The sequence below is a fragment of the Danio aesculapii genome, chromosome 17 (genome assembly GCF_903798145.1).
Source record: "Danio aesculapii chromosome 17, fDanAes4.1, whole genome shotgun sequence".
In the NCBI taxonomy this organism is placed as follows: Eukaryota; Metazoa; Chordata; class Actinopteri; order Cypriniformes; family Danionidae; genus Danio; species Danio aesculapii.
Genome location: NC_079451.1, coordinates 42,175,263 through 42,247,351, shown reverse-complemented (window position 1 = coordinate 42,247,351; position 72,089 = coordinate 42,175,263). Strand labels below are relative to the sequence as shown.

At 35.9% G+C, this 72,089-nt stretch overlaps 13 non-coding genes across 13 annotated transcripts; all 13 read left to right on the top strand.

The window, feature by feature from the left end:
- The first annotated feature begins 20,020 nt into the window (after positions 1 to 20,020).
- Positions 20,021 to 20,103, top strand: trnal-uaa (transfer RNA leucine (anticodon UAA)). The gene has a single exon. It is a non-coding gene; the product is annotated as a tRNA-Leu (tRNA).
- A 5,768-nt stretch (positions 20,104 to 25,871) lies between these two features.
- Positions 25,872 to 25,954, top strand: trnal-uaa (transfer RNA leucine (anticodon UAA)). The gene has a single exon. It is a non-coding gene; the product is annotated as a tRNA-Leu (tRNA).
- A 516-nt stretch (positions 25,955 to 26,470) lies between these two features.
- On the top strand, positions 26,471 to 26,553 carry trnal-uaa (transfer RNA leucine (anticodon UAA)). Its single transcript has one exon. It is a non-coding gene; the product is annotated as a tRNA-Leu (tRNA).
- Positions 26,554 to 28,559: 2,006 nt separating this feature from the next.
- Positions 28,560 to 28,642, top strand: trnal-uaa (transfer RNA leucine (anticodon UAA)). The gene has a single exon. It is a non-coding gene; the product is annotated as a tRNA-Leu (tRNA).
- Positions 28,643 to 30,816: 2,174 nt separating this feature from the next.
- trnal-uaa (transfer RNA leucine (anticodon UAA)) lies at positions 30,817 to 30,899 on the top strand. Its single transcript has one exon. It is a non-coding gene; the product is annotated as a tRNA-Leu (tRNA).
- Positions 30,900 to 31,825: 926 nt separating this feature from the next.
- On the top strand, positions 31,826 to 31,908 carry trnal-uaa (transfer RNA leucine (anticodon UAA)). Its single transcript has one exon. It is a non-coding gene; the product is annotated as a tRNA-Leu (tRNA).
- Positions 31,909 to 32,929: 1,021 nt separating this feature from the next.
- On the top strand, positions 32,930 to 33,012 carry trnal-uaa (transfer RNA leucine (anticodon UAA)). Its single transcript has one exon. It is a non-coding gene; the product is annotated as a tRNA-Leu (tRNA).
- A 7,023-nt stretch (positions 33,013 to 40,035) lies between these two features.
- Positions 40,036 to 40,118, top strand: trnal-uaa (transfer RNA leucine (anticodon UAA)). Its single transcript has one exon. It is a non-coding gene; the product is annotated as a tRNA-Leu (tRNA).
- A 588-nt stretch (positions 40,119 to 40,706) lies between these two features.
- Positions 40,707 to 40,789, top strand: trnal-uaa (transfer RNA leucine (anticodon UAA)). Its single transcript has one exon. It is a non-coding gene; the product is annotated as a tRNA-Leu (tRNA).
- A 322-nt stretch (positions 40,790 to 41,111) lies between these two features.
- On the top strand, positions 41,112 to 41,194 carry trnal-uaa (transfer RNA leucine (anticodon UAA)). Its single transcript has one exon. It is a non-coding gene; the product is annotated as a tRNA-Leu (tRNA).
- Positions 41,195 to 42,254: 1,060 nt separating this feature from the next.
- Positions 42,255 to 42,337, top strand: trnal-uaa (transfer RNA leucine (anticodon UAA)). The gene has a single exon. It is a non-coding gene; the product is annotated as a tRNA-Leu (tRNA).
- A 1,476-nt stretch (positions 42,338 to 43,813) lies between these two features.
- Positions 43,814 to 43,896, top strand: trnal-uaa (transfer RNA leucine (anticodon UAA)). The gene has a single exon. It is a non-coding gene; the product is annotated as a tRNA-Leu (tRNA).
- Positions 43,897 to 48,563: 4,667 nt separating this feature from the next.
- trnal-uaa (transfer RNA leucine (anticodon UAA)) lies at positions 48,564 to 48,646 on the top strand. The gene has a single exon. It is a non-coding gene; the product is annotated as a tRNA-Leu (tRNA).
- Positions 48,647 to 72,089: the final 23,443 nt, after the last annotated feature.

Genomic DNA, 72,089 nt, shown 5'->3' with positions numbered 1-72,089 from the left:
GTGGATTTTTGCAGATGCAATGCATGTTAAAGTAAACAGTGAACCTGATAAGATCTTCAGAGATGAATTTGCAAGCAAGGTCTCATGAGCAGCTGGGAAGTATAAGGGCAGGGAGGAATGTAATAGCATGAGTTTGGCTATCATGCCACTTTATGCTGCTAAATATGAATAGCTGGGGAAATGTGATGAAATTGAACATGTGGAGAAAAGGGATTGGCCAAAACTGTTTTGGGAATATCTTTGAAATAAAAAAAGATTCCTAATCATATAACTCATGATCATTTTATGCAAGTAATTTAGCTGTATTAATACAGCAAAATATGCTTTGATGTCTGACCATTCTGTCATGTCTTTTATATTTTTATTTAATTTGTATTAATCTCATTGGAAAGGCAAACATGACTAAACAATGGAGAGTAAATAGACATTTTTGCTTAAAGGCATGGTACATCCAAAAATGAAAATTTGCAGAATGCAGATGAAGATTTTTAGATAGACTTTTTGGTCCCACTTTATATTACGTGGCCTTAAATATTATGTACTTACATTAAAATATAAATACAATGTACTTAATGTGTTCATAATGCATTGAAGAACACTTCTGGTGCTGTTAAGGTAGTATAGTATAGGGTTAGGTAAATGTTTGTGGTATGAGTAGGTTTAAGGGTGGGTTAAGGTGTATGGGAAGATCAACAGCGTAATTCTAAATGTAATTATAGAAACTAATTACAGATGAAATTACATGCAGGTATTTAATCAAGCATAAAGATAATGTAAAAACATACACTCACTGGACACTTTATTAGGTACACCTGTCCAACTGCTCTTTAACGCAAATATCACATGGCAGCAACTCAATGCAACATAGTCCAGATGATCTGCTGCAGGTCAAATTGAGCATCAGAATGGAGAAGAAAGGTAATTTAAGTGACTTTGAACATGGCATGGTTGTTGGTGCCAGACGGGCTGGTCTGAGTATTTCAGAAACTTCTGATCTACTGGGATTTTCACGCACAACCATCTCTAGGGTTACAGAGAATGGTCTGAAAAAAAGAAAATATCCAGTGAGTGGCAGTTCTGTGGGTGCAAATGCCTTGTTGATGCCAGAGGTCAGAGGAGAATGGCCAGACTGGTTCGAGCTGATAGAAAGGCAACAGTAACTCAAATTATTACTTGTTACCACCGAGGTATGAAGAAGAGCATCTCTGAATGCACAACACGTCAAACTTTGAGGTGCTGAACCCAATTTTAGCTGAAATTTTTAGCTGACCAATTTTTTAGTTGGTAGTTCCTGGGGTTCCTGGGTATTAATTTTGTTTTGCTTGTATGTTTTTATGATTCTCGAAATGCTGATAGCTGCTGACCATTCAAGATTCAAGATTCAAAGGGTTTATTGTCATATGTAAAAATAGTTCCCTGTACAATGAAATTCTTACTTTGCTGTCCACACTGATAAGGTTTGAAAGAACCATTGACTTCCATTTTCCCCAACAATCTTCAAAATATTTTCTCTTGAGTTTAGTGTACATTCGTTTAAGGATTTCCCTCTATGAGAAAATAAATAACTAAAACTAATAATAATCTCACACCTCTGAGTTATAAATCTCCACAACCCCTCAAAAGATTTCATTTTGAACTCAAACATCTCATCAAATTCTCCCAAACACACTAATTTTACCATTTTTTTTAATAACAGTTGAGTCATTTGTGGTCTGTTTCAACTCCTCCATCATAATTCTTAGAAAAAGAGCCGAGATAAAGCTGTTAGGAGTCCAATTTTCCCTTCAGTCTGCTTTCTCTCCCTGATGTCAGGTTTGATATGATCAAATCGCCATCTGAACACAAAGGCTATGGTCTGGGGAGAATGTATGACCGCTATCGTTTTCCCATTGTGCTCACTGGAGACACTGGGACGTTCAGAGGAATGAAAATATAGTGGAGGGTCTGCTGGTTCCAGCTCATTTGTCCACATATATATCTGTCTTGCAGCTCTGCTTCTATATGACTGAAGGTTAACAAGCTTTCTGGAGCCATTCTGTCTGCTGGCCAATATTACCTGAAGCTTTCTACCAAAAAAAAAAAAAAAACTGTCTCTGGGAGATAGAAACTGGATAACAGGCCAAATGCAGCCTTCATAAATGCACAAATGTGTTCATCTAGAGACATGATTAACCACAGAGTATGTGATTGGCAATGTGTGAAATGATATAGTAAATATAACTCATAGATGCCATGTTATTAGAAAAAAAAGACTGCTTAATCTGTCAAAAAAAACAACAACATAGGCTCCATCTGAAAACATAGCCCTTTATACATTTCTGGAGATCGTATATCATGTATCCAGAGGAATGTAGGGCGTTCTTTTTTAGCGCTTACCAGCTGACCGCTTACCTCCGTATGGACAGCATGGTTACCAGTTTGACCAGTTAGCTTGCCATGTACGTCGGCGGACTTGAGACACAGAAAGGAGTTGGCCACGACGACGGGGTTCGAGTGTGACGAAGAATGGTTCCAGAAAGCCAAAAGTCAAAAAACAAAACAAAACAAGTAAGTAACAGGGTAAGAATGTGATAAAATCTGAAAACATGGTAAAAATCTGGCAAGGGCTTTTTTTCTGGATTGTTTTTTAAAACTGTCAGTTGGGTTTAGGGAAGTAGGTGGGCGGGGGAATCTGTACTTTGAAAACACTATTGGTTTTAGGGAGGGAGGATGGTGGGTCAGTCGGTCAGTCAGTCGACAGCGCCCTCTGGTGGAATTATGCAAGAACAGCAGGCGCGAATGGCACTCGAGTGAGAAATCTGAGATCTCAAAAAGCGTACACAGCAGCCTCTGGTGGATTCGCGTAAAAAAAACTGGAAACAAACAAAAAAAAATCTCCTGGAACGTATTGGCGCTCTCCAGAAATGTATACTATATATATTTTTTTCTGTATTAGTGATCCTGATCGTGAACAAATCGTTCTTTTAACAGGATCTTCTAAGTGAACCGGTTGAACTAATCCACCAAATCGAACTGAATCATTTGAAATAATTTGCCTCTCCTATAAGCCCTCATTCACAAACTACTTACTTTTTAACATGCCTGATACCCCTTCTGACTCGAAATAAACCAATTTTCAGAGTTATTCAGTTACTAGAATAGTACACAGATCGGATTTGAAAACCGATGAACTGATAATACTGCAAATGCGTGATTTAGCAGATGGTGAACCGAACACAAACAGTACATGACAGCCTGCTGTGACTGAAGCAAACTTGTACAACTGCAGCGCGGGTAAACCAAGGGCTGAAATGAGAGGATCTAGCGAAATGTAAGTTTATTTCATAACAGAAAGTCATAATGGAATTTTAATAGGTGAATCATACTTTAGTTGGGTTGCAAAACGTAATTGTAAGAAACTTTTAAGATCATGGTGATGTTTTAACTGACTGAAATTGATTGAAATTATGATTGCGGACTACATATGTTTAATATGTTGAGTTCAAACATGAGAAGATTGTCACAAAAGTTCCAGTTCACATTAAAGATTCGAACTTCCCATCACTACTGTGTATCTAACCTCAGAAGCAGCCTTGCGCACATATTGTCTGCTATCGTGTGGGCTGTTGTATTTAAATTTGAGGATGGGTAGATGGAAGTGTTCATGTGTCCTCTGAATACATGTTTCAAGAAATGTATCTTTGTTCGAGTTTTTATTATATAATATTTATCTTATATAATCTTGCACCTAACAAATATGCTTATTTATAAAAACAAAACAAAAAAACGAACACTGAAACTTATAAAAACTGGTAAATCGTTTAAAAAAAACTAATTAAAACTAACTGACTTTGAAAACAAACAGTCAAAACGAAATAAAAACTTAAACTAATGAAACATTTAATACTATTATAACCTTGAATTGAAGGCGATGTTAGTTTCTTAGCTATTTAGGTCATGCCTTTTTATTTTCAGAGTGCTTTTCTCACTTTTCAATGTATATATTTGTTCGTCATCACAAAGGTTTGGTTAATTTTATTTGGCACAAATCTTATCCCACAATATTCCAGTTATGCTTGAGTCGAAGCTCGCGGTTTGCCTGATCAAAGTCAGACGCTTGTTTAATGTGAAAGGAATGGAGGAATTTGCTTATTGCGTAACTGTCACAACAAAAAGAGAAAGTGAGAAGGGAGGAAAGTGAACGAAGCCCTCGGGAGATGAAAATGGTGTAGGACAAGAGAAAAGATGTGAGACAACATTGATAGGGGCTTTATAAAACGGCTGAAGAACAGATGCGTGAAGTTATGTCAACACATTCATCACTGATTAATATCACTGCCATAACAAGAGCAAACGCTTCTCCTGACCACCACACAGTTCAAAGCTTGCAGCCTCAGCCTGACGTCAGCGCTCGTTCATTACAAGCTGTGTTTTGAATAATGGCCTTGCTTTGAGAAAAATTAGGGCTTAGTCTTGAGGAAAGTATATTCTGTCCTGTATTGTGCATGCAAACCCCGTAACACATAATGTTGTTTTGTATTGAATATATTTTCATTGTTTATAAATTGGTTTTAATCAAAGTAGTGTTTATTTGACCTCGCTATAAAAAATGAAAGTAAAATAACCAAATTATTTTAATATATATTTATTATATTAATATATTTATTTAACATACAAATATATATAATTTGCTTTTATATACATATATGGCTGGCGTTGTGGCGCAGCGGGTAGCACTCTCGCCTCACAGCAAGAAAGTTGCTGGTTCAAGCCTTGGTTGGGTCAGTTGGCATTTCTGTGTGGAGTTTGCATGTTCTCCCTGTGTTCATGTGGGCTTCCTCTAGGTGCTCCGGTTTCCCCCACAAGTCCAAAGACATGTGCTATAGGTGAATCGGGGAACGTGTGAATGGGACTGTATGAGTGTTTCCGAGTGATTGGTTGCAGCTGAAAGGGCATCTGCTGCATATGCTGGATAAGTTGATGGTTCATTCCGCTGTGGCAACCCCAAATTAATAAAGGGACTAAGCCGAAAAAAAAGATGGATCCATTAATACAACTCAATACAATAATATTATTATTAATAATTTTATCAGTTATATTTATGCACTTTTTTACTTTCCAAAACAAATAATACAATGAGCTAAATAGAAGCTAAATAATAATCAGTGGCATATGTATTTTATCAAAATATAATCTACATATTCAGCATGAAATAAAAGATAAAATAAAATAAGTAGAAATAATATAATAATAAATAATATATAATAACAAAAACCACAATAATATTAGCAATAACTTAAAAACCGGGATAATAAACTACTGAATAATAATAATAATAATAATAATAATAATAATTTACCAGTGGTAAATTTGACCACTATTTTTCAATCAAAATTCAGACTTCATGCTTACAATCAATGGGGGTAACACATTACAAGTAATGCAGGTTACATAATGATATTACTTTTCTAAGTAACGAGTAAAATAACGCATTACTTTATAAAATTAATTAATAGTATTTGAGTTTTTTTTTAAATGTATCACGAGTTACTTTTTAGATGAATTAATTTGCTTTTAAAAAATAGTTTGCTGCATTATTATTAGTGTACTAACGTTGAATCACACTCAATGAGAGATTGAGCTCCCGGATGGGAACAGACATCAACCAAGATGGCAGAGCCTTACATTTCTGTGATGTATTCTGTGAAGTATTCTCATTATTTTGAACACATGGAAGAAAAGGGGATTATAGTCTCAAAGGACAGTGATTTTACTGAACTAATAAGACAAAAATACAAAAGTAGCAAACACATTGCTTTCAACATTCATTCGTTTGTATATACATATGTATAGCGTCAGGAAGTTCTCAGAAGGTAACATTATTCTAATCTTTTTTATTCGTTTTTTTTAAAGGTAAAAGAAGGTGTAGGTTATACAGTCTGTTGTTAAATGCAGAGCTCCTCTATTGAAGAAAAATACCCCGCAAGTTCTGAAAGAGATTAAGCCTCAGGCAGGTATGAAAAAGTAACTTAAAATGTAACGTAACGCATTACTTTCCATGAAAAGTAACTAATGTCCCGTTTCCACTGAGTGGTATAGTACGGTGCGGTTCAGTTCGATACACTTTTATGGTTGTTTCCACTGTCAAAAGGTACCTAAAAGCGAACCGAACGCTATTGGTTTAAAAAGAAACGTCACTCACTCATGGAGCTAGGCAGAATGAAAACAAAGGAACCGCCATGTTTTAAATACACAGCCAAGACATTACATCGAAATACTATATGCATATAATAATAAGCCATGGTTGACCTGAGCTCAGACAAACCTTGTCATTGTCTTAATGTACAGCTACAAAGCCAAGAAGAACAAAATCTGACATGTCCTGTTGTTGTTTTACGAGCCCGTCTAAAGCGCGAGCAGTTTCCCTTTCTCCAGGGAGCTCCAATCGCTCATGTACATGTCTATATTTGAAATAAGAAACTTCTTGAGCTGATGATAATAACGTGTATGTGATTATTAAAGTACTTCTGACATCCGATCCTTTCAGAAAAGGACAAACGCGATAGAGAAACGCGGAAAAACAAAGGAGAAACCGGAAAAAACAAAGGAGCAAATTGTTTCAGCAACAACAGCTTTTTTGACTATTATTAACTGGGAATGACGGAATTACTTTCTAACAAGAGGTTACATGTGCTGGTGAAGATTAAAGATACAGATGAGAGGTTTGTACTGACTGTGGGCTATATTTCGTGTTGTTTTTGAACCCAAATAAGGCCTAAATGTATGCTGTGTGTAGTTTTTTTTTATAATGGTAACATATCGGAGACTGTAAGGATCTGTATGTGTTCATATATTCTGCATTTATTTATTTATTTTATATAATTGCAGACGTTACAGTAGGCTATTTCGCCCTATTATTGATCTGCAGTTATAATGAAATTATGTTCATAGAAAGGTTAGTAATGAACATTGATGTGTGTTTATATGTATAAAGCATTTGTTTTGTAAAAAAGTGCTTCTCTTATGATATGTGAGCGACCCGTACAGCTTTACTTTGACATTTCTTCAAGCAAGAATGACGGAAACTGAAACCCTTGGAACCATTTAGGCAGTGGAAACGCAAACCTGATAAAGGTGACACGTACCGACTCGTACCGTACTGTACCAGTCAGTGGAAACGGGGCATAAGTAACGCAACTAGTTACTTTTTGGGGGAGTAACTCAATATTGTAATGCATTACTTTCAAAAGTAACTCTCACCAACACAATACAGGAAAATAACAAAATAAGTAAAATAGAAATAATAAAAGAACATACAGTCACAATATCTTACCAGTGGTTTCTTACCAATTACTTTTTTTTTCTGAAGCAGCAAAGTAAGAAATAAAACTAAATGAACAATAAAAATGCATCATCTCAAACATAACACATAAAATACCACATGACCCACATGCCAGATTCTGCATCTTCCCTGACCTGAATAGACGTGATGAGAGCTTGTCAAGCCCATACATGAACTCTGCGATAGCGATCAGAACTGCATCAAGATCCATCGTCATGCAATAAAGGAATTAAAAATGAGAAAAAGCAGGAATGTGTGTGATGTGGCCACCAAAGAAAAAAACAAACAAACAACAACAACAACAACAACAACAACAAAATAAAGCAAAAAAAAAAAACAAACAAAAAAAACAACAACACCAACCCCCCAAAAAACCCCAGATTAAATAGTGACCTCCAGTAGTGGACAGTAGTTTTTAGTAATTTTAGTGGAAAGTATTTTTACATCACTGTTGTACTTAAGCTCATATTTTATGTATCTGCACTTCATATGAGTATTTGTATTTTAGGAAACTTTTACTACACTACAATCCAAAAAAAAATAAAAATTGCACTTCTAACTCCACTACGTTTCCTGAATAAAGCTAAGTAGACAGATTTTTGAAGAGGAGAAATTAATTCCGGCTTAGAGACGAGATAGTGGTGTTTAAATCATGAACAAGCTGAATTTTATCAGTTAACCTGTTCAGTTGTTTCACAAATTGCATTCAGGACTTCAGTGTGGTTTACTGTTCATGAGTAAACAACACACTGATTCAAATGATCCATTCAGAGTGAGTCTCCAGTAAATGATTCACTGATTGAAATGATCTTTTCAGCATGAGTCTCCATTAAACAGTTCACTGATTCAAATAATATATTAAGAGTGAGTCTCCAGAAAACAATTTCTTGATTCAAATTATCTGTCAAGAGTGAGTCTGCAGAAAATGATCAACGGATTAAAATGATCTGTACAGAGTGAGTCTCTAGTAAAGAGTTCACTGATTCAATTGATCTGTTAAGAGTGAGTCTCTAGAAAAAAATTCACTGATTCAAATGATCCATTAAGAGTGAATCTCCAGTAAAAGATTTATTGATTGAAATGAACCGTTAAGAGTGAATCTCCAGTAAACAGATTCAAATTATCTGTTCAGAGTGAGTCTCCATTAAACAGTTCACTAATTCAAACAATCCATTAAGAGTGAGTCTCCAGTAAAGAGTATACTGATTCAAATAATCCTTTCAGAGTAAGTCTCCAGTAAACGATTCACTGATTGAAAATATCCTTTTAGAGTGAGTCTTCAGTAAACGGTTCACTTATTAAAATGATCTGTAAAGAGTGAGTCTCCAGTAAACAGTTCACTGATTAAAATGATCCTTTCAGAGTGAGTCTCCAGTAAAGAGTTCACTGATTCAAATGATGCATTAAGAGTGAATCTCCAGTAAAAGATTAATTGATTGAAATGATCCGTTAAGATTTGAATCAGTAAACAGATTCAAATGATCTGTTCAGAGTGAGTCTCCATTAAACAGTTTACCGATTCAAACAATCGATTAAGAGTGAATCTCCAGTAAACGTTTCACTGATTATAATGATCTGTACAAAGTGAGTCTACAGTAAAGAGTTCACTAATTCAAATGATCCTTTTAGAGTGAGTCTCCAGAAAACGATTCACTGATTTAAGTGATCTGTTCAGCGTGAGTCTCTGGTTAACAACTCACTGATTTAAATGATCCATTAAGAGTGAATCTCCAGTAAGCGATTTACTGATTCAAAAGATCTGTTCGGAGTCTTCAGAAAATGATTCACATGTGCGTTCGACATGAAGCACAGCTGCAGCCGGCCATTAACGAGATTAGCCGAGCGCAGGCGGGGCGGAGTTGAAAATGGAGCCGTCAAGCCAGACACTTCAGGGCTCAAAGTTGTTGGTGTCATAATGACCGACCACATGACGCAATCATTTATTTATTTATTTACTTATTTATTTATTGCAATAACAACAATATATTTACAGTACAAATAAAACAAATTATAGTCTCTACAAACTATAGACCATTTTGAGGGATGTAAACAAAAACAATGGTCCCAACACATTTCCTGTTTTACAGTTTTAATTTCTCTAGCTTCTGAGAATCCAAACTGAGCCACATATTGATAAATAATGTTATGCTAACCGTTTTAACATGAAGTTATGATTAACTGCCTCTTGTTACAGTTATGATATAGTTTAATAACAAGCAGAAATGTTCATGGGCCAATGACAAAACCACATTGAAATGGTCTATACTTCATTTTTAAACAAGGGAATTATGAATTAAATTTAAGTAGCCTATATAGCAAACGCATGAGAAGTAAGGGGGATAACACCACACGAGGGCACAGAAAAAGGAAATAAATATCCACGAATAGGCCTATTAAACACAAAACAATAATATTTTGATGTTTTGATAATGTTTTGATTAACTCTTAAACAATTATTAAGATTAATTTGGATCATGAAAGCGTTAAACAAAAAACTTTAATCCAAAAAGATTGAACAAAAGGACCAAAATAAATGAGCTCCGCTTAGAAATTTCCCAGAGAGAGCAGAAAATAAAAATAGGAAAAACAGGAAAGAACGACAGGAAATAAAGTATTTTATAACCAAATATTTTTATATTTAATAAAATATTTTTTTTTACTTAATTTGTTAAGAAATCTTTATAGGGGTGTCAGGACTAATGATGATAATTATTTTATTACAAGTCTATTAGACATATTTAAGATAATATTTAGGTTATTTACTAAAGTATATCATTTAAATCGTTTATGGAGCTGTAAACAAAAAAGGCAGAATAAACCTATGCAAGCAATCTAATCATTATCAACAAGTTATTTAACAAAAGATGATGCTGCAGTAGGGCGGCGCAGTGGTGCAGTAGGTATTATTGTCGCCTCACAGCAAGAAGGTCGCTGGTTCGAGCTTTGGCTGGGTCAGTTGGCGTTTCTGTGTGGAGTTTGCATGTTCTCTCTGCGTTCGTGTGGGTTTCCTCCGGGTGCTCCGGTTTCCCCCACAGTCCAAAGACATGCGGTACAGGTGAATTGGGTAGGCTAAATTGTCCCTAGCGAATGAGTGTGTATGGATGTTTCCCAGAGATGGGTTGCAGCTGGAAGGGCATCCGCTGTGTAAAACATGTGCTGGATAAGTTGGCGGTTCATTCTGCTGTGGCGACCCTGGATTAATAAAGGGACTAAGCCAAAAAGAAAATGAATACATGATACTGCAGTAAAATATTTGTGGTCTTTTAATAAGCATGATGTGAACAAGATAGAGATTGTATAAAAAGTTAATTGTTTGTTTGGAAATGTGTGAGACAGAATTTGTCCAATAATAAACCCGAAACACATGTGGTTGTTGTATTTTATTAAAGTATCTATACTGTTACTCAAATGCCTAATATGTGCCACCACTGGTGACCTCCTACCATCCCGATGCGAGATTTAGGCGATCAGATAATAAAATCAAGGTTTTGCTGATCTGGGTCAAGTTGGGTTAAGCAGAGCTGATATGAGGAGTATTATCAGAGCTGGAGTCTGTTATCATACGCTCTGTTTGAAACCACAAACAAACTGAAGAAGGAGGCCAAAGACAACAGAGAGAGAGGCAAGATGAAACAAGGAGACCTGACCAGATAAAAAACAACTGCAGGCGCTGCTGTGTTTGTCCTCCAGGGGTCACGGACAAAGTTCAAACCTCTCAAAACACACAGTCCAGCGTGGAAACCATCCATCACATCACAGAGAGCATTCCTTACACATTCCACAATACTGCAAAGAAGTATACAGATGAGATGTTCAATATCCAGCATCACTCGAGGAGGAAGAGTTTTAAAGATCAGCAGAAGGGTACACTATAAAATTATTTATTTCATTATGAGTTTCACTGATTAGGAAATAAGGATTTTCCAACACAATCTCACGGCAATTCGTAACTTTTTGATTTAGCGGCTAATTCGTATGAATTTGTATGATCTAATTCATACAATTTAGTACGATTTGCTCATCCCTCAATGACGGTTGGGTTTAGGGGTGGGGTTAGGTGCCACGTCTCCTTTTTAAAATCATACAATTTCGTACGACTGAACTCGTACGAATTCGTACGAATTAGCCACTAAACTGACAAAACGTAAAATACTTACGTTTTCTTGTGAGATCAGGCTGGATTTTCTGTTAAATAATGCTTTGAAGTTCGCTTTGGATAGTTATAATTTTGACTGATTATTTATTTATTTATTTATTGAATTAACCTTTACTGTTTTATTTAAATTTGGAAGCATGAAGTCTCATAACAAAATAACCATTACATAAATGAACAAATAAATAAATAAATAATTATAAAAATTAAAATATTAATAACAATAAGTTTTAGGTTTTTTTAACTAAAAGAGAAAATCAAAAACTATTTTTAAAATAACAGAAAATGCTTGACATTATTTAATTTTTATTATTGTTGTTTTATTAGTTAGTTTTATTTATTATTCATTTCTTATGTTCATTCTCAATTAAAAAAAAATAGAATAAAAAGCAAAACCGAGTAAATATTGAAAATAATTGAATGGGAAATAGGTTATTATTATTATTGTTATTAATATTATTACATAAAAAATGATTAATTATGTTTAATTCAACAGGACAAATTCAACAGACAGAATAGTGTACTGTTTTGCATTGTTCAGTTATATGTTCTCATTAATCATATAAATTTATGTTTTGTTATGTATTTTGTTTACTTATTTTTTTAGATTATACTACTTATTGTTGTATGCTAAAAATGTGCGAGAGTTCGTTGTGCGCAAGCGTTAACAAACGGGACTTTTATTTTGACTAGTTGAAATGTTGGACTTAGTTCCGACTACTTTTATGTGATTTTTTTTCTCCCTCGGGCCCTGATGTTATACCAGTGCGTTGAGATGTAAACGAACAAATAAATAATACTAAGAAGTTATATCTGGATTATTCTTTAATGGATGGATGACAACAACATATTGCACATAGACATGACAGATAGAAATGAAAACTCTACATGCATTATGAAATAGAAATTATAATTACTCATTATCTACAGATTCCCTCAAACAGGGAACATAAAATAAATAATGTTAACACTACAATAAGGTTACATTAATTAATGTTAGTTGTATGCATTTACTAACAAGAACAAACAATGAACAATACATTTTTGCAGTATTTATTCACAAACTTAAGAGAATGAAAATAAAGTTTTGTTGTTAGTTCATGTTTAATCACATTTTAATAATGCAATAGTGAATTAACTATGATTGAACTATGATTACTATTTAAAAGATAATCAGAAAGGTGCACTATTTAATTTTACAACTGTTAACGAAGTTGCAGTTTTTTTTTATTTCCTGTTGTGACCGACGTGTGTTCAACGTGCAATAACATATGGATAGGTCTTTTAGACAGAAAGTTTCAGTCTAAAAGGATTAACGTCGTGTCACCACAATATCCATGTTTTCTCCAGAGTTCCATGTAAATTTGGGTGTTTCATATTTTATTTTTCAACTTTAACTGCAGTTCGGCAGTTTTACTTGGCATCATATTGTTCATGCTTCGTGATAAATTGAAGTATTGGATGCGAGTATCAAGTATAAGGACTAGTGGAGGAGTGTTGTTTTAATTGAATTTGATACCGTACGCCAAATGGAAAGAAAAAACCTCTGCATTTCCTGACGCAGGTGTCTGTGGTCCTTTAAGGTATGCCTAATAAAAAATCGCTGTTTACATGGTAGCCTCTTAATCAGAGTATCGTATTAATCATATTAAAATCGGAGTATTGGTGTCCAAACTTAGTGAAAGTGTCAGAGGATGTCGCAAGCTGTCAGAGACGCATTCCTCTGCCTTTAAGTTGAGCCCTCAAATGTTTCATTAAGTTTGACGTGTTTCCACCCTTACACGCAACTTTTGTAAAACGTCTGCTTCACGAAGCTGTGTCAGAATCATGGCCTGTAAAATATAACTATACTTAAGATCGCGTGTGTTTAAGCAAATTTGATGAACGCGATTAAGCGTGTTGATGAATCTGATGGGAGTCGCTCACCGGATGCGCTGTACTGTGCGTGTTGCCTACGTGCATGCATTCCCTAGCAACAAGAACAGATGCCTAACATCGTCCGTATCCCTCAAAGTTGTTTAGAATTAAATGTTTAGAGATGGTGTGAGAGATTCTGTAAAAATTCTATAGTCTTTGGTGTGACAACCCGTACCTATGTGTGCCTTTGATGTACCTCTTGATGCTTCTTATGTCCTTATTGCAGCACCAGTGGCACCAAAATTAATATGCTGATTCAGTCCGGTGCATACGAGTTTCAGTCCCCAACCCTACTTGTGAGACTGTTCTCACTCTCAGGTCACATTTGTCAAAAGACAAATGTCTGAATGTAAAGGAGGACAAAGCAAAATTGTTTCTACTTAATGTTATCAACTCTCAGCAATACAACTTTACAATGAGTACAATTGTTTGTATTTATTACTTTATTATAATTTTCCAATTTCCATATCTGCAATGCCTGTATTTTAGATTTTTTTATTGACATTGATCGTTTGAAATTCAATTGGCATTTACATGCCTGTGTTTTTATTTCAGTAATAAATATGTCTTATAAGCCAACAGGTTGAGGATTTTGATGGTTTATTGCAGGTATGTTGTTCACATGAAGAAATCTGTGTTACAAGTTAAACAAAAATTCTAATAAACAATCGTATTTTCAATTGAACAATCGAATTTCAATAGTTTCTTTGTCTTGAGTTTACATTAATTTACATTTTACGTTTGAATTGCCAAAATTACAAGTTTCAGTCTTTTAAATGCAATTGACCCTTCGCTAAGCCCCGCCCTCCTTAGTTACTGCTTCCTTACTACGCTTGTCAAGCTTTCGTGCCTGGCACATCCTTTACAATGTGTATGCGCTGGTGTCAGACATTCCCAGGGATATAATTAGTCAAAATTGAAGCTAGCTTAGCCTAGCCGCCTTATACGCTGACCATTAAACAGCTCAGCAGGATAAGGGAAATTTAAAAATAGTCTAATAATAACAAATTGAACCGTAATTTCTCTATTTTCAGCCAAAAAGCCTGATAGAATAATGTTGTGCAATGAAATATAACGTTACTAACCAACGAGGAAACACGCAGGGACATAGTTCATTCATAGAAAGAACAACCAGAAAAGAGAAATTGATGGATTTGTGCCGAATATTAGCATCGTTGACCCATAACAATGCAGAGTAAGTTACCTATTACTGTCAGTATGTTTGTGTGCTCTTTATAAATGACTGAAAACAGCTGCTGGTAAAGTATATTGATCGCAAGTGCTCAGTTTGTTATCACATCTCTGTTTTGTTCAGTTGATTTGTAATTTCAAATATTCGTAGCTTAAACAGATAGAAATATGAAGTTCAGTAAAGTTAGCAACAGATTCGTATTTTCCGGATCAATAACTCATGACCTATTCGCTATTAGTATGACTAACTTTACTATGTAGAAGGCTTAAACGGAGCAGTGCTCATAATATAGAGCAGAAAAAAAGAAAAAGACAGCTGTAAAACATGACCAGCTTTGTGTTTTTGTAGGAAACAGTTTAGATCTGTTTAGGGTAAGAGGTGTGTGAGTTATTGCCGTCGGTCTATCACTGAATGTGTCAGGAATATCAAAACAAAACCAACTTAACTCCGCTCTTTTAGCGCCCCTCACAGAGCTTGATCCACGCTGGCATTTCTCCTCTTGGGTTTTTGGTTTTGAAAAGGGAAAAAATTCTACCACCCTGTCCAAACTTTCAGGATACCGGGTGTCAGATTTGCACAATCCATATGCACAACGCTTTGGCCTGTTTCTCTCGCTCAAAAGCTTGACAGAACCCCTGCACGTAGCTACGGTTGCTAAGCCACGATTGGTGGGTGGCGTTTTTTGGGTGTGGCTTAGCGAGGGGTTAATTAATTGTGAATAATTGCAAAAAAAAAAGTGTAATTAATAAGTTTTTAAATCGATTGACAGCACTAATAATTTTTTTCCATTTTTTTGCATATATAAAGAATGGAAAAAAATGCAAATAAAAAGAATTGAACTTAACATTTAATAATACCTTAATAACTCAAAATATTAATTATTTTCAACATCACTCAAGGGCATAAATTCAATGAAGAATGATTTAAAATATCATCAGATCAGCTGAATAAAGATAATCAATTATTAAAACCACACATATGAATGAATCTTCATTATAACATAAGAAATGTTCCCTAACCCTTGACCTTTTCCTTCAGTATTATGAACAGCGCCACAGCTTAACACAAAGACAGGAGGTGAGACGTATTGAACATGAATCAATCATTCATATAGTCCTCCAACACGAGGTCGGCAGAGGTCACGCTTCTCTCTCCGCTGTTTTTAATCCTCCAGCATTTATTGCAGCCCTTGTTTATGGCGGGACAACCAACCAGAATGCTGAGTTTGGAGATTGTTATGCTTGTGCAACCTGATATTACACACACACACAGACACACACACGTACAGAGATCATGATGTGGGAAAGGTCATTGTGCTGAGTATGTGTGCGAGCGTGTGTATGTGTGTGATACTGTGAGAGAGTTTAGTGTCTTTGCTTTTCCTCCATGAAATATGGTCTCTTCCCCCACTGGCACACCGTCCTGATGTCCTGTTTATATTTATGTGCTGACCGGCAGCCATTGACCAAGTGCAAAAAATTAACATCTGACCCTCCACAGACACAGACACACACACACAGACACACACACACAGACACACACACACACACACACACACACACACACACACACACACACACACACACACACACACACACACACACACACACTTGTACAGCTATCTTTAAGGGGACTTCCCATAGACATAATGAGTTTCATACTGTACAGACTGTAAAATCTAACCCCTTAAACCCAGCCCTCATATTAACCATTTTACATTTTCAAAATATTTCATTCTGTGTGATTTATGAGCTGTTTTCATGGATTTAAATGGACCAAAATGTCCCCACAAAGTCAAAATGTACTGGTATTGCTATACTTGTGGGGACATTTGGTCACAACATACAATATAAGTAATAAAAGGAACAAGCCATACAAACACAAACGCGCACACACACACCTCGCTCACCACCACATCATAAGATAGCATCAGCTGCTATGTCAAGCGTCCATCACTGTTATTGCTAATACTTGAGGCTGAGGATTTGAAAAAGCCCTTAAAGGGTAGTTCAGCCAAAATTTAAAGTCTTCTGTTTATTTACTCACCCTCAGGCCATCTAATATGTAGGTGAATTTTCATTGTTTAGCAGCACATTAAAGAGGATTTTTAGCTCAAGCAGTGAGCTGGAGTGATAATAATGAAATGAAATTCATATATTCAAAACAAGATTCAAAAACACACCAATCAAATTTGTCAATTCAAAACACAACTCAAAAATACACAAATCCAATTCAGCAATTCAAAATACAAATCAAAAATACACAAATTCTATTTGTCAATTCAAAACACGAATTGAAAATACACAAATCCAAAACGTTAATTCAAAACACGATTCAAAAACACACAAATACAATAAATCAATTCAAAACACGATTCAAAAACACACCAATCCAATTCGTCAATTCAAAACACAACTCAAATATACACAAATCCAATTTGTCAATTCAAAACACGATTCGAATATACAAAATCTAATTTGTCAATTCAAAACACCATTCAAAAATACACAAATCTAATACGTGAATTCAAAACACCATTCAAAAATACACAAATCTAATACGTCAATTCAAAACACAATTCAAAATCACACAAATACAATTGGTCAATTCAAAACATGATTCAAAAACACACAAATCCAATATGTGAATTCAAAACACAATTCGAATATAAACAAATCCAATTTGTCAATTCAAAACACCATTCAAAGATACACAAATCCAATACATGAACTCAAAACACGATTCGAATATACACAAATTCAATTTGTCATTTCAAAACACCATTCAAAAACACACAAATCCAATTCGTCAGTTCAAAACACAAATTGAAAATACACACATCCAATACGTCAATTTAAAACACCATTCATGAATACACATATCCAATTTGTCAATTCAAAACACGATTCAGGAATACATAAACCCAATTTGTCATTTTAAAACACAATTCAAAAACACACAAATCCAATTGGTCAATTGAAAACTAGATTTTAAAATACACAAATCCAATTTATGAATTCAAAACACCATTCAAAAATACATAAATCCAATATGTGAATTTAAAACACGATTAAAAAAATACACAAATCCAATTCATGAATTCAAAACACCATTCTAAAATACACAAATCCAATTCATGAATTCAAAACACCATTCTAAAATACACAAATCCAATTCATGAATTCAAAACACCATTCTAAAATACACAAATCCAATTCATGAATTCAAAACACCATTCTAAAATACACAAATCCAATTCATGAATTCAAAACACCATTCTAAAATACACAAATCCAATTCATGAATTCAAAACACCATTCTAAAATACACAAATCCAATTCATGAATTCAAAACACCATTCTAAAATACACAAATCCAATTCATGAATTCAAAACACCATTCTAAAATACACAAATCCGATTCATGAATTCAAAACACCATTCTAAAATACACAAATCCAATTCATGAATTCAAAACACCATTCTAAAATACACAAATCCGATTCATGAATTCAAAACACCATTCTAAAATACACAAATCCAATTCATGAATTCAAAACACCATTCTAAAATACACAAATCCGATTCATGAATTCAAAACACCATTCTAAAATACACAAATCCAATTCATGAATTCAAAACACCCTTCTAAAATACACAAATCCGATTCATGAATTCAAAACACCATTCTAAAATACACAAATCCAATTCATGAATTCAAAACACCATTCTAAAATACACAAATCCGATTCGTCAATTTAAAACACGATTAAAAAACACACAAATCCAATTCGTCAATATAAAACACCATTCAAAAACACACAAATCCAATTCGTCAATATAAAACACGATTCAAAAACACAGGAATCCAATTCGTCAATATAAAACACCATTAAAAAACACACAAATCCAATTTGTCAATATAAAACACCATTCAAAAACACACAAATCCAATTCGTCAATATAAAACACGATTCAAAAACACAGGAATCCAATTCGTCAATATAAAACACCATTAAAAAACACACAAATCCAATTCGTCAATATAAAACACCATTCAAAAACACACAAATCCAATTCGTCAATATAAAACACGATTCAAAAACACACGAATCCAATTCGTCAATATAAAACACCATTCAAAAACACACAAATCCAATTCCTCAATATAAAACACCATTCAAAAACACACGAATCCAATTCGTCAATATAAAACACCATTCAAAAACACACAAACCCAGGTCTAACAGTTAATGTTAACATCGGTGTATATATATATATGTAGTGGACAAACCACCAACCAAGTATATCAAATGTAGTCAAATAAGAATAATTCATCATCAAGCAATGTGCAACAACACAACCCCTCACATCCAAGCACAAAGATCTCTTTGTCGAGCACATATATATGGTTTATGCTTCTACCCGGAGCTTTTGACAGATATACTGGAGTGGCAATAATGAAAGGAGCTTTCTTTTAAGTAGATTCAATCAATAAACTCATACGTTCCAGAAAACATCATTGTTTACAGCTGTTTGGAGGAGAGCAATGAAGGCGAGTAAATGAAAAAGGCTTTGGCTTGATTTATGAACCCAAAGGAGTTTATAAAATATACTGGGATTTGTCAGCCTTTACAGTAATTCCAGTCAAGAAGCAAGAGCAAGGACACAAGTCAAGCTGTTATTCCACTGAAACAGATGTCCTTCAGCCCTGATCACACAATCAATGCAACACGACAAACCACACGAAGGACACTTAAGTGCACTACATTATACATTCTTCACTTTGGATAAAATGCTTTTCATTTATTTCTCGCTTTAAAGGATGATTTGCCCCAAAACTGAAAATTCTGTCATCATTTAATCAGCCTCCACTTGTTCCAAACATGTGTGAGCTTCTTTATTCTGTTGAACACGCAAGGAAGATATTTTGATGAAAGCTGGAAACACTGACTTCCATAGTATTTGAAAGTCAAAAAGTTACAGGCTTTCAACATTCTTTCTAATATCTTCTTTTGTCTTCAACAGAAGGAATAAACTCATAAAGATGTAAAACAAGTAAGTAAATAGTGAGTAGATTTTGGGTGAACTATCCCTTTAAACAGACACACTCACTGAAAAACAGGAGAGCTAATATTTGTCTCTGGGCTGAAATGGGAGTGAAAAGGAAATGGAGACCAAGATAGATTGAACACGAGAGCATGTTAAGATTGCAGTTCTTATCAGATCCTCAAGAAAAAGCCTTGGAATTCAGAGCCTTGAGAATGGGACAGACCTACCTCAGATAAACATGCAGAGATGACTGCAATGCATCCTGGGAGTCCGACACATCTGCTTGCAGCACATGGAGAGAGCAGATTGTGACATTTGGCATCTGAAATAGGATATCAAGGAGCATACGTTTTATTGATTTTGAGTTATAATTTTGGCTTAACTTAACCAGGATGGCCGAGTGGTTAAGGCGTTGGACTTAAGATCCAATGGATGAATGTCTTCGTGGGTTTGAACCCCACTCCTGGTAGGCTAGTGCATAGTCATTAGGTTATTTACTTTAAAGTGGAATAATGGTTTGAATGGTTTGTAAAACCTAAAGACATCACTATATAATGATCTGACAGTAGAATAGAGAGATTGACCAATCACTCATGATTCTTTATATTACTCGATTCTGATTGGTCAATCACTTAAGACTCTCTATAAAACTTTGTACTGAGTGGTCACACTGCAAAAAATGTTTTTTATTCATTTTCCTTCAGCTTAGTCCCTTATTTAAAAGGGGTCGTCACAGCAAAATGAACCATTGACTATTACAGCATATGTTTTACACAGCAAGTGGCCTTCCAGCCACAACCCAGTACTGGGAAACACCCATACACACTCATACCCTACGGCCAATTGAGTTTCTCTAATTCATTTAATATATAGCGTATGTCTTTGGACTGTGTGGGAAACCGGAGCACCCGGAGGAATCCCACGCCAACACAGGGAGAACATGCAAACTGCACACAGTAATTCCAGCTGACCCAGCCAGAACTTGAACCAGCAACCTTCTTGCTGTGAGGCGACAGTGCTAGCCACTGACCCACCGTGCCACCCCAAAATGCTTTACTTACTTGGATTTTTTGTCTATAATTTCTAAAATTTCTTAAATCAAAAAGCATTGTCCAGACAAGCAAAACATATTGTCTGTTTCTAAGAAATAATATGCCAAAATTAAGTGAGTTTAATAATAATAAATCCTTAAATAATAATAAAAAATCCTTAAATAATAATAAAGCAAAGGAATATTACATTAATAGGAAAAATTTGATCATTTTGTTTCATGTCATGTCATTTTCATGTCAATATTGTCATGTTCATGTTGAAGAGACATCCTGTATCAAACACATTCAAATTGTTATCATCAGGTCGTCCATATTGTGTTCCCAGATGTGTAAGAAATAGAGCAAAGTTATCATTTATACATCAAGCAATTAAGTTTTTCCTCCTCTCTTAGTGGCAGAGGCTGAAATCATATGCCAAAATTATGTGAGTTAAATAACAAATCTTTAAATATTAATAAATAATCTGTAAATAAATAATAATAATGCAAAATAATATTACTTCAAAATGAAATACTAGATTATTTTGCTTCATGTTATTTACATATTACATTACTTCATGTTATTTACAAATTAGAAACAGTCATTTTACCAGTGTATTTACTGTGTGTGAAAATTCAAACCTCCTAAATATTCCTAAAACTAAGGAGATGGGTTTTGATTTTAGAGAGAGAGCACAATGCAACACTCACCCCACATTAATTAATGGGGAGAATATTCATAAATTACAAATATTTGGGTGCGAAAATTCTCATTTATACTTCACGCAATTAAGTTTTTTTAATTCCTCCTCTCTCAGTAGCAGTGGCAGAAATAATATGCCAAAATTAAGTGAGTTTAATAATAATAAATCCTTAAATAATAATAAATATTCGTAAAAGAATAATAAAGCAAAAGAATACTATGTTAAAATGAAAAACTAGATTATTTTGCTTGATGTTATTTACTTCCTGTTGTTTACATATTTACATTACTTTACATGCCAATTTGCACATAACAGCTGCACATATAACGTTGTACATAGTAATAAACATGTACATACACTTGTCAATCTGTATATTTGCATTCACTACTTACTTGTATTTTTTACAGTCATTTTACCAGTGTATTTACCATGTGTGAAAATTCAAACCTCCTAAATATTCCTAAAATTAAGGAGATGGTTATTGATTTTAGAGAGAGAGCACAAAGCAAAATTCAGTTAGTAACCAACTATAAATATTTGGGTGTGAAAATTATCATTTATACTTCACGCAATTAAGTTTTTTAATTCCTCCTCTCTCAGTAGCAGTGGCAGAAATAATATGCCAAAATTAAGTGAGTTTAATAATAATAAATCCTTAAATAATAATAAATAATCGTAAAAGAATAATTAATCAAAAGAATACTACGTTAAAATGAAAAACTAGATTATTTTGTTTCATGTTATTTACTTTCTGTTGTTTACATATTTACATTACTTCATATAGAAACAGTCATTTCACCAGTGTATTTACCGTGTGTGAAAATTCAAACCTCCTAAATATTCCTAAAACTAAGGAGATGGGTCTTGATTTTAGAGAGAGAGCACAAAGCAAAATTCAGTTAGTAACCAATTATAAATATTTGGGTGTGAAAATGATCATTTATTTCTCACGCAATTAAGTTTTTTAATTCCTCCTCTCTCAGTAGCAGTGGCAGAAATAATGTGCCAAAATTAAGTAAGTTTAATAATAATAAATCCTTAAATAATAATAAATAATCGTAAAAGAAAAATAAAGCAAAAGAATACTATGTTAAAATGAAAATCTAGATTATTTTGCTTCATGTTATTTACTTCCTGTTGTTTACATATTTACTTTACATGCCAATTTGCACATAACAGCTGCACATATAACGTTGTATATAGTAATAAACATGTACATACACTTGTCAATCTGTATATTTGCATTCACTTCTTACTTGTATTTTTTTTTAAAATATATTTATTATCTGTTTTTTGTCCTGCCTCTGTAATCCTGTTGTACTGTAGAAGCTCTGTCACGAACATACCTGGCAATAAAGCTCTTTCTGATTCTGATTCTGATTCATGTAGAAACAGTCATTTCACCAGTGTATTTACCGTGTGTGAGAATTCAAACCTCCTAAATATTCCTAAAACTAAGAAGATGGGTTTTGATTTTAGAGAGAGAGCACGAAGCAACACTCACCCCACATTAAATAAATTCAGTTAGTGACCAATTATAAATATTTAGGTGTAATGTTGGACAATAAATTCAAGTGGGATGTATGGACTGACTGTATAAGAGAAAAGCTTCAACAGAGAATGTACTTCTTAAAGAAATTACTTCCTTTTAATGTTGACAACACATTGTTGATCATGTTTATAGTGCTTTTATTGAAGGTATTGCAACATTTTGTGTGATCTGTTGGTATGGAAATGCTTCTGAGGCCCAGAAGAGGTCCCTGGGAAAGGTAGTAACAACAGGGAATAAAACTGAAGAGTATTGATAATATATACAAAGAAGGAGTATTAAATAAGGCTATCATGATTGTCAATGGCGAGTGACATCCTTTATCATACACCTTCAAATTGTTACCATCAGGTCAGTGATATTGTGCTCCCAGATGTGGTAGAAATGGGTCAAAATGATCATTTATATCTCAAGCAAATAAGTTCCTAATTTCCTCCACCCTCAGTAGCAGTTGATGGCCAGTAGATTGGATATTTATTTAGAGTGGGGGTACCATGGTACTTACCGATGTTTGTGCAGTTGTTTTGCCTCAAGCATCATGTCACTTCCTGAAATGTAAGAGAAAGAGATGAAAGAGATATTGTCAAAAAAGAAACAGGATAGAAAGAGATACTGAGAATCATAAAACAACAATCTTTTTAAGAAAATGTGCATTGATTTGGTTTAAGAAAGGAAAATTGCTAAATAGTTTGTTAATATAAGTAACAGTTGTATGGAATATATCGGTATGACATACAACAGAAAGTCAGTCCATGAATTAGCGTAAATTTACTACCATGAAACTGCTGTTAATCCTACCTACTCACAATCACACACAAAGAATAATATAATATAATATAATATAATATAATATAATATAATATAATATAATATAATATAATATAATATAATATAATATAATATAACATAACAATATAACATAATATAATATTATATAATATAATATAACATAACAATATAATATAATATAATATAATATAATATAATATAATATAATATAATATAATATAATATAATATAATATAACATAACATAACATAACAATATAATATAACATAACATAACATAACATAACATAACATAACATAACATAACATAACATAACATAACAATATAACATAACATAACATAACATAACCATATAATATAATATAATATAATATAATATAATATAATATAACATAACATAACATAACATAACATAACATAACATCACATAACATCACATCACATCACATCACATAACATAACATAACAATATAATATAATATAATATAATATAATATAATATAATATAATATATTATAATATAATATAATATAATATATCATAACATAACATAATATAACATCACATCACATCACATCACATCACATCACATAACATAACATAACATAACATAACATAACAATATAATATAATATAACATAACATAACATAACATAACATAACATAACATAACATAACATCACATCACATCACATCACATCACTTCACATAATATAACATAACATAACAATATAATATAATATAATATAATATAATATAATATAATATAATATAACATAACATAACATAACATCACATCACATCACATCACATCACATCACATCACATAACAATATAATATAATATAATATAATATAATATAATATAATATAATATAATATAATATAATATAATATAATATAATATAATATAATATAATATAATATAATAATAAAAACCACCAGAAGGGTTGAACATGATATTCAATTTAAACCAGCAAAACTAGATCTAAGATTTTTTTAGGAATGGAGTTTGCAAGGCATAACATCCTTCTTGCTCATCACTACTGTGTATGATGGAATTACTGACATTTTCCTTGAGACAACAAGCCTATAAAATTTCTGCATCCTGGGGTAAATGGTTGAGATAAAATGTATTGTTTTAATTTTATTGTGGTGCTTTTATTTTATATACATCTGTAGCCTGTTGATCTTTGATACGTAACCCTTAACAACATTTTATATAGCAACCATATTTTATCAACCATAAATACGAATGTAAATAAGATTGTATTCGGTGACCTTTGACACTTGTATTGTCTTTTTTGTTTCCATTTTCCTTTGAAAATGTTTTTTTTGTTGTTTGTTTGTTTTGCTCTAAACTGTCTAAACAAAAAAAATAACTAAAAAAAAAAACCCAGTTTTCACTACCATCACCAATTCCCATGTTTTAATTCTAATGCTAATTGACACATCATGACTTACAGCCTGCGGTTTTCTCCCTCTTGCCAGGTCAGTTTTAACACCCCATTCGTCCAGCGCTGAGGCGAAGGTGTTTACTGTCTGCTCCAGGTGCTGTTTGGAGGGCCAGGGCCCAGGCAGAGCGAGGGGCCACCCTGGATAGCAAAAACAAACAGACCCCAGAGAGCCTGCTGTTTTGATAATGTCCATGATTAGCTCAGGTGCTGGGTTATGACCCTACCAGACCCACAGTCCTGCCGGGGGCTGCGTGTGTTTTACTTCTTCTCAGACAAGAAAAAGATGCAGCTGCTTTTATTGGGCTGCTTCCCTCTGAAATGGAACTATTTAAATACATTTTTTAAACAACTTTTTGGTCCAATAAATTGCTATCTAGAATGAAAATATCCTGCTAATTGTAATTACAACATACTGGCTACAATAGTAAATACAGCACAATATGAAGTAGTGCAATAAAATCAATAACGCCATAACCTACAGTATTGTTTAGACACATTAACATAGTTAACAAGTATTTTCAGTCCTCTCCTGGCACAATATTTAGTTGCATTTGCATTATGTTGTATAAAAAAACATGATATGCTTTGCCATAAAGTCCAGACATAAAGTCTCATTCACTTTTAGCTACATTGGAAATCATTTTCAGAATCAGATCACATTAAAAGTACTATCATACAGTGACTTAAAATCTGCTGATCATAGAAAGTGACCAGGATGGCCGAGTGGTTAAGGCGTTGGACTTAAGATCCAATGGACAAATGTCCTCGTGGGTTCGAACCCCACTCCTGGTAGGAAGAACTGAATTTTAAATGCAGTAATGTACATGTGAACGGTTCCCTTACCAATAATTGAGTCTCTTTAGGTTATAGGTTATAAGTGAGCCGATTCACTGTACACATGATCATAGTGAGAAAGTGCACCAAAACATTGTATTCAGAATTTGCAGTTTTGCCAAACACACTGATTATTATTGAAATCATTCTGAGCTCTCCTGCAAAAGTGGTGTAGAGCATGACAAAATAAAATGGAAATGGTCTTGATAATGCCAGAGGACAAGTGATCAGAAGAGATGCATTTGGATGCATCAGGTGAAATCGGGGTCATTGTGGTTTTTGTCTGTGAAGGGAATAAAGTGTTGAAAAAAGACCATGCAGGATGGCCGAGAGGTTAAATCAGTGCCCTTAAATTCTCTGTTGACTAAGAGAGATTGATATCAAAATATACTGAATTTAAACACATCTACAAGACAAAAAATAAATAAAATCTTGATGCCGCAAATGTTTAAGGCAACATAATGCATAATGCAGACCAGGATGGCCGAGTGGTTAAGGCGTTGGACTTAAGATCCAATGGACAAATGTCCTCGTGGGTTCAAACCCCACTCCTGGTAGGAAGAACTGAGTTTTAAATGCAGTAATGTACATGTGAATGGTTGCCTCACCAATAATTGAGTCTCTCAATTGGTGTAAAAATGAAATGTCATCCAATCACCAATGGTTACTAACTTATAAGTGAGCCTACTCACTGAACACTGGCTTTTGTCTGTGAAGGGATCAAAGTATTGGAAAGTGACCATCCAGGATGGCTGAGTGGTTAAGTCAGTGCCCTTATCTTTCCCATTGAAGACTAAGAGAGATTGATATCAAAATATACTGAATTAAAACACATCTACAAGACAAAAAAAAACCCTTCTTCATGCCACAAATGTTTGAAAAGGCAACATAATGCATAGCATATATTAATGTATCAATGCAAATCAATCATCAGATTTTATCAATGCAGTTTCAGAAAGTGGTTTTGATAATTCTGTAAAAGTGACCAGGATGTGGTTAAGGTGTTGGACTTAAGACCTAATGGACAAATGTTCTCATGGGTTCGAACCCCACTCTTAGTAGGAAGAACTGAAATTTTATTGCAGTAATCTACATGTGAACAGTTGCCTTACTGACCAATTAGTCTCTCAGTTGCCATTTAAATGAAACTTCATCCAATCACCAATGGTTACTAACTTATAAATGAGCCTACTTACTGAACACATTATAGTGAGAAAGTGCACCAAAACACTGTATTCAGAATTTGCTGCTTTGCTAAACACACTGATTAAGATTCAAATCATTCTGACTACTACTGCAAAAGTGGTGTAGAGTGTGACAAAATAAAATGGAAATGGTCTTGATAAAGTCAGAGGACTAGTGATCAGAAAAGATGCATTCGAATGTGTCAGGTGAAGTGCTGGAAAGTGACCATGCAGGATGGCTTTGTGGTTAAGTCAGTGCTCTTAACTTCTCTGTTGAAGACTAAGAGAGATTGATATCAAAATATACTGAATATAAACACATCTACAAGACAAAAATATTATTGATGCCGCAAATGTTAGAGAAGACAACTTAAAACATATATTATTATCTCAATACAAATCAATAATCTGATTTGAATAATGCAGGTTCAGAAACTAGTTTTGAACAATTGGTGAACGGAACCAGGATGGCCGCGTGTTTAAGGTGTTGGATCCAATGGACAAATGTCCTTGAGGGTTTGAACCCCACACTCATGTGAGTTTTAAATGCACTAATGTACGTGAGCAGTTGCTCTACCAACAAATTAGTCTCTCAATTGGTATTAAAATCGACTTTCATCCAGTCACCAATGGTTACCAGCTTATAAGTGAGCCTACACACTAAACACATGATCATAGTGAGAAAGTGCACCAAAACAGAAGTTATTGCTTTGCCAAACACTGATTATCATTGAAATCATAGTTTGTTTCCCTGCTCTCTCATAACCCATGCAACATGGGTTCATTTATTCAACAGTATAAAATATAAAAACAATTGATGCAGCAAATGCTTGAGAATGCAGCTTAAAGTGTCTGATTTGAATAATGCAGGTTCAGAAAGTGGTCTTGAAACACCTGCAGTTGAAACCAAGATGCCCGAGTGGTTACGGTGTTGAAATTAAGAACCAATGGAAAAATGTCCTTGTGGTTTCAAACCCCACTCCAGGTAGGACGAACTGAGATTCAAATGCAGTAATGTGCATGTGAACACTTGCCTCACCATCAAATTAGCCTCTCAATTGCCATTAAAATGAGCTTTCATTCTGTTACTAATGGTTACCAAGTTATAAGTGAACCAACTCACTGAACACATGGTCATTGCTTTCCTGCTCTCTCATAAGTTGTGCAACATGGGTTCATTCATTCAAGTGATGTGAATGCATCTGGTGAACCAGGTTAGAACAGAGCTACTGTTGTATTGAACTATCTGTGAAATAAATAGCGGTTGAAAGTGACTAGCATTACCAAGTGGTTATTCACCTATATATATATATATATATATATATATATATATAAAATATATTCATATATATATATAAAAAAGTATAGATCATATATATACCAGGATGGCCGAGTGGTTAAGGCGTTGGACTTAAGATCCAATGGACAAATGTCCTCGTGGGTTCAAACCCCACTCCTGGTAAGGTGGGTTCTTCACTTGGGTTATCATGTTGTTTGCAAACTTGCACAAAATTATATTTCAGATGGTTATCTTCAAAATGCTTATATGTGACCCTGGACCACAAAATCAGTTACACGGGTGAGATTTATATGTCTTCAGAATAGGACAATAATTGGAATCAGAGAGTTCAAAAACATAAAAACATTGACAAAATCACCTTTAAATTTGTCAAAATACATTTCTTACATTAAATATTACTAAATAAATTTAAGTTTGCAGCGTGGTGGCTCAGTGTTTAGCGCTGTCGTCTCACAGAAGGTTGCTGGTTCGAGCCCCGGCTCCCCTGTGTGGAGTTTGCATGTTTTTCCTCTATTTGCAAGGGTTTCTTCCGGGTGCTCCGATTTCCCTCACAGTCCAAAGACATGCGCTATAGGTGAATTGAATAAGTTGATTGGCCGTAGTGTATGTGTGTGAATGCGAGAGAGTTATTCTCAGAGCTGGGTTGCGGCTGGAAGGGCATCCGCTGTGTAAAACATGTGCTGGATAAGTTGGTGGTTCATTCCACTATGGAAACTTCTGATAAATAAAGGGACTAAGCCGGAGGAAAATGAATAATATTAAAGTTTTGATATAATTACAATAGATAATTTACAAAATTGCAGCTGGAAGGGCATCTGTCGTATAAAACATGTGCCAGAATATTGGCGGTTCATTCTGCTGTGGCGACCCCTGGTAAATCAGGGACTAAGCCGAAGGAAAGAATTTGAGTGAGGGAATTTATGAAATGTCTTAATTTAACATAACCTTTAATTAAAATTCTATAAAAGAATATACAGTCTACATTTTTTGGCAGATGAGGATAAGAAACGACAGAACATACATTCGGCTTAGTCCCTTCTTTATTAGGGGTCGCCACAGTAGAATGATCCGCCAAATATTCCAAGATATGTTTTACTCAGCAGACGCCCTTCCAGCCACAACCCAACACTGGGAAATACCCATACACACTCATTCACACACTATGGCCAATTTAGTTTATATAATTCACCTATACCACATGTCTTTGGACTGTGATGGAAACCCATGCGAACAAGGGGAAAACATGCCAATTCCACACAGAAACACCAATTGACTCGAACAAGTGACCTTCCTGCTATGAGGCAACAGTGCAAACCACTGAGCCACTATGCTAAGGTCTATGATCACAGTGCTATCGTATAAGATTTATAATCATATATGTGAGTGTGTTTGTACAGGTACTTTTTCTTAAAAAAGCATTGATGAAAATGATTATTTTTGCTAATTACTTAATTTCAGTTAGTTTATCGGTGATGGTTGTTAGCTTTCTTTAGTTTTAGTTTTTCATTTAGTGTGAATATTTTAGATTTTTATTTCAGTTAACGAAAATTATCTTTGACAATTAGTTTTAGAAAACTAGAGTTTACATTATATTTTACTTGTCCCATCCATGCACATTCCTAACAAAGCAAAAAACAAAACTTTAAAAGAAACAAACATCTACTAAGAAAAAAGGTGACGGATACATAAATAGCACATGATATTTGATGAAAGAGTGAATCAATATACACACAAAACCACCCAGATTGCAAAAAAATCACATGGGAGGCCGCTTCTGCTGGAGGGAATGTAATGTAATGTGTACCGACCACCCCCTGAAAAGAGAAGGAAAGAAAGAATGGCCAGAGTTTGTGCTCATAGACCAGCTGTGTAAATCTCTCACTGCTCTCCTCAGGGGGAGCGCAGACTCATTTTTAGAAACACTGCTATTCCAGTAACTTAAGAGGCATGTATCTATAGAGAGATCAAGAAACAAAGACTACAGTAGAGCTCCATTCAAATCCCCATTCAACGCAGTCTGAAGCTCTCAAGTGGCCTGAAATAGGTAAAGAGGTCGTTACGGAAACGAGGAGGCTGCGCATATAAATAGCTTGAGTTATTGAGTCTCCAATAAACCAGTTATCTATTGCCTCTTTTCCTCCATCCCAGTGTCATTTATCGGAAACGAACCAGAATGTTATATTGATTCGCAGCACCCTGCAGTAAAGCCAACCCTTTCCTCTTGACATGTCAGGTACGATGAACAAAAAGAAACCCAAAAAATAACACATCAAGGTATTAGCAACAGTATGGTGACATGGATGAGTGGGTGTACGATCAACAATCGGCAAAAAGTGACCAGGATGGCCGAGTGGTTAAGGCGTTGGACTTAAGATCCAATGGACAAATGTCCTCGTGGGTTCAAACCCCACTCCTGGTAAAAAGACCTGAGTTTTAATAGCACTTATGTACATGTGAACACAAGGAAGTGCACCAAAACATTGTATTCAGAGTTATAGAGTCTCCCATAAACCAGTTCTCTTCTGCCTTTTTTCCTTCATCCCAATGTCATTTATCGGAAAAGAATAAGTGTAATATTGATTCGCAGCACCCTGCGGTAAAGCTAACCCTTTACCTTTAACATGTCAAGTGTGACAAACAAAAGAAAAAAATAACACATCGAAATTAAGCACATGCTGGAGATCACTCTACTACAATATCAAGAAATCATTCCCACCAAAAAACACATCTACAAGACAATAAATCATTATTGATGCCACAAATGTTTAAGAAGGCAACTTAAAGCATATATTATTATCTCAATGCAAATCAATCATCTGATTTTAATAACGCAGGTTCAGAAACTGGTTTTGAACCAATGGTGAGCAGAAACAAGATGGCATAGTAGTTAGGGCGTTGGACTTAAAGGGGTGGTCCACAGCATATTTTTAAGGCTTGGCTGTGTTTATCCTCCAAAACATTGTTTTCCGAATTATAGAGTCTCCAATAAACCAGTTCCCTTCTACTTCTTTTCCTCCAACCCAGTGTCATTCATCAGAAAAAAAACTGTGTTATATTGATTCGCAGCACCCTTCGGTAAAAGCTAATCTTTTCCCCCTGACATGTCAGGTATGACGAACAAAAGAAACCCAAAAAATAACACATCGAAATTAAGCACATGCTGGGAATCATACTTATACAATATCAAGAAATCATTTGCACCAAAGAAATAACTCATGTACAAGGCAAAAAATCATTATTGATGCCGCAAATGTTTGAGAAGGCAACTTAAAGCATATAATATTTGCAGATCTGATTTTCATAATGCAGGTTTCAGAAACTGGTTTTAAACTAACAGTGAACAGAACCAGGATGGCCGAGTGGTTAAGGCGTTGGACTTAAGATCCAATGGACAAATGTCCTCGTGGGTTCAAACCCCACTCCTGGTAGGAAGAGCTGAGTTTTAAATCCACTTATGTACATGTGAACAGCTGCCTTACCAACAAATAAGTCTCTAATTTGTCATTAAAATGAGCTTTCATCCAGTTTCCAACTCATAGGTGAGCCTACTCACTGAATACATGATTATAGTAAGTGCACCAAAACATTGTATTCAGAGTTATAGAGTCTCCAATAAACCAGTTCTCTTCTGGCTTTTTGCCTTCATCCCAATGCCATTTATCGGAAAAGAATCAGTGTTATATTGATTCGCAGCACCCTGCGGTAAAGCCAACCCTTTACCTTTAACATGTCAGGTATGACAATCAAAAGAAAAAAAAAACACCTCGAAATTAAGCACATGCTGGAGATCACTCTACTACAATATCAAGAAATCATTCCCACCAAAAAACACATCTACAAGACAATAAATCATTATTGATGCCAGAAATGTTTAAGGCAACTTAAAGCATATATTATTATCTCAATGCAAATCAATCATCTGATTTTAATAATGCAGGTTCAGAAACTGGTTTTGAACCAATGGTGAGCAGAACCAAGATGGCTGAGTAGTTAAGGCGTTGGACTTAAAGGGGTGGTCCACAGTGTATTTTTAAGGCTTGGCTGTGTTTATCCACCAAAACATTGTTTTCCGAATAATAAAGTCTCCAATAAACCAGTTCCCTTCTACTTCTTTTCCTCCAACCCAGTGTCATTTATCAGAAAAGACCCAGTGTTATATTGATTCGCAGAACCCTTCATTAAAAGCCAATCTTTTCTTCTAGACAAGTCAGGTGCAACGAACAAAAGAAACCCAAAAAATAACACATCGAAATTAAGCACATGCTGGGAATCATACTTCTACAGTATCAAGAAATCATTCGCACCAAAAAAAAAAAACACATCTACAAGGCAAAACATCATTATTGATGCCGCAAATGTCTAAGAAGGCAACTTAAAGCATATAATATTTGCTAATTTGATTTTAATAATGCAGGTTCAGAAACTGCTTTTAAACTAATGGTGAACAGAACCAGGATGGCCGAGTGGTTAAGGCGTTGGACTTAAGATCCAATGGACAAATGTCCTCGTGGGTTCAAACCCCACTCCTGGTAGGAAGCACTCAGTTTAGAATGCGCTTATGTACATGTGAACAGTTTCCTTACCAACCAATTAGTCTGTCAGTTGCCATTTAAATGAAATTTCATCCAGTCACCAATGGTTACTAACTTATAAGTGGGCTTACTCACTGAACACATGATCATAGTGAGAAAGTGCACCAAAACACTGTATTCAGAATTATTGTATTTCAGAGTTATTGAGTCTCCAATAAACCAGTTCTCTTCTGCCTATCCTCCACCATACCCGTGTCATTTATCGGAAAAGAACCAGTGTTATATTGATTCACAGCACCCTGCGGTAAAATCCAACCCTTCCCCCTTGACCTGTCAGGTACGATGAACAAAAGAAACCCAAAAAATAACACATCGAAATTAAGCACATGCTGGGAATCACTCTTCTACAATATCAAGAAATCATTCGCACCAAAAAGCCACCATAATTACCCGACAAGAGCCCTCAGAGAAGATAATGACGGCTTGCTCTTCAAAGACCACTCACTGGCCCCCCTTTAGCTGAGATCCAGCAGGGTTTTGGGGAGATGGACAGGTCGAGAGTGCTGCCCCTGCTGATGGAGAAGCTATGGAAAAGCAGGAACAATTGAACGCTCATTACCATGGCAAAGGTCTGCTCATTACAAGGGTCGCTCATTACAGAGCCGCTCTCAGATGAAAGAGCCGATCGGACTCAACATAAAGAGGTGTCTACTATTTTTAAAAAGAGGGGGTTAGAATTAGAAACACAGGATGAACACCCCCCCATCTGTGAACCAAATGATTTGACATGTCTGGTCTGCCAGTAGATGCCAAAGAGATCAATAAACACAAACCAGCCACACTCAAAAAATACATTTGCTGTTTGTTCAAACTACTTATTTAAAATCAGCTAAAACAAGACAATTCTTGAGTTTTTATAGGGACAACTTAATTGTTTTATGTTTGGTCCACTTAAATTTGTAAAAACTAATAAGCTTACTTAATTCCTTAATGTTGACCCAACCAGGGGCGTAGCAACTGGGGGGAGGGGGGTACGTCCGTTTAGAAACAGGTGATTAAGAATGTAAACCTTTTGGATTTCATACAGCTGTCCCCCCACTTTTAAAATGTCCACTACACTCCTGGACCCAACACAAATTGATAGTGTGGAACCCAGAGTTTTTAACAGTAAGTATCATCCATGGAAATAATCATAATATGCTATTGGGAAATGGTTTCAGGAGAAATAAATGACATTCAGAAATAGACCTAGATTGATCAAAATTGATTGGAGTCAACTCATTTTGATGACTCTTGCATTAATACAAATACCTCCTCAAAGTGTTATTGATTGATATTTAAAAATAGGCAATAACTAGGAAAGAGCTAATTGCTTGTAATTTTCTATGGGGAAAATTATCTTTTCTGTTAAGTCGTGGGAGTTGTGCTTGCGAAATTCTGTTGTACGGCGCTGCAAGAAGGGGCCGGGATTAAACAAGATGATTAAACATTAAAAAAGCGAGCGATTGGTTTATATTTTGCTGTCGCCTCACAGCAAGAAGGTCGCTGGTTCGAGCCTCAGCTGGGTCACCCTTGTGGGTTTCCTCCGGGTGCTCCGGTTTCCCCCACAGTCCAAAGACATGCAGTACAGGTGAATTGGGAAGGCTAAATTGTCCGTAGTGTATGAGTGTAAGTGAGTGTGTATGGATGTTTCCAAGAGATGGGATGCAGCTGGAAGGGCATCCCCTGCGTAAAACATGTGGCGATACGTCCGTTTAGAAACAGGTGATTAAGAATGTAAACCTTTTGGATTTCATACAGCTGTCCCCCCACTTTTAAAATGTCCACTACACTCCTGGACCCAACACAAATTGATTGTGTGGAACCCAGAGTTTTTAACAGTAAGTATCATCCATGGAAATAATCATAATATGCTATTGGGAAATGGTTTCTGGAGAAATAAATGACATTCAGAAATAGACCTAGATTGATCAAAATTGATTGGAGTCAACTCATTTTGATGACTCTTGCATTAATACAAATACCTCCTCAAAGTGTTATTGATTGATATTTAAAAATAGGCAATAACTAGGAAAGAGCTAATTGCTTGTAATTTTCTATGGGGAAAATTATCTTTTCTGTTAAGTCGTGGGAGTTGTGCTTGCGAAATTCTGTTGTACGGCGCTGCAAGAAGGGGCCGGGATTAAACAAGATGATTAAACATTAAAAAAGCGAGCGATTGGTTTATATTTTGCTGTCGCCTCACAGCAAGAAGGTCGCTGGTTCGAGCCTCAGCTGGGTCACCCTTGTGGGTTTCCTCCGGGTGCTCCGGTTTCCCCCACAGTCCAAAGACATGCAGTACAGGTGAATTGGGAAGGCTAAATTGTCCGTAGTGTTTGAGTGTAAGTGAGTGTGTATGGATGTTTCCCAGAGATGGGATGCAGCTGGAAGGGCATCCCCTGCGTAAAACATGTGGCGATACGTCCGTTTAGAAACAGGTGATTAAGAATGTAAACCTTTTGGATTTCATACAGCTGTCCCCCCCACTTTTAAAATGTCCACTACACTCCTGGACCCAACACAAATTGATTGTGTGGAACCCAGAGTTTTTAACAGTAAGTATCATCCATGGAAATAATCATAATATGCTATTGGGAAATGGTTTCTGGAGAAATAAATGACATTCAGAAATAGACCTAGATTGATCAAAATTGATTGGAGTCAACTCATTTTGATGACTCTTGCATTAATACAAATACATCCTCAAAGTGTTATTGGTTGATATTTAAAAATAGGCAATAACTAGGAAAGGGCTAATTGCTTGTATTTTTCTATGGGGAAAATTATCTTTTCTCTTAAGTCGTGGGAGTTGTGCTTGCGAAATTCTGTTGTACGGCGCTGCAAGAAGGGGCCGGGATTAAACAAGATGATTAAACATTAAAAAAGCGAGCGATTGGTTTATATTTTGCTGTCGCCTCACAGCAAGAAGGTCGCTGGTTCGAGCCTCGGCTGGGTCACCCTTGTGGGTTTCCTCCGGGTGCTCCGGTTTCCCCCACAGTCCAAAGACATGCGGTACAGGTGAATTGGGAAGGCTAAATTGTCCGTAGTGTATGAGTGTAAGTGAGTGTGTATGGATGTTTCCCAGAGATAGGATGCGGCTGGAAGGGCATCCCCTGCGTAAAACATGTGTTGGTGGTTCATTCCGCTGTGGCGACCCCAGATTAATAAAGGGACTAAGCCGAAAAGAAAATGAATGGTTCCTATTTTAAATTTCTGCACACAGAGGTCATTAAGCTGTCACATTGAGTTCAAGAGCTATATATATGAATAAATAACTAAATATATAGCTAAATTAATAGTTGAATAACTTTTCTGTGGAAAATGTTTCAGTCTGTGGTCAGTCTATTGTTCATACATTGCCATTTTAACCACTGTAATGTTGCATTCCATAAAAAATAAGTGGAAAATGCCCTATGTACTTGCCAAAAGCCAATTTGTACACTCATCCAGTACTTGGCAAGTGTTGATTTTGGACCCTGCATGTGCACCACCATAACCACCAAAAACGCAGCAGTGATCTCCTTCCCCAAAGTCATTATCAGCTGTCCAGGTCTTATGAGCTCCAAGCTCCCAGGAGACACTGGGATAAGTGTGCTGGTCAATGGGGGAGGTAAGGGCCGGTGGGGTCCCGCTCCTAAACGAGGGGCCGAGGAGGAACAGAGGGATTCAGAATGATGAAGGAGTCTTTGAAGAGATGGAGATAGAGGGATGATGGCTCTTTGAGGTCTGCTTGGGCACTGAAGGGCTTTTGTGTGGAAACCTCTTGCAAGAACAGTTCACGTTACTGCAGGACAATGGCTGGTTAAACTGCGCACAGAAAGAGGTTAATCCACAAAGAATAGGCCGGCGGCCGGTAAAGCTAGTGACACAGGGCCTGGAGAAAAGCATTAGTCAATAAAGCACTAATTAAAGTGTTTGCTTGGTGAGCCGTGCAGAAGGCGATCAAAGCAGAACGCCGTTGTGTCACAAATGGGGAAGATGCTTAAGGGGACGCGTTCACTCGGCATTAAGGAAGAATGGGAACACACACTGAGCAGCTGCACAACTATAAGTGAAAATTCTGTCATCGTTTACTCACCCTTTACTTGTTACAAATCTGTTTGAGTTTCTTTCTTCTGTTGAACACAAAAGATTATATTTTGTAAAAATGCTGGTAACAGGCGCCCAATGACTTCCATATCATATTTTCCCCTTGCTATGGAAGTCAATGAGTGCCAGCAACCAGGATTCTTCAAAATATATTATTTTGTATTCAACAGAAGAAATATACTCATAAAGGTTTAAAACCACATGTAAATGATTTGAATTTTTGTGTAAACTATCCCTACAAGGTCCAATGGACAAAAAATAACTCCTGGTAACATTCAATCCCAGCAGGCACACAATGTCTTATGATTATCTTTAGTTCTATTTTGGTTGTGACGTCAGGTGACCAAAACGTAACATCAATTTTTTGTCTAAAACTGACATCAGCTGACATCTAATACTGACATCGATATTTGGTTGGTTTTAGGCTGTGGCATTCATTCATTCATTTTCTTTTCGGCTTAGTCCCTTTATTAATCCAGGGTCACCACAGCAGAATGAACCACCAACTTATCCAGCACATGTTTTATGCAGCAGATGCCCTTCCAGCCACAACCCATCACTGGGAAACATCCATACACACTCACTGACTACAGACAATTTAGCCTTTCCAATTCACCTGTACCACATGTCTTTGGACTGTGGAGGAAACTAGAGCACCCGGAGGAAATGCAAATGAGAACATGCAAACTCCACACAGATATGCCAACTGACCCAGCCGAGGCTCAACCTTCTTGCTGTGAAGCGACAGCACTACCTACTGCGCCACTGCATCAAGGCTGTGGAATTCACTAACTAAAATCCAACATCATTTTAGCGTCACGATATGACATCCATCCAACATTAAAGGGCACATATGAGGAAAAATCTACTTTTCAAGCTGTTTGGACAGACATATGTGTAGGTATAGTGTATAGACCGTCATATTGGGGTGATATAAACACACCCAGTCCTTTTTTTTAAATTTAAGAAGAATAAAAACGGTGGACCAATTGGAGCGGTTTTCAGACCGACTGCAACTTGACATAGGAGTGCGGTCCCCCTGCCCACCGAATTGATTGACAGCTGCGTATTAACATGTCCCGGTAGTCACGTGTATAATCATGTCAACAAGACAGGATGTGCGCAAAGCAGCCGGGAATAAAATGTCTGTTCAGTTGCTAGGATCATCATCAAATGTGATCAAGAGTGAGTTTTACAAGTTTAAAATGTTTTAAAACAGAGCACGTGTGTAATGAAGTACAGCGATTAACTTCAGCTTTACTTTATCAGCACAGTCGCGTGTCAGAACAATTATGAAAGAAGACGCTTCAATCCCGTTTTGTGGACGTTAAATCAGGTTTATTTTGTACATTAACATAACAGACATAACTCACAGCAGTGGATATTAACCTGTATCCTGTCAAATTTGCGAGCAAAAAGAGTGCAAAGCTAAATGGGTGCTGTGTCTGTGTGTGCGTGTCTGTATCTGTGTGTGTGCGTGAAATTTGTAATGACATTGTGTGGGACTCATTATTGCAACTCCACAACAAATGCATCAAATACTCATTGGTAAAGTTCTTACAGTAGTATTTCTCACAAATGTTACGTGAGATCTGCTTCCTTCATGTCTGTTTGGTGTCTGACGCAGTCGAGGGAGGAGATTAAGACACACTAAAAGGCACGTCGAAACAGTGGGCGGGGAGGACTAGCCTTAAAGAAGCAGTACACCAAAACCACTACTTGATGCTAAAAGGTATAAAATAGAATCTTATAAAAGACATAATAAATTATCTGATGGGTGTTTTGAGTTGAAACTTTACAGCCATGTTCTGGAGACACAAAAAACTTATATTAAATCTGAAAAAAGGGGTAACCTAGGTGCCCTTTAAAGTCTAACATCAGTAGACGTTTATCTTTGGTTGGTTTTATGTTGTGTAATTACCTAAACACATTCATTAATTCATTCATTCATTTTCTTTTCGGCTTAATCCCTTTATTAATCATAGAGTCCCACCCACTTGGAGCTGACCAGCTCATTTGGAGCTGGCTCCGACCTCCATTTATACCCTTCTCCAAACTGTGAAACCTAACAGTGAAAATCACTAAATGAAATACTTTAACTTATAATTTTCTAAAAAGTAACTTAATGAATTAATGAAAAGGAGTAATTGTAACTCATAAGCTGATTATTTTTAGCAGAACTCAGGCAGAATGAGTTAAGAATTAATTAATTCTATTTTTGTGGTACTGTAACTATAATGCTAGAAGCAAAATCTAACCATTTGAGTATATACAGTATAGTTGTTTGGATTTGATTCATTCAATTAACCAAACTCATAATGATTTGATAACTGAACTTAAAATGTTTAAGTTACTATTACTCTAAATGTTTGATGATATCAACACAAATAATATATGTGCATATGACTCCGTGTATACAAGTACTCAAACCATTTGGTTTAAAAACCTAAATGGGTTGCCGGAATCGATTTTCTCAAACAGTTTGAGTTAACTTATCAGGTTTCACTGTGTACTTTTAAGGGGATTTTCTATTATCTTGCGATTGACTTAGATACTACAGTTCTCATTTGTGTTACTCTGTAAAAATAAAGCAACAAAAAATGTACAAAAAAGTTTATAGTATGTACTTTCCAAATGACTGGTTCATCTAATATGGATCTTACTGTAATACAAGGTATATAAAGGGGTTTTAAGTGCCCTGTTTAATAACTAAGCATTTTAGTAGAACATAGAAATAAAGCAGTGATAGTTTTGAATGAAATACAACAACACTGTAGATATGCCGATCAACAAATAAGCTACAGTCACATTGAAGATGTGGTGATCAAGAAACTACTATGTTCCTTCAAGTGCCTCTAAAAGAGCCTATATAGAACACAACAGCTCCTTCTACTAACCAGGATGGCCGAGAGGTTAAGGCGTTGGACTTAAGATCCAATGGACAAATGTCCTCGTGGGTTCGAACCCCACTCCTGGTAGTATGTTGCTGAAATTAAAAGTGACTGTTATTTCCTCAAAAAAAGTACACCTAAAAGAAATAAGCTTGTAGCATTAACCATTCTCAATGACAGGGTGGTTAAGACTTCTGCATATTTTTTGCAAGTAGGTATCGCTGCAGCAAGAAGACCTCCAAGTGGGAGGGATTTCTGCCACAAGTAGGCTGGGTTTATGGTTGATGTAGGTGTAGACGTTAATGAAACACAACAGGTTACTCTAAGGTTGGGTTAAGGGTTGGGGTAGGTGTAGATACCCATAAAACACAATAGGCTGGACTCTGTGTCTTGTACAAGACATTAAATATGTCTGCTTTCCTATATCTGCTTTCTACATGACTGTTTCATCCAAGATGGATCCTAATACAAGGTATACATATATAGTGTTTTAAGTGCCCTCTTTAAATAACAAGTGTTTCAGTAATAGTTTTGAATGAAATACAACAACAATGTAGGTGTGCTGATCAACAAATAGGCTACAGTCACACTGTAGCTGTGGTGATCAAGAAACTAATAGGTTCCTCCAAGTGCCTCTAAGGGAGCCTATATAGAACACAACAACTACTTCCACTAACCAGGATGGCCGAGAGGTTAAGGCGTTGGACTTAAGATCCAATGGACAAATGTCCTCGTGGGTTCGAACCCCACTCCTGGTAGTATGTTGCTGCAAATAAAAGTGAATGCTATTTCCTCAAAAAAAAAGAAAAGAAAAATATCTAAGTACACCTAAAAGTAATTAACCATCCTTAAAAATAGAATGACAGGGTGGTTAACCCTTCTGCTGATGAAAGCCGGGCAAATTTAAGATATATCGATTGTCTTATGGGTCAGTGTTGACCCAACAGCTATACCCTTATTATACCATAAAAACTACAGGACGACTCCAGCACTCCATCTCTGCAGGTACATTTATCCTAATCTATAGCCTTTACTTTAGTCAAAAGGAGCCTATAAGGAAAACGAAGGCACGTTCTTCTAACCAGGATGACCGAGTGGTTAAGGTGTTGGACTTAAGATCCAATGGACAAACATCCTCGTGGGTTCAAACCACACTTCTGGTAAACCTTTAAATGCAACAATATGATTACCAGCAAAAGAGTTTCCGAAAGTCCTGTTTGCACCTGCCAATCACATCCATCCATTTAAAACTGGTGGTACACCTACTGTACTCTTGCAAGTAGGTAAAGATGAACCTCGGAGACCTCCAAGTGGGAGGGATTACACCAGAAGTAGGCTGGGTTTAGAGTTGGTCTAGGTGTAGATGTAGATGAAACACAACAGAATACTGTGAGGTTGAGTTTAGGGTTGGGGTAGCTGTCAACATTCATACAACACAATAGGTTCGACTCTGTGTCATGTACAAGACATCAAATAAATGAAAACTCCAGTAGGTTTTTACAGTCCACTTGGAGCTGACCAGCCCATTTGGAGATTTTCTATGATCTTGAGATTGATTTAGAAGCTACTGTTAAAATTAGTGTTACTTTAATAATTGTGAAAATAAATGTAAAAGTAAATCGAAGTCATACAAGTAAACAGTTTATCCAAAACGTGTTGCCTTTTATACAGTACCTACTGTATATCTGCTTTCCATATGATTATTATCCAAGGGGCAACGCGGTGGCTCAGTGGTTAGCACTGTCACCTCACAGCAAGAAGTTCGCTGGTTCAAGTCCTGCCTGGATCAGTTGGCGTTTCTCTGTGGAGTTTGCATGTGTTTGCTCCAGTGTTTGCTCCAGTTTCTCTGTAGTGTATGTTTGTGCATGGATGTTTCCCAGTACTGGGTTGCAGCTGGAAGGGCATCTGCTGTGTACAACATATGCTGGATAAGTTGTCGGTTCATTCCACTGTGAATAAATGGACTATGCTGAAGGAAAATGAATGAATGAATGTTTCATCCAAGATGGATCCTAATACAACGTATACATAATGTTTTTTTAAGTGGCCTGTTTAATTAACAAGTGTTTTAGTAAGACATTGTGATAGTTTTAAATGAAATACAACAACAATGTAGGTGTGGTGATCAACAAATACAGTCACACTGTAGCTGTGGTGATCAAGAAACTACTAGGCTGTGTGCCTCTGAAGGAGCCTATTAAAAAACAAAAGCATCTGACTCTAACCAGGATGGCCGAGAGGTTAAGGCGTTGGACTTAAGATCCAATGGACAAATGTCCACGTGGGTTCGAACCCCACTCCTGGTAGTATATTGCTGCTATTAAAAGTGACTGTTATTTCCTCAAAAAAGAATAATATCTAAGTACACCTAAAAGAAATAAGCTTGTAGCATTAACCATCCTTAAATATAGAATGACAGGGTGGTTAACCCTTCTGCTGATGAAAGCCGGGCACATTTAAGATATAATGATTGTCTTATAGATCAGTGTTGACCCGAAACTATACCCTTATTATACCATAAAACCTACAGGAGGACTCCAGCACTCCGTCTCTGCAGGCACATTTATTTGAATATATATCCTTTACTTAAGTTAAAAGGAGCCTATAAGGAAAACGAAGGCACGTTCTACTAACCAGGATGACCAAGTGGTTAAGGCGTTGGACTTAAGATCCAATGGACAAATGTCCTCGTAGGTTCAAACCACACTTCTGGTAAACCTTTGAATGCAACAACATGATTAACCGGTAAAAGACTTCCCGAAAGTCGTGCTTATATCTGCCAATCACGTCCATCCATTTAAAACTGGTGGTACACCTACTGTACTCTTGCAAGTAGGTAAAGATGAACCTCGGAGACCTCCAAGTGGGAGGGATTACACCAAAAGTAGGCTTGGTTTAGAGTTGGTCTAGGTGTAGATGTAGATGAAACACAACAGAATACTGTGAGGTTGAGTTTAGGGTTGGGGTAGCTGTCAACATTCATACAACACAATAGGTTCGACTCTGTGTCATGTACAAGACATCAAATAAGTGAAAACTCCAGGAGGTTTGTACAGCTCACTTGGAGCTGACCAGCCCATTTGGAGATTTTCTATGATCTTGAGATTGATTTAGAAGCTACTGTTAAAATTAGTGTTACTTTAATAATTGTGAAAATAAATGTAAAAGTAAATCAAAGTCATAAAAGTAAACAGTTTATCCAAAACGTGTTGCCTTTTATACAGTACCTACTGTATATCTGCTTTCCACATGATTATTATCCAAGGGGCAACGCGGTGGCTCAGTGGTTAGCACTGTCACCTCACAGCAAGAAGTTCGCTGGTTCAAGTCCTGGCTGGATCAGTTACCGTTTCTCTGTGGAGTCTGCAAGTGTTTGCTCCAGTTTCTCTGTAGTGTATGTTTGTGCATGGATGTTTCGCAGTACTGGGTTGCAGCTGGAAGGGCATCTGTTGTGTAAAACATTTGCTGGATAAGTTGTTGGTTCATTCCACTGTGGCGACCCCTGATGAATAAAGGGACTATGCTGAAGGAAAATGAATGAATGTTTCATCCAAGATGGATCCTAATACAAGGTATACATAATGTTTTTATGTGCCCTGTTTAATTAACAAGTGTTTTAGTAAGACATTGTGATAGTTTTGAATGACCTACATTCAATGTACAACAATGTAGGTGTGGTGATCAACAAATACAGTCGCACTGTAGCTATGGTGATGAAGAAACTAATAGGTTAAGTGCCTTTGAAGGAGCCTTTTAAAACACAAAAGCATAACCTGTCTCTAACCAGGATGGCCGAGAGGTTAAGGCGTTGGACTTAAGATCCAATGGACAAATGTCCTCGTGGGTTCGAACCCCACTCCTGGTAGTATGTTGCTGAAATTAAAAGTGACTGTTATTTCCTCAAAAAAAAAATCTAAGTACACCTAAAAGAACTACGGTTGTAGTATTACCCATCCTTAAAAACAGGATGACAGGGTGGTTTTAACTCAACAGACGGGTTTTCTGTTGAGATAGGGGTCAAAAAAGATCCCTTCATCATCATAACAGCAGAAATAAAACTCTAAATTATTTTTATTTTAAGTTTGAAGGCTTCTTCTAAAATGAACCCAACATTAGTATAAAAATGAACCGTTTTCTATTTTCTTGAAGGCTGTACATATTTAAGATCCAATGATTGTCTTACGGGTCAATGTTGATCCACCGGCTATACCATTTTTACACCATAAAAACTACAGAAGGACTCCAGCACTCTGCACATTTAGCATTTGAAAAATTATTCAAATACCATTTACTTTAGTCAAAAAGCCTATAAAGAAAACAAAAGCGCCTACTGCTTACCAGGATGGCTGAGAGGTTAAGCTGTTGGACTTTAGATCCATGCACAAATGTTCTTGTGGATTTGAAGCACACTCCTGGTAGGTTGTTGCTGCACTTAAAAGTGACTGTTTCCTGAAAAAAAAGAGATCATTTTACACCACTAAATCTACAGGAGCACACCTGCACTCCATGTACATTCTTCATTATTTACTTCAGTCAAAAACGAGTGATGCCCACTGATTAAACATTGATAAAATACTGCACACTGACGAGGAAAAACCTGGACATTCACAGAGTTTGCGTTGAAGATGAGATTATTTCTTTGTGCAAAATAGATCTGAGAATTGGAGTAGACAAGGGTCAAGAAATACAGATTTCTAAGACCACATAAGGGTAAGGGTGTTGACATTAAAGTCTGACAAAAAAAAAAAAATGTCCTTGTCAGTTGACTCCTTATGGACTTATGAAACCTTGAGATGTTTAGGCAAGCCTACAAATCAGTGTTTCTCACACAGAAGACAGAATACTAGAAGGAAATCACATCAAATATTCACATGCCAGTGTGCCGAGGTCATTTTAATAACCAGATGTTTGTTTTTCCTCAGAAACCTCTTACCCTGCCCTCCCATGTGTACAATGGCTGTGTGTTTCTGACAAAATGGGTCTCGTCTCACATGAGCACTCCATTCTATGAGTGCTAATAAGAAGCATGTCAGTAGGGACGCCTGCTGTTTCGGAAAGTGAGAGGAAGTGAGTCTGGTGACTGACAGGTTGTATATAGATGCTATCCACACCTTCGAGCACACAGAGTAAGAGCTGATCCCTCCGTCGCTATGGCAGCCCTGCAATATTAAACCAGCAGAAACCATGGTTACTGACTTATGTGTGCTTTCCATCCCTGCAAGACTGGAGCCGATTTAATGAATGCACTCTTTTTGCTGCTTTACAATACATTCAGAAGCAATTTCAAGTGATATGCACATAATAAAATATGCATGGACTTTTCTTAAATATGTAGTAGATCACTTTTTATTTAAGTCAGACATATTATTTGCAGTGATTTGCACACAATAAAATATGGATGGACTTTTCTTCAAAGTATTCATAGCGCTTCACTTTTTCCACATTTTTCAGCCTTATTACAAAATGGATTCAATTAATTTGTTTCCTCAACATTCTACACACAATACCCCATAATGACAATGTGAAAAAAGATTTTTGGAAATTGTTGCAAATTTATTAAAAATAAGAAACCTGAAAAATCACATGTACAGAAATATTCGTTGTCCGTGAAGCTCTAAATTGAGCTCAAGCACATTCTGTTTCCACTGATCATTCTTGAGATGTTTCAGCAGCTTAACTGGAGTTCACCTGTGGTAAATTCAGTTGATTGGACATGATTTGAAAAGGCATACACCTGTCTATATAAGGTCCCAGAGTTGACAGTGCATGTCAAAGCACAAACCAAGCATGAAGACAAAGGAATTGTCTGTAGACCTCCGAGACAGGATTGTCTCAAGGCACAAGGCTGGGGAAGGTCACAGAAACATTTCTGCTGCTCTGAAAGTTCCAATGAGCACAGTGGCCTCCTTCATCCGTAAGTAAAAGATGTTTGGAACCACCAGGACTCTTCCCAGAGCTGGCCGGCCATCTAAGCTGAGCGATCAGGGGAGAAGGGCCTCAGTCAGGGAGGGGATCAATAACCCGATGGTCCCTCTGTCTGAGCTTAAGCGTTCTTCTGTGAAGAGAGAAGAACCTTACAGAAGGACAACCATCTGTTCAGCAATCCACCAATAAGGCCTGTATGGTAGAGTGGCCAGACAGAAGCCACTCCCTGCCTGGAATTAGCCAAAAGGCATCTGAAGGACTCTAAGACCATAAGAAACTAAATTCTCTGGTCTGATGAGACTGAAATTGAACTCTTAGGAGTGAATGCCAGGCGTTAAGTTTGAAAAAAGCCAGGCAGCACTCATCACCAGACTAATACTATCTCTACAGTGACGCATGGTGGTGGCAGCATCATGCTGTGGGGATGTTTTTCAGCAGCAGGAACTGGAAGACTAGTCAGGATAGAGGGAAAGATGAATGCAGCAATGTACAGAGACATCCTGAATGGAAACCTGCTTCAGAGTGCTCTTGACCTCAGACTGGGGCGACGGTTCATCTTCCAGCAGGATAATGACCCAAAGCACACCGCCAAAATATCAATGGAGTGGCTTCACAACAACAGTGTCCTTGAGTCTTTGAATGTCCTAAATCCTATTGAACATTTCTAGAGAGATCTGAAAATGACTGTACACTATCGCTTCCCATCCAACCTGATAGAGCTTGAGAGGTATTGTAAAGAGGAATGGGCAAAAATTCCCAAAGACAGGTGTGCCAAGCTTGTGGCATCATATTCAAAAAGACTTGAGCCTGTAATTGCTGCCAAAGGTGCATCAACAAAGTATTGAGCAGATTGTCTTTCATTATTGTAATGTGTTGTACACATTTCCACAATTTGTAACTTTGCAAGCAATATCAGAATTTCTGACATTATATAATGAGTGGGGGACAGGGGGCATGGACAATGTGAGAGGGCATCATACAACGTAGGATCACCTGGAAAAACATCATGGAGCCACACTTCAAGCACATCCGATTCCTCATCCAGGCTGTGTACAATACACTAGCAAGTCCAGCAAACCTTCACGTGTGGGGTTAGATTGAGACTCCAGCAACCCAGTTATGCACTAGTAGGGGATCATTACAACACCTATTGAGCAGCTTTCCAAAGGTGGTGGCAGAAAGCATATGCAATGAAATAATCTCTTGTAGGTACCATCTTGCTCAGAAAAGGAGGATTGACTTTGTGAAAGCTGGGGCGAAACTCTGCCAACTGCAAAGGTTGGCCTCCTTCATTCAGCCCCTGACTGCCCCCTGTAGTTGCAAGTCGACCTCGGGGAGCAGCTAAAGTTCCCACAGCACATAGGTTACAACATCAATCCGACCAGACAACCTTATAATTTCTGAGGCAACAAGACAGTTGATTATGCTTGAACTTACAGTGCCCTGGTAAGAGTAGATGGAAGAGGCAAATGAACGTTACTGCTAGTAGGGAAGTGCCGGGAAGGGGGCTGGAAGACCCACTGTGAGCCAATAGAGGTGGGTTTGCAGGGCGTTCACTCTGTCTTCAACAAATTAAGCCTAGCAGTAGCAGCTAAGAAGAGGGCCATTAAGTCCGTTTGTGAAGCTGCAGAGAAAGCCACAAGATGGCTATGGATAAATAGAGCTGATCTGTGGGTGATGGCTACTGGGATGCAAGCTGGGGTCTGATCAACCTCAGCTGGGTCACCCGGGCGAGGAGGTCTGATTTTGAAACACCCGAAACACTCAGTGACCCCAGGATACATCACTGATGATGTGTCCCAGTGCATCTAGATGATGTATTTGGTACACAGTGGCATAAAAGGGTCTTAAAATTATCATCAGGCTCTAACCAGGATGGCTGAGAGGCGTTGGACTTAAGATCCATTGGACACATGTCCTTCTGGGTTTAATCCCCACTCCTTATAAATCAATGAAAGTTTTAAATGAAGTTATGATACGCAGCTGTTATGCTATCAGTAAACTAGTATCTAACAGCTGTTCCTAAGTGCAAAGGCTTTTGAAAATCATAAAGTAACCAGGATTGTCAAGTGGATAAGACTCCCCCCACATTCCAAGAGAGCGGTTTATTCCACTGTGGCAACACCTGATTAATAAAGGGACTAAACTGAAAATGAATGAATGAATAGTTTTTTCTGTTGAACACAAAAAAAGGTATATTGAAAAATGTTGGAAACTTGTAACTATTGACTTCCATAGTATTTTGAAGCATACCATATTGATGCCAATAGTTACAGGTGTACAACATTTTTCAAAATGTCTTCTTTTGTGTTCAACAGAAGAATGAAACTCAAAGGTTTGGAACCAATTGAGGGAGATTAAACAGTGAGTTAATTTTTATTTCGGGTGAACTATCCCTTTAGGTAGAATAAAAAATGTTGTTTGGCAAGAAGATTCTTTTAAGTGTGTTAGAAGTAAAAAAATGAATAAAAATAGGGATCACCTTAGATGGTTCAGATGGTGTAGTAACAGCAGTGACCACAAGGGACTAACTGAGCTATGAACTGAGATAAACCTGAACCCATTGACACTGAAACACATTGCCAAAACAATTTTCCTTTCTTACCAACCAGGATGGCCGAGTGGTTAAGGCGTTGGACTTAAGATCCAATGGATGAATGTCCTCGTGGGTTCAAACCCCACTCCTGGTAGTTTGTTGCTGCACTTAAAAAGGTTGTAACTGATATTTCCCATCAGTTATTCTGGAGAATGTGTAAATAGAAACAATAAGGTTGTAGTGTTACCCAACCTTAAGCCACTGACACTGAAACACATTAAAAATATATGTTTAATTATTGTTTTAAAGTACTAAATGCATTTGATTCAGATATATCAAATGTCTGATTTGTGAACAAAGCCATCGCATCCGGATGCAAAATTATTCCCCATGTTTTCATTTCTAGCAAGCATATTGTAAAATCATACAGCAGTTTGTTGCCAGGCAATAGCTCTGAGTGGCATGTCATTACAGCTCAAACGGATGGTTTTAACAGTGTCTAGATAATAAGGCACATTTATTTTTCCTCTGCCTTACCTGCCCACCTATTCTGAGAAAAACCTTGCGATTTAAATGCATTACAAATACATTTGCACACCTTTTATCAACCAATTAGTGACATTTTGCATTTTAATTCTCTTTAACTCTGTTCATTGTTTGGAATAAGATCATATCCTTATTTGAAGACATATGAAATGATTGTCCTTAGGGTTTAAACCCTGGGCTTTTGTATTACTTCTTTTTTTGAAACCCAGGTTGGCACCAGGCAAACTCTGCAGATCAAAATAGCAAATTCCCTTCTGCATTGTGCAGCATGTAAATATTGCATAACATGCTAAATTATCGAAATATGAAATCAAACATGTCTGCATACTATATTAAACTAGACTTTCTTAGCATTTCCAATTTTCTCAAAGAATACTCATGGACTAACTATATTTGTCAAAATCATACAATGCAATGACCTCAACAGGTATATGATTTGCAGTAACTTCTGTTTTCCTTCTGTTTTTTGTTTCACCAGCTTCCTCTTTTTTGTGCCCAGACACATCTGCCCCATCACTGAGCCCCAAATATAAACTCTGGTTGTGGCTGGATTGCAGTGGAGCATGCCCTGTTTGGGGAATCACCAATAAAGTTGACTTCCCTTTGGTTGTGTGATGGTGAACAGCAGGACAGGCCTGGTTTTTCTCACCCTGCCTTCCTATCTGACAACAAATAAACAGCCAGAGGTCTTTAATGTGCCATACAGATGACACCTCCGATCTCTCCCTTCACAAAGACTTCAGGAAGCTTTGGGTGTCAAGACAAATATTATGGCAGTGGAGCTTCATTTGGCGTGTGTCTGAGGCTTGAGTCTTTCCTTCAAACCCGAGCGCGAGCTGAAGGAAGAGTGTGGAGGTGAAAACACAAAGAGGAGCCATCTGTCTGCTGGAGAACTCTACATTTGGTCAGACGGGCACTTCAATGAAGAGCCATAATTCAATATTTCACAATTTAGTATTCAGCTTCAAATGGAATGTAAAAGGCTTAAATAATTATGATGTAATAAATGCAAGGTTGCACATAATTTATTCATATTATCTCAACACAAATTGATTAAGCGCTAACGTAATACATATAAGTAGGGGCAACGCAGTGGAGCAGTAGGTAGTGCTGTTGCCTCACAGCAAGAAGGTTGCTGGTTCGAGCCTCGGCTGGGTCAGTTGGCGTTTCTGTGTGGAGTTTGCATGTTCTCCCTGCATTTGCGTGGGTTTCCCCCACAGTCTAAAGACATGTGGTACAGGTGAATTGGGTAAGCTAAATTGTCCATAGTGTGTGTGTGTGTGTGTGAATAAGTATGTATGTGTTTCCCAGAGATGGGTTGCAGCTGGAAGGGCATTCGCTGCATAAAACAAATGCTGGATAAGTTGGTGGTTCATTCTGCTGTGGCGACCCCAGGTTAATAAAGGGAAGAAGCCGAAAAGAAAATGAATGAATCCATATAAGTAGACTGAACATAAAAAAATTTCCCGCCCCCAAAAAAAATCACCAGAATTGAGTTGTTTAAGCTTATTTTAAATAAGTAGTTTGAACACGCAGCAAAACAATTTTTTGTGTGTGTGTAGATTAACTACACAGCAGGCACACAACGTCATAAAACATTAATATTAGGTTAGATTATGGTCGTGATGTCAGGTAACCAAAATTCTATGTCTAGCCAGCATCTAAGGACAACGTTATTTTAATGTCCAATAATGACGTCAAATGACATTGACATTTGATGATTTTAGGTTGTTGGAAAGTGACAAAAATCTAACGTCGAGCCAACATCTTAAACCCACATCATATTGAGGACAAATACTGACACTTATTTGTCAAGTATGGCAACCAAAATCCAACATCTGATAGACGTCATAGTGGTAACGTCCACACAACATCAAGCTATAACATCATTAGACATAATTTGGTTGACTTTAGGTTGTGTTGGAAAGTGACCAAAATCCAATGTCGTGCCAACATCTAAAACAAACGTCATATTGATGTCAAATACTGACATTTATTCATCAGGTTTGGGAACCAAAATCCAATGTCTGATAGACGTCATAGTGATAACGTCCACACAACGTCAAGCTGTAACATCTTTAGATGTTTATATTTGGTTGATTTTAGGTTAGACTTTGGACACTGACGTCGGCCTAATGTTGGGTTCTGACATTAACCCGATTTTCATTTCCAAACAAAATACAACATCTCCACGATGTTGGGGTACAATGTCTATCTGACATAATGTTGACGTCTTGTGCCTGCTGGGTAGTACGGTGGCCAAGAGAGCTTAACCTGCTGCAACCTAAGAAAACACATGCAAAATACAAAAGATGCCAGCAAACTAAGAGAAGATTTTGATCCGTTTGACAGCATACGTGCTGAAAAATCCTCACAATGCATACAAATAAAAAATACCCACTGCATTTTCCCACAATACAAACAAATTACAAAAATGAGCTGCATTTTCTCACAAAAGCCTAAAACATGACGGACGGTGCTGTGCCATGACTATTGCTCAGTGAAGATGTAGGTGATCTTTGAAAGGTAAGTTTCTTGGTTTGTTTATTTTAACATCCTGATTCCTTTGTATTTAGTATTTTATTAGCCTAGATAACCATAACCTAAATAGCTGGGTCTGTCACATTTTAGGGTCCCCTTGAAACATTTCCATTGTGTTCCATGATATTTAAAAGTGTGAGAAATTGCAGGCATTTTCATAATTTGTTTGTGTTGTGGGAAAATGCAGCACATTTCTTTAAAACGTGTTTGAGCTTTGAGGATTTTCAGCACGTATGCTGTCAAACAGATCAAGATCTTTTCTCAATTTGCTGATGTTTTTTGTAATTGTATGTGTTTTCTTAAATTGCAGCATGTTAAGCTCACTCGGCCACAGTAGGGTAGGCATGTTAGGTAACAGTGATTTGTTCTGTAGCAAATCAGGAAAATAAAATGTTTCTGTTTCTGTTTATTAGGAGGCTAATAATATTGAAGTAAAATTTTTAAAAAAATTAAGAACTGCTTTTATTCCAACCAAATTAAAAGAAATAAGATTTTGTCCAGAAGTTACAATATTATAAGAAATACTGTGAAAATTTCCTTGCTCCGTTAAACCACTTAGGAAATAATTGAAAAATATATTTTTTTAAATGTACAGGAGGGCTAATAATTTAGCTTTTAACTTTGAATTTAAATTCAGTTTAATACCATGTCCGAACAATTAAATTTAAATCGATATATAATTTTAATCTATTATGAACTAACTATAAAATTGGTAGATAGTCTGGTAATCTGCTAACTAAACACACAACTAAATGTTTATGTAAGTTTCAAGCAGGGGCGTCGCTAGACCCAATTCACTGGGGCACGTGCCCCAGTAAAAATCTCCAGTGCCCCAGTAAATGCATTGAGATATGATTTACTCCATATGCAAGTGTATTTATTAAGAGTAATTCTGAAATAAAGACGTTATTCTCTATGTGCAACCGAACCAACGCAGGTAAAAGCAATGTAATCAAAAAGCAAACTGACGCATCTCCGTGTGTGCGCAGAGAACCCGCCCGCCTCTCGCACGCGCTGCTCTTCTGCTGGTGTGAGTCCCGGTAGTTAACATGCGCGCCAAAAAAGCAGGCTACCTGCTTGTTATGCACCGCTCATGCGTTGTAAAGCCGGCGTAACGGCCTTTTTTGTTTTGCAAGTGGACAAAACTAAAGTTTAAACAATATGACGGTGATCTTACTAAGCATGCCTCCTGATAGATTTATTTTGTATGAAGCAAAAAGGAGGGATGAGGAGTCAGGGGGGTAAAGACTTAATAAACCTAATTATCTGCCATGTGTCAAGTCTACAACAGATAATCCTATAACACATCTTTTTTGTATTTTATTGAATTGTCTATAGAATTTCATTAAAATGAAATTTATATTTATGCAAAAGATTTCTTAAATGATCTTAGCATATCACTCCAGTTGTCTTAACATTGTTTTCCAGTTATTTAAGATTATTTAGAAGAATAATTGTATAATAATAAGAATACTTTTATTTATAATAAGTATAATATATTTATTATATATTTATTATATATATATGGGGGAAGGGGGTGTGTGCCCCAGTAGAGCTTTATGTCTAGCAACGCCCCTGGTTTCAAGAAAGCATGACTTTAAGGTGGGTTCATTTGATTTGAGCCAGTAAACAATCATCTAGTAACCATGCTGACCTCCAGAGTAACCAACTTGCAATACACTAACAACCGCTCTAGAAATCACTTGGTTATGCCAAGTCAACTGTCTGCAACAATCCAGAATCATGGGTAATTTTGCATTAAAAAACACCTCTTATACTTTCTATAGTTTTAAATTTGCCCCAAAAATGATGCATCAATTGCCACTTGGGGATAAAGCAAACTAAATAAATACAATACAATAAAGCACATCAAATAATAAAGTGATTTTGCAATGCCTTTCTTCACCAACTGTATACAGAAATTTCAGTCATTTCATATAAACTTCAAATGCGAATCTCATGCAAATCCACATTTTTACAATCCCGTCTATAGCAAGCAATGCTTTACAATGCAAATACATTTGAGCAATACCATTCACCCACAACAATTCCTCAGTGTTGTTATGCAGAAGAGGTCTATTCTTTTCTTTATCTAGCCAGCAGGTATATCTTCAAACCTGATTAACACCTTGACCAATTATGGGGATAAATTTGCCAAAACATTTGCCTCCCCACAAGGCGCTGTGAAATGAGATCACACCCAAACTAATTATAAACAAGTCCCCCAAGTGCCCTAATCAGATATCGGCTCGGCAGCACACTTCATCTTGCGCAGGAAATGGAATTAATCTATAAGGATCTCCATGACTCAGACTTCATTAGACTGCGCCATGCTTTTCCAGTCTCCGAAATTAGACCTGTCATTTAAACCGAGACCTACGTTTATTAGGAGCCAGCCTGTCTCATCAGTGCAATTGAAAAAACATGGTCTGCAGGACTCTGAGAAAAGCATCAGATCCGCTGCCATTGGCCTGGGAGACAGACGCGGAGCCGGGAAAGAGAGGATTAGCATGTGGCGTAGTCTCTGACCACCTCATTTCCTTCCCCGGAGCGATCTCTGTCTTCATCTCTCGCCTGAAGCTACAGCATACGCATGCTATCGCTTGCCATCTTTATGTCTCTGTGTGTCAGAGCTTTGTATTTCCCACAATACTCCACCCTACACTGTCAAAAAATGTTGGATTCCACACTAGTCCTTCATGTTGTCCCAATACAAATCGATTAAGTTTACTTTATTGTTTTTACAAATTTAAGTGGAGTGAACATAAAACCAGGGCCGCTTCTGGCCAAAAAGGTGCCCTAAGCAACATTTTACTGTGGTGCCACAGAGGAACAAAAACACACAAACATATGTATTTGAACTTGTATATATATATATATATATACAGTTGAAGTCAGAATTATTAGCCCCATTGAATTATTAGCCCTCCTGTTTATTTTTTCCCCAATTTCTGTTTAACGGAGAGAAGATTTTTTTCAACACATTTCTAAACATAATAGTTTTAATAACCCATTTCTAATAACTGATTTATTTTATCTTTGCCATGATGACAGTAAATAATATTTGACTAGATATTTTTCAAGACACCTCTATACAGCTTAAGAGACATTTAAAGGCTTAAGTAGGTTCATTAGGTTAACTAGGCAGGTTAGGGTAATTAGGCAAGTTACGATGGTTTGTTTTGTAGACTATCGAAAAAAATATACCTCAAAGGGGCTAATAATTTTGACCTTAAAATGGTTCATAAAAAATTAAAAACTGCTTTTATTCTAGCCAAAATAAAACAATTAAGACTTTCTCGAGAAGAAAAAATATTATCAGACATACTGTGGAAATTTTCTTGCTCTGTTAAACATAATTTGGGGGAAAATAAAAAATAAAAATTTAAAGGGGGGCTAATAATTCTGACTTCAACTGTATATGCATATAAACACTCAAAATTATACTAAAACATTCAACTATTTACATTATAAAATAATAGTTTACAAAATAAACACGGACATGGGTTCTGCAGAAGCATTCCTAATTTCAAACATTTATAAAAGGTAAGGAATAAAATTTTCTCTGTACCTGTAGAAATGGACAGTCCTCAATGCTGCATCCTGTGTCTGTACCAGCTGCTGGTGCCTCTGGAGCAGTGCCACCTCATCTTCTTTTGTGACAAATTTCAGCATTTAACCTCCATGTACAATACAGAAGAAATTAGTCATTTAAAGAAAAACTCATGACACACCATTAAGACAATGGGCTAGTCAAGCACTCTTCATAATGTTTACAAACTACAACCAAAATGAGGATTCAACTTGCACTATAATCTATGGTGACAAAAACTGAGCTTTACTGTCATTATAAATCAAAGACAATTGTCTTTTTAAGAGTTAATGAGTGTACTTTTCAGAAATAAATAATCATTTTATGGCCTGCGGCTTAGTTATTTCACTCATTTTATATTATTGATCTTTCAGAAAACACATAATATTAGTCAGTTTTGTTATTTTAAATGTACAAAAAATAAAAATGTAAAGACAAAAGAGACTTTATTGTCATTGCAGCGATACAACGAAATTAACTTGGCAGCAGAGAGAACAGCAGCAAAAAGAAATGTAGAAATAGACAAAACAAATAAAGATAACTGCACTGAATTATAATAAATAATACATACAGTGAAATAATTGGGCAGTGCATGTGTATGTAGCTGCTGCGCAAACATAATTGTGGCGAAGTTAAACATTAGCCTCACTAATTTACTTAAAGAACCAAAAATATAATGTTTTCCAGGTTTATGGACATAAGTTACCTGAAAGTGCACAGGATTCATCTTGTACTCTTTTTCCTCTTCTCGGCTCCAGACTGCTGTTGTCTTTTCTCAGGCAAAGAGTTGCAACTTGCATCAATTATAATCATATATACTGCTAGCAGCCGCAAACACAAGTGGGCCGGCTGTGGGCACGGAAAAAATGACATCACATGTTTTTTGCGTTCGCCATAAAATGCATTTTTAAAAATGTATTTATTAACATCATCTTAATATATTTTTATTTTATTTTATTTCGTTTTTGTTAATATTACTAAATGAATATTCATTTTCTTTTTGAGAAACCGAGATGGTGGCCCCCTCCAGAGTTGGTGCCCTACGCAACCTGCGTACTCAGCGTATAGGGAGCGGCGGGACCGCATAAAACAATTATGTTGTACCATCAAAAAACTGAAGAATTGTATTGATTCAGCTCATTTTAAATAAATAATTTGAACAAGCAGCCAAAATTCTTTTTTGAGTGTACACTGTAAAAAATATCCGTAAAATAACTATTTTTTGTATCTTGTGACTCATGTTTTTATTATTATTATTATTATTAGTAGTAGTAGTAGTAGTAGTAGTAGTAAAAAAATGACATTTTTAATAGTTTGATGTGATTTATTGTCTGCTTTGGTGTTGTATATTACGTTAAAAAACCTGGTAATAAAGTGCCAGTACTTTTTTCTTTTTATTATTATTATTATTTATTTATTTACATTTTTGAATTGCATTGTGGGACTTTAGTCTTTCCTCCAACAACTTTTGATGTTGTAATGTTTGAAAAAAGAGCTTTTATGGACAATTTCAATAGTTTGATGTGATTTATTGTCTGCTTTGGTGTTGTATATTTGATTCTCTCTATATCATTTATTATGAAATATATTGCTTCAAACCGCTGATAAAATGCAGAGTTGAATTTTCAGCGTCAAAAGTCGACAGAGCTAAGATCAACGTCCCACAATGCAATTCACAACCGTAAATAAACAGAAATAAAATAGTAAATCATGAAATATGGGACCTGTTAATTAACACATTTTTTTTTACAGTATACACCGTTTAAAAAATACCCATAAAAACATGAATATTCTGGTAGCTGGGAATCCAATAAGACAATATAAAATACGAAAAATTGCCGTCCTGTAAAAATACAGTCAATTTCTTATATTCTTATATTAAATTTATTATATTTTATATTCAAAAACTTATACACTGAAAAAAAAATGCATTGGATTTACTATATCTTTTTTAGGTGACTGATCGCAAACAATTTATACGGGATGAATTTAAACAAAAAAATTAATTTAGTAGTGTTCAACTTAATTTATTCGTGTACATTAAGCCCAAATAAATTATTTGCAATAAGTTGCTTTAAAAAATGTAGAAAATCCAATATATCATTTTTTCAGTGTAACTGTACTTTTATTTAATATATTTTGTAATTCCTTCCTTGTAAGTGTTTAATAAAGGATATTTATCTGTGTGAAAACATTAATTACACATAAGACGAAACACCTCACTAATACAAAGTAATACCAAAAATGTCCATTAGAGAAAAAGTTTAGGGAACACTTTAGTTTAGGTCATAATTCATGCTATTTACTGCAGGCGTATTACTTGCCTATTATTAAGATATTAACTGTATATTGGTAGCTATAGAGTATGATCTTATTCTGCATCTCTAATGCTACCCAAAACCTAAACACTACCTTACTAACTACTAATAAACAGCTAATTAGTAGTTTATTAAACTAGTAGTGTTAGTTAATGGTTTTGTTGATACTGTGAACCTAAACTTAAGTGTTTTTTATTTGAAAAAATACAGATTTAATGCTGTTAACAGAATTAATATAATAACATCAACAGTATAAAAATAGTTAAGGAGTTATTTTGTTTTTACATGAATTATAAGAGGTCGATGTATGACGTCTGAACACACTGAACTCTCGTCCTGGCTAACGGCCAGTTTGAGGATGATTTACGGTAGGAGGCTTCATTTCTTCTTACTCAGTAAGTATTTTGAGGCACAAGGCAAACTTGATAATACCATTAATCATCATGTGTTGTGTAAGCCGCTGGTTTTGGTAAAGGCCAAATAGAGACATGTATATGAGCTCTAGAGATCAGAATAGCACACTTCCTTTTGCAGTTTGCAGCATGTATATTTTGCATAGCGTGCAACATTATGGAAGTACTGTATGAAATCAAAGATGGGTACGTAGAGCTATTGTACAGTATCAAACTGGAATTTATTAACATTTCTATTCTCATGGAATGACCTACTATATTTGCCAAATGTGTGAAGTATACAAAAAACACTGCACATTTATAACAAGGCAATACACTTAATTGGAAGTTATGTGATTTGCAGAGTTCTTCTGGTCTTATTATCGTATTATCATTCATTCGGCTAGTCCCTATTTAAATCAGGGGTCGTCACAGCGGAATGAACCACCAACTTATCCAGCATATGTTTTACACAGCGGATGCCCTTCCAGCTACAACCCAGTACACACTCCATACACACTTATTCACACACATACACTACGGAAAATTTCTCTTACCAATTCACAGCGCATGTCTTTGGAGGAAAAACAGGTTTACTCGAACTTTTCGCTTTTAAGTAAACAGGTTAACTTACTTTTAATAGGATAAAGTAACTAATCATTTTTTTTTGATGCAAAGCTGAATCAGTTTAATTTTAGTATCATTACTACAGTCTCAAGTGTCACATGATACAAATCTGAATTCATATTAATATGCTGATTTGCTTTACAAGAAACATTTAATATGATCAAAAAATAAGAACAAATTTATATTTTTTCATTAATTTATTTTCATTCAGCTCAGTCCCTTATTTAGAGGTCGCCACAGCGGAATGAACCTCCAACTATTCCAGCATGTTTTACACAGCAGATGCCCTTCCAGCCGCAACCCAGTACTGGAAATATGTTTTTTGTAAATCCAATATATATATATTTTTCAGAACTCTTTGATAAATAAAAGGTTTTGTTTGAATGTTTGTAAGTGTAAACTGCATTTAATTGAACGCAACATTTTATGGACAAATACTTCACCAGTGACTCGCTCAGCTCATGTTTCGCAAATAAGGCCTATAGCCGGTGTAATTTATTTTCGGGAGGCTTTTGGAAATGCATATCCCTGCTCAATCTCTGAACCCTGTGGCCTGAGACGGAGGGGAACTCACGAAATATGAATTAGATTGATGGATTTAAAATTACAGGGATTAGGTGCAAATAAGAAACCTCGCATGGTCTGCTTTAGCTTCCCCCAGTCTGTTAAATCACTTGAATTAGTCTCTATTGACGTCCGTTTAGCCTGTTTCATGCTGTGGAAAAAGCATGCTTGACTTGCAGCGTGCCATGCAGCAGTGGGTACAACAAATTAAGACCGGCTTCCTCTCCCAGTCAGCCCACTTTCCCAACATGAGGCTTTTCCGTGCTGGAAAACTGCTTGGTCAGCTCTAATGTTGTAAATAGACCTGTGGCTCTGAGAAGACAAAAGTATATTTATTTTTTGTATCTGTCCCTAATAGAAGTATTTGTATTTTAGGAAAATTTACTATTACTTCACTACATTCCTAAACAAAATATTGTACTTCTTTTTACACTACATTTCCTGAATGAAGCCAAGTAGAGAGGTATTTTGAAGGGGAGAAATGGTGACCTGCTTAGAGACGATATATGAGTGTTTAAATCATGAACAAGCTGAATTTGATCAGCTACTGTATCCTGTTCAATTAGTTCACAAACTGAGGAATGAATGTGAATTGAACCCACATCTGTTCATAAGTGAACAGCTCACTGATATAGCTCAAATAATCTGTTCAGAGTGAGTCTCCAGTAAATGATTCATTCATTAAATGTTCTGTTCAGAGTGAATCTGCAGTAAATGATTCATTGATTCAAACAATCTGTTCAGAGTGAATCTGCAGTAAATGATTCACTGATTCAAACAAGCTGTTTAGAGTGAATCTGCAGTAAATGATTCATTGAGTCAAATGATCTGTTTGGAGGAAATCTACAGTAAATGATTCATTAATTAAATGTTCTGTTCAGAGTGAATCTGCAGTAAATGATTCACTGATTCAAACAATCTGTTCAGAGTGAATCTGCAATAAATGATTAACGGATTTAAATGATCAGTTCAGAGTGAGTCTTCAGTAAAAGATTCACTAATTTAAACGATTTGTTCAGAGTGAGTCTTCAATAAATGATTCACTGATTCAAATATTCTGTTCAGAGTGAGTCTCTATTAAATGATTCGCTGAGTCAAATGATCTGTTCAGAGTGAGTCTCCTGTAAATGATTCACTGATTTGAATGATCTGTTCAGAGCGAGTCTACAATAAATGATTCACTGATTTTAAATGTTCTGTTCAGAGTGAGTCTCCAGTGAATCACTGATTCAAATGATCTGTTCAAAGTAAGCCTGCAGTCAATGATTCACTGATTTAAATGTTCTGTCCAGAATAAGTCTGCAGTAAAAGATTCACCGATTTAAATGATTTGTTTAAAGATAGTCTACAGTAAATGATTCACTGATTCAAATATTCTGTTCAGAGTGAATCTCTAGTAAAGGATTCACTGATTTAAATTATCTGTTTAGAATGAGTCTACAGTAAATGATTCACTGATTCAAATATTCTGTTCAGAGTGAGTCTTCAGTAAATAGCCCATTGATTTAAATGATCCGTTTGGATTGAGTTTCCAGTAAATTATTCACTGATTCAAATAGTCTGTTCAGAGTGAGTCTCCAGTAAATGATTCACTGAGAAGTTCCTAATAGATTGTAGGAGAACGTATCGTCCTGCAGGATGTGACATTTCGTTCCACAGTATGTCCACACATGGCAATAAAACTCAACTTGACTTGATACATTTTTCTACAACAGTGTACACCGGCTTATCTCAGTTACCCGTCTGACCCCCTGCCTGGACTTACTTCCAACATTCCTGCAGAGCTTCTGGTTTCCAGGGCAAATGCAGACGGCATGGATGACTGCTACCATCCAGTCATCTTTTGTCCTTTCGGTTGATGAGATAATAGCAAGGCCGGTCACCTTGCTCCAGAAACACACTGGGAGTTGCTCTGATTGGCAACAGCTTGTGCATGCTTAAACACAGCTGGCAGAGGACATCGCTCACTGTCACAGACGTGGCAAAAATCAGCAAGATGAAATATGGCCTGCTCACATTCAGTCTCAATCACTCTTCCTTTGGAGAGAGATAACCTTGAGCCTTAAAGGGATAGTTCATCCCAAAAAAAGAAAGAAAAAATAAGTTATGTTATCAATTATTCACCCTTATGTCATTCCAAATCTAAAACACACTGAGAATGTTTGTGATGTTTTTTTTTTCTTTAGCAGAGCAGAAAAGAAGATTTTTTTAGCTGAAATTGTGGTCCTTGGGGATTTAAAAAGCAAGTAAGATTCAACAGTTGAAAAGACGTACACACAAAACTAAATTAATACATTGTGGTGGAGCAAAATGATCTGAACTGGGAAAATTTATGATTTTCACATTCTGAATGTTTGATTTATTATGTAACTGTCATTGGCTCCGCTAACATGGACATCAGTAATCAAATGATTTGCCTTAATCTGAATTAGACAATAATATGATGAAGGTGTTTAGATGAGCTGCTGTTTAAATGTTCCTTTCATGATCCCGTTTTACATGTTATAGCACATAATTCCATTAACGCTAACCATGTTTCCACCTGAGTTTCATGCAATTTCGGGTGTTTCATTTTTTTAATTTGTCAGTTTGGCACTTTCACTTTCATTCAGGAACATTTCATGCATGCCCCCTGTGACAAACGAGATATTGGATGGGAGGAACTGCTGAAAGAGTGTTGTTTTATTTTAATGGAATTTGAATCGCAAGCCGTATGGGAAAAAAACCTCTGCATTTCACGATGTGTGTGTCTGTGGTCCTTCACTGACTCGATAGGTGCAGAGAATAGTGTCAAACAGCTGTGTGTGTATAGACTATCCTGTTGCAAAATGCGGCGAAAATCCTACATGACATTAATAGTTTGATTGCGGTGTTTACATGTCTGTAGTGCACATCAATAAGGCGAAAATCAGCATACTTCACATCTTAATTCGATTTCTGTTTAGTTCCATTATGACCTTGATTGGATTAAATTATTCAAAAATCGCTGTTTAAATGGTAGACTCTTAATATTAACTCTTAATTGTATTGTCTTAATCATATTAAAATCAGATTATTGCACTGTAAACCCTAATGTTGTCTTTACTTAAACAATTAAGTAAAGTTAACTGAACATAACTTAAAATTTAGCATTTTGGTCCTATCACTTAAAAATATGAGTTAATTTAACTTATGTATCATGAAAATGCATAAACTTAAGATTTTAAGTGTAGTGAGCTCAAAGTCATAATTAATCCTTTGAAAATATAGGTCATTTTCACAAATGTAGTCTTGACTGTAAAATTCTAACATGTGCAACCTTTTAAGTGCAAGGTCTTTTTTAAATCAGAAAACACATGGCTTCAGGTATAATTATTCATCATAATGTGAATAAATGGCTACTTATTATTATTTTTTTAATTTATTTAAACATTTTTTCATAGTATATTATTACACACACTGAAAACCCTAATAAGTTTACTGAACTAAATTAATTGAGTAAACTCGTTGCCTCAATTTAATTGAGTAATGGAGTCTCCCAAAACTTGCATATTTAAGTTTATTTAACTTGCCGGTTTTGTAGACTATACTTAAATTGTTCAGTTCACCAAATTTAGTACTAAGTTTGGTGAACTGAACAATTTAAGGGTTTTCAGTGTGGAGTCCATGTAAATGTACTCATTGACAAGCATAGAAACTGCTGTAAATAATGTTCAGTTTCTTGCACAGATCAATCATTTTGTTTTATAAGATTTTAACGCCTCATCAGAAGCAAGAGGTGTTAATTGTTTTGCCTGCAAATGTTTTTTCAAAGCATCAGTATCTCTTGACATGCATTTTATGAATTTTCAAGAAACACAAAATCTTCTTTAAGAATCTTATCCACTGGCGCTGCTAGGAGGGTGTGGCTGGGGGCTTATTATGACAATTCTAAGGGCCCACGCACTTTATGGGCCCAAAAAGTTACTATTAGCGTTTGGCTTTCTTTACTTTCGCCTGCACTTTTCAGTTACATCCTCCGTCTTTACTTCGGAGGGCCCTCCAAAAAAATTCTGTCATAGGGCCTGAACTAGCCAGCGGCTCCCCTGATTACTTTATGAAGAACAGATTTAATTCCTGCTTGTATTTACATCTAAAGAACGATCAATACACCAAGCGATTCACATATATTTAAGCTCAAATGCACAAGCTTATTTACCAAATGCTATGTGGTAAAAAAAAAAAAAGGCTAAATTAAACATGGTCTATCATTTGAAGTGATTATATCTGGCTTGAATCAAACCACTCGATTCATATGGATTTGCTTTGCCATGCCTATATGACCTTTTTGAATTTTCTAAGTTTTGGTTTGTTAATAAAGGAACAAAAACTTCTCAGATTTTAGAAAAAATCTATATATTCAAAATATAATTTGTGTCTATAGTGTCTATAGATTGTTGATTTTTGGCCATAATTTTACAAATTTGACAAGAAATTTTGTTTGCATTTATGATGACATTTAAAAATACATTTATGATGTAATGATGATGATACATGTATGATGATACATACGTTAATTGTGCGATTATAGGATTACATCCTATAATTTTATCCTATAATAAAAATGCATAAATATTTAGCTGCTTAGTGACATTTTTTTTTGCCTTACAAATTCCGAATAGTTTTGATTTAACATATTATGAGTTATTTTACTGATAATGCATATTGAGCTTGTTTTGGCCTTGTTTTTGAAGCTTTGGTTGCATAAATATCTTGCTATAGTTGCCAACACTGTTTTTTTACCCTCATGTTGTTCTATGCCTGTATGAACAAACCTGTTTTGTCCATGTTTTGTCCACACCTTCGAACGTCATTGGGTCCACAACACTAAAGTCTACGAACGTTCAGTATATGTGACCCTGGACCACAAAATCAGCCTTAGATTGAATGGGTATATGGGTCAAAATTTTATGCCAAAAGTAATATATCAAAACTTACTTATATGCATTGCTAAGTACTTAATTTGGACAACTTTTTCTCAAAAGAACGATGAACCCTCAGATACAAGATTTTTTTAATAGTTGAATCTCAAATTATTGTCCTTTACTGTTAAAAAAAGTTACATAACAGTTTCTGTATTTTGTGATTCACAAGTCTTTTCTGTTTTTTTATGGTTGTGAATAGCATTATGAAAGCTGATCTCTGCTCTGTCGACTTTTTAAAATTCAACTTTATAGTTTAACAAAGTGACTTTTATTGACATTGTTGTAGTTTAAAATAATATAATGCATAATAATTAATATACAGAGAAATAAGGCTGTAAAATAACAGAAAATGTACTGGCAGCTTATTGCAAGGTTTTTGTAGCATAATCTACAACACCAACCCACACAATATATCACATTAAATTATTAAAAAATGTTCATAAAAGTCACATTTTTAAATTTTCAAGGTTAAAAGTTGTAGAAAATGTCTTCTCTATTTGCCTTACAACAATATTTTACATTAAACTATTTAAAAATGTTCATAAAAGTCACCTTTTTAACTTTTTTCAGGTTAAAATGACAGATAAATGGGGGAAAATTGAATAACGGTTCCAGAAAGCAGGTAAGACAAGAGCCAAAAAAAAATATATATATATATATAATAAAATAAACAAGTAAATAACAGGGTGAGAATGTGGTAAAACATGGTAAAAATTAGGTTGCTGCGAGGGCTTTTATTTTTCTAGATTGCTTTTGAAAACACTGTCGGTTGGGCGATTGCACGGTGAGCTGGTCAATCTGTGCTTTTTGAAAGACTATTGGTTGGGTTTAAGGAAGGGGGAGAGTGGGGGGATCGATCAATCGGGCAGTCAGTTAGTCATTCAGTCGACAGCGGCCTCTGGTGGATTCACAAAAAAAGAGCAGACACGAATGGCACTTGTGAGAGAAAGTTGAGATCTCAAAAAGTGTACACAGCGGCCTCTGGCGTACTCGGGAAAACAAAAACGGCAAAAAAGTAACTCCTGGGATGTATTTTGCTGTCTCCAGAAATGTATATAAGGGTACGTAATCAGAATGAGCCTGGGTTGGATATTTTTCACAGTGTGTACTAAGAAAACATCCATCAACGGAAAGCTAATTTATTCACAATGAAACTGTCCTGTAATCAATTATTGACATGTTTTTTTGACCCAAAGTGCTTTACAATCATGTGGGGGGGGGGGGTCTCGCCACACCACCACAAGTGTGCAGCATCCACTTGGATGATGCAACGGCAGCCGCAGGACAATGGCATCAGTGTGCCCACTACTCACCAGCTAAAGGTGGAGTGGAGAGACAGTGATAGAGCCAATTCGGAGGATGGGGATGATTGGGAGGCCATGATCGGTAAGGGCCGATGGAGGAAAGTTACACACTTACTCTTTACCAGAAGTGCCATGGAATTTTTAATGACCACAGAGAGTCAGGACCTCAGTTTAAGGTCTCATCCGAAAGACGGTGCTCACTAATAGTATGGTGTCCTCTTTACTATACTGGGGCATTAGGACCCACACAGGCCGCTGTTTGAGCATCCCCTGCTGGCCTCACTAACACCACTTCAGCACTAACCTAGTCTTCCCATGTGGTCTCCCATCCAGGTCCTGACCAGGCTCAGCCCTGCTTAGCTTCAGTGAGTAACCGGTCTTGGGCTGCAGGGTGATTTGGCTGTGGTTAGATGCCAGTTTGATGTCATTTTGACAGATTGTCAATTGACATTTAATCCATTATCGTTTTTGATGTGTTTTTTATGTCGTTTTATCATCAAAGTGCTCACTGGGTAGAGTTTGAAGGAGGTCTATGTGATTGTCATAATCTGATGCTCATATTTCTCTGCCGTTCTCATCTGTACCTGCATGCTCGTCCATGTCTTGGCTCCATCTACTTCCACTGAGGCGGCAGACCATCACACCATTGATTGATTATTTGTGACGTTGATCCATGATTCATTCCGTTCACTCATCATCTCTCGGCACGCTATAAACAACCAAAGAGACAATGTCAGTGAGTCATATTTCTATCATTTTTATTCCGTGCCAAATGCAACTGATAGCCTTGTATCGTGCGTCGATGGCATGCCACGGCTTGCCTCGACTGCCAAACGCAGACGTTCCTAATTAACTTGCAGCCGACGGAACATGAAAGTTTCAGGGTGCATTTCACCAGCAGCACATGCAACCCAACGAGGGGTGGATAAATTGGCTGTGGGCCGCATTTTTACCCCATGCTCCTCTCGGGAGGCCTGTGGAGACAGGTAAGCCTGTGTTACCATCTGGGCTCCTACAGTAAGAATGAGCCTCCGCTCTTTTTTAATGACACCTTCTAATTGGGCGGCTTTCTTTCAGGGTGGTCAGGAGGGAATACGGTTTGCTGGAAAATTCAGTTAGACGGCCAAGATTGTGTTTGCTATACAAGCCAGAGATCTTGAAATATTAGATCCGCAGTGCAAATCAACAAATGTCATGTAGTGATTTGTATTTCAAAGACTGAAATTAGGGTCTATCTGTGTGATATTGGATATTCCATTGGATATTGGAAAAAACTGACATTGTGGTACTTTTTTGTCTGCGATACATATTGCAATATTGAGTACAGCTTCACCAGATGACTGGACTAGTTCTATTTGGGAATAATTCATGATTTTATACTGATTGTGATGATTTTGTAGAGGAGTTCATCTGCATAAAATACAATAAACCAAACACAAGTGTTGATAATTACAGTAAAGCAAAAATGTAAGTGAAATAAACTGTTTTCTAGGAGTCTAGCAATATTCAGGTACACAAATTGAATAATCAAATGTCACATAACACTGTATAGACTTAATTGTAGATGTACATTAATGCCATTCATCTTTTTAAAGATTACAAACAGTGTACCTTATTGTGCCTGAATGTTTTACCTGGCTTGAAAGCTCTAAAAACATGTGCAAATGACAAACCATCAAGGAAGCAAAGAGATATTAATCCCCTATATTAATTAATTAACTGCAAAGAGAAGTTAAAAATTGTAAATTGAAAAAAAAGCTATCCTCTTTCTAACTTGGTATTTTTGCTTTGTTTTCTAGTACTTTACAATTAACTGTGATATTTTTACTTGAGAAGATACTAAGTTTTATTTTCTAAAACATTCATGAAAATTAAATGCACCTCTTTGGACTGTGGGAGAAACCGAATCATTTCAGTAACTGTACGATTAAACTTTGAAATGACTCCACAAATCATGAGTGTTTTTAACTGTGGCTCCTGGTCAACTCTCTTTATATATATATATATATATATATATATATATATATATATATATATATATATATATATATATATATATATATATATATATATATATATATATATTGAGCAACCCTAACATGAAATATAACATACAAATTAAAAAGTTAAAATGGATCAATTATGGAAAGTCATTTAAATTCAAAGAAGCAAAGAGATATTAATATTCATTCATTCATTCATTTTCTTTTAGGCTCAGTCCTTTTATTAATCTGCGGTCGTCACAGCGGAATGAACCACCAACTTATCCAGTATATGTTTTACACAGCGGATGCCCTTTCAGCTGCAACCCATCACTGGGGAACATCCATACACACTCATTCACACACATACACCACGGACAATTTAGCCTACCTAATTCACCTATACCACATGATTTTTGGACTTGTGGGGGAAATCGAAGCACCTGGAGGAAACCTACGAGAACACGAGGAGAACATGCAAACTCCACACTGAAATGCTAACTGACCCAGCCGGGGATATTAATACTCTATAATAATTAATTCACTGCAAAGGGAAGTTAAAAACAATGAAATGAAAAAAAGAAGCTAGCGTCTTTCTAACTTGGTATTTCTGCTATGTTTTCCAGTACTTTCCAATTCTCTGTGATATTTTTACTTGAGAAAAAACAAAGTTTTATTTTCTAAAATGAAAATTCATGAAAATTAAATGATTGTTACGACACTAAAAACAACACAAAATATTTCAGTGGGTTCATAAAAATAAGCTTAATTCAGCTGTGAAACAAATAGTTTTTTTCCCTGTGGCAATTTTTCTTTTTCAAATTTAATTTGGATAATTAAGTTCATTCATATAATAAGATAATTAGCTTAAGATAAATAAGACAATTAAAGAACTATAAATCAAGATAAATAAAAAAAGATAATTATTTTGTTTTTCAGAAAACAACACTTATAATATCTTAAATATTTCTAGCTTTAAATATAATAAAAAATATATATATAATATAATATATATTTAATATATTATCATGATTTAAATATTTTAGGTAGAATTAAAAAAAAAATTCTTTTACCATGTAATAGTATTTTTATTTTATGAAAAATAGTATTAAAACCAAAGGTGGCACGGTGACACAGAGGGTATCGATGTCACCTCACAGCAAAACGGTCACTGGTTTGAGCCCTGGCATGGGTCAGTTGGCATTTTTGTGGAGTTTGCATGCTCTCCTCGTGTTCATGTGGGTTTCCACCGGGTGCTCCGGTTTCCCCCACAGTCCAAAGGTGAATATAGCTATAGGCGAATTGGTCAATTGGGTAAACTTAATTGTCCGTGGTGTATGTTGTATGTCCTGGTCCTCCAGGTTGAGGGTTGAGCGTTGGGCTAGCAACCCACCTCGTAAAAATAAGATGTTACAAAACATCAACATGTTGCAGCTAAATATCAGCTTCAATATAAACAGCTCTGGGAGTAAGTATTAAAGTCATAAATAATTTAAATGAAAATATTTTGATCATTTTAGGCATGCTAAAAAAAAGACAATAATATTACAATAAAAAATTCTGTTTTTCTGAACTTTTTTATTAATTTCAGTTCAGTCTCTACAAAACATATTAAGCAGATTAAATTGTTTAATTGATGATGCTAATAATAAGTATTTACGGATTGCAAAATCATCATATATGGATAAATCATGATGCTAAAGAATAGATTTCAATTAAAAATTACATTTTAAATTAGCATTATATTATACATACCCAGCAGACACACAGTGTCAGGGTTTTGTCTTATGTTTATTTAATTCTTAGCTTGACACTCTCTTGTTTGTTTGGTTTTCTTGAGTGCATTGGTTTGAGTTTTGTCAGGATTCGGATGTCCATGCTCCATGTCTGTTTGTCTGCTCTGTGTTTGATATTTTGCTTTTGTCAGAGGTTCCTGTTCACGTCTTTGCATGCGTTTGTGTTGCAGCTGCATGCCTTGTTTAGTTTGTCTTTTGCATTGGTTCTTGTTTATTGTCTGTGTGCTTTTGTTTTGTGTTGTGTTGTGTCTATTCCCATGTGCTCATTTGTCTATTAGTCAGACCCTGCCCGTCTTGTTACCTGTTCATTTTGTTAATTTGTCTCACCTGAACTCGTTTTGGGCGTTGTTTGCTCCTCTATTTATTCTCCCAGTTTGCTTTTGTCTGTGCTTATTCGTTTCTTATAGGTGATGTTTGATTCCTGTCTGTTTTTCTGCCTAATTTGGTTTTATTTAGTTTTTCTTAAAATGACTAATTACCCTACCATGGGTTTTTTTCCAGCCCTGTAGGCTGTTATCTGGACTTTATAGTTTTTTGTTCCTAACTAATAAAATGTATTTTTTATTGCTGATCTGCGTCTAGGTTCTGTCCACACACCTGACACACAAGGTCATAAGTAGTTAATATTAGGTTAGATTTAGGTCACCAGAGTCTAAGGACAATGTGTCTAAGGACATCTAATAACAACGTGAAATGACACTGATATTTTGTTGATTTTAGGTTGTGTTGGTAAGTGACCAAAATCCAACGTCGAGCCAACATCTTAAACCAACGTCATTTTGATGTCAAATATTGACATTTATTCATCAGGTATAGCAACCAAAATCCAGCGTCTGATAGACATCATATTGGTAATGTCCACACAACGTCAAGCTGTAACATCATTAGACGTCAATATTTTGTCGTTTTTAGGTTGTGTTGGAAAGTAACCAAAATGCAACATCTGTCCAATGTTGGACATTGACTTTGGCCTGACGTTGGCTTCTGACATCGACACGATTTTCATTTCCAACCAAAATGCAATGTCCCATGACGTCATTCTGACGTCATGTTGCCCTCCTGTGCCTGCTGGGTATACATATGAAGAGTTCAGATGCAAAACCCTTTAAATTCATCAGACCTCTTTTCTTGTAAATGAGCATTTTCTATCAGGTTCCTATAATTAGGCTCAGAAGTTTCATTTTATATGTAATAAAAAGGTTATTATCTAGTAAATAAAATAACTTCTTTTTCATAAATGTCACTTTAGACAATTCTTTGGTTTTTAACAAATTAGATTTTCTTTTGTGTCAAAACCAGCTAAATCCACTTCTGCTTTTGTTGCAAAAACCTCTAAATTTACCTATTGGGACAAGACAGTGTATTTAGTTGAAAAATCACTAAAGATGCAATCAGAAATAATTTTTCCAAACATAAAACACAAACCATCTAAAATTAAAAATACATGTGTCAAGTAAGTGGCGGTTCATTCTGCTGTGGTAAACCAGGGAAAAGGCAGAAGGATAATTAATGAATGAAATCTGTCAAGTAAATGCATTAATCAATAACATTAAAACTGACATTAATTAAATCTTAACAATCAGTTGTTAATTCTGATATTTAGGATTTAGATTTAATGCAAGTAGAGCAATGTAAACATTTTAAACTAAGCTCGGTAGATTCAAAGATTGTAGTTTAAACCATTGTGAAACATCAATATCTGTGCACTGTCCAATAATATAAAAAGCTTATCAGACGTTTAGGTAATATAAAATAGGTGAATATAAATGTATAGTTTTATGCATTATATTTCTGTTTTAAAAAATAGCTTACATTAGCAGATAAATCACAAGGTAGGCCTACTGGGCAACAAGCGGATGTCTCTCAGATAATTTTAGAAGCTGTCATTCATTCATTTTCACCATACTCAAGGTCTTGGTCTCTTTTTCGTCTCTTGTTTATCCTCATAGCATCCATGTGGGATAAAAGAAAGGCATTGCCCACCTTAACTCTGTCTTTTGTGAAACGGTTTTGCCGTTTAATGTATAGTAAATCGGACACATTCAAAGTAGTGTCGCTGCGCAAAGAAATGTTATGAATGCATGCTACACCTCCGAATGTACAGTGTGTTTTCTTATAATGCAGTTTTAAGGTAAGGCACGTTTTCATTTGCCATTCACTGACAGTCGGACAGGCTCATCCAGTTCATCAAACTCCATCTTTTAAGATCGAAATCAGAATAAAACCGGTCATAAAGCCGGCGTATCAGCGCGCTGCTACATTGAAAACATATGAGTCCATTCGCACCTTCTGATTGGTTCTCGGGATATAGCTATGAATATAGCTATGGCTTTTGCTGTCAAAGGCAAGTGGCGTTTAGCGGCTTTTACATACAATCTGTTATTTCTGAATGCGCTGACGCTAGGATCTAGATGATTTGAAGTAAATCTATTTGTTGATGGTGTACTAAAGGCCTAAAGCATTCACTCAATGTCATTATCTCATTTTTGGTGGAATGAGTTTAGCGGTTTTTGCATCTGAACTCTTCATATATATATATATATATATACACCCAAAAAATATTGTTGCTGCTTGTTCAAAATACTTATTTATAATGAGCTGAATCAACACAATTCTTGAGAGTTTTTGTGGGATAACGTAATCGTTTTATGTTCAATCAGCTTAAATTTGTAAAAACAATTACGTTAACTTAATCGATTTGTGTTGAGACAACATAAAGGAATTGTGTGGAACCATGTATTTTTAACAGTGTACTTATATTTCATTTATATTTGATCACATAAATGCAATCACATGCATAATAAACTTCAAACAATCCTCCCAACCTCAAAGCAGAAAGAAAAACATGGTATATATGGTACATCATTATAGTATTTTGTATCATACATGCATTTATGGAACTTCCATAACACAACATATATCCGAGTGAAATAAAAAAACACACAGCAATGCACTGAAAACCACTAGGAAAACCACATCAAATGCAAAGCAA